This window comes from Rutidosis leptorrhynchoides, chromosome 10 (genome assembly GCF_046630445.1).
Source record: "Rutidosis leptorrhynchoides isolate AG116_Rl617_1_P2 chromosome 10, CSIRO_AGI_Rlap_v1, whole genome shotgun sequence".
Lineage (NCBI taxonomy): Eukaryota > Viridiplantae > Streptophyta > Magnoliopsida > Asterales > Asteraceae > Rutidosis > Rutidosis leptorrhynchoides.
Genome location: NC_092342.1, coordinates 51,405,007 through 51,477,095, shown reverse-complemented (window position 1 = coordinate 51,477,095; position 72,089 = coordinate 51,405,007).

Sequence of the window (72,089 nt, the reverse complement as noted above, 5' to 3'; positions counted from 1 at the left end):
AAAAAAAGATAAAGTGGTGGTGGGGTGGTGCATGGCCGACGGTTTTGGGAGCAGGGGGGACCATTTTGGCCTCATGTGATGGTGGAATGGTGTGGTCCATGGTGGTGGTACAAAGTAATGTTGGAATGTTGGGTGGCATGCAACAAAGTGTAAGCATTAGTACATAAGCATGCAAGTTACTTGTCTTAATACTTACATGGGCTAGTTATTAATTACATGGGCTAATTAATCCACTAATTAGTCTACTAAGTTGAGTAGGTTGGGCCATGGAAGTCCATTAAGGTAAAAGTCCATTAAGGTAACTAGTGAGCATTAGTAAACACTAAGCGTAATTAAATAACCATCAAGCCAAGTAATTGTCATTAATAAATAACAGTTATGTTTACGTAGTCATAATATTCCAATTATGACAAAAGTTTAACGTGTACCAAGTACGTAGCTCATTTCAAATGATAAGTGACACTAACGGTCATAAATGCATTCAAGGATCATGTTAAGTGATTAAGCACTCATTAACATGTTGTAGATATTAATGAAAGTAATTAACATAATTAATGATCTCAGAATAAAATATAACTCAGTACGCACAAATATGCAGTTTTGTGAAAGTAATAAATATAATTATAAGTCGAAAAGTTCGGGTCGTTACATTACCCACATGTTAAAGAAAATTTCGTCCCGAAATTTAAGCTGAGGTAGTCGGTAGAGTCGGGAAAAGGTGAGGATACTTCTGCATTATTTGATCCTCTCTTTCCCAAGTAAACTCAGGTCCTCATTTAGCATTCCAACGGACTCGGACAATTGGAATCTTGTTGTGCTTTAAAGTCTTAACCTCACGGTTTATGATTTCAACAGGTTCTTCCACGAAGTGGAGTTTGCCGTCAATCGTAAGCTCCTCTAGTGGTATGACAAGTTCTGGTTCAGCAAGAAACTTCTTCAAATTCGATACGTGGAAGGTAGGATGAACGGAGCTCAATTGAGTCGGAAGATCCAAACGGTAAGCAACGGGTCCAATAAGCTCCAAGATTTCAAAAGGACCAATATATCGCGGGTTTAACTTCCCACGTTTTCCGAAACGGATTACACCTTTCCAAGGTGCGACTTTCAACATTACGCGGTCACCTACTTGGAATTCGATATCCTTGCGTTTAAGGTCGGCATAACTCTTTTGACGATCGCGGGCCGTCTTGAGCCTTGCTTGAATTTGGACAATCTTCTCAGTTGTTTCATGGATTAGCTCGGGTCCGGTGATTTTCTTCTCGCCTACCTCGGCCCAACAAATTGGAGAACGACATTTGCGGCCATACAACGCTTCGAAAGGTGCAGCATTAATACTCGAATGATAACTATTGTTGCAAGAAAATTCGGCTAGCGGCAAATGCTTTTCCCAAGCTTTTCCGAAATTAAAAACACAAGCACGCAACATGTCCTCAAAAGTTTGAATCGTGCGTTCGCTTTGTCCGTCTGTCTGCTGGTGATATGCGGTACTCATGTCGAGATGTGTTCCCAAGGCTTCTTGCAAGGAATGCCAAAATCTGGAAGCGAAACGGGAATCTCAATCTGAAATAGTCAATAAGGGCACACCATGACGAGATACAATTTCCTTTATGTATAGCTGTGCGAGTTTGTCCATCGTATCAGTTTCTTTCATGGCTAGGAAGTGAGTAGATTTGGTAAGACGGTCAATAATAACCCAGATGGTATCATATCCGCCCACCGTCTTTGATAGTTTCGTAATGAAGTCCATCGTTATCCTTTCCCACTTCTATTGCGGGATTTCGGGTTGCTGAAGTAACCCATATGGCCTTTGATGTTCGACCTTAATCTTTGAACAAGTCAAACACTTCCCAACATAAGTAGCAACATCCCTCTTAAGATTTGGCCACTAATACTGTTCCTTGAGATCTTGGTACATCTTACCAGCTCCTGGATGAATCGAATATCTTGACTTATGGGCTTCGTCTAGAATAAGGCTTCGTAAATCCCCATAACTAGGCACCCAAATTCTTCCGGCGAAATATCGAAGTCCAGTCTCCTTGACTTCGAATCAAGAGACGAGAATGTTAAAGCGTTCTTGAGAAATATTCTCCTCTTTGAGAGCCTCATCTTGGGCTACGCGGATTTGGCTATTGAGATTCGTGTGAATGGTGATGTTCAAGGGGTGGACACGAAGATGTACCATTTTCTCCTTTCGGCTCAAGGCGTCAGCTACCACATTTGTGTAGTGACCCATCCTAATCCACCTGGATGAAGTCTTCAACAGCTGGTCCCATTGCAAGATACTGACCTCTATATGCCATGAACGACTTCATGTAATATCTTTAAAATGAGCAAATGCACAGCGGAAGAATTCTTTCAGACCTGAGAATAAACATGTTTTAAAAGTGTCAACCAAAAGGTTGGTGAGTTCATAGGTTTATCATAAGTAATAAAATTCATAATTTTGATAGACCACAAGATTTAAATACAGTACACCTATCTCGTATACGAAACCATTTTTCATAATGCTTAGCAGAGTAGGTTCGTATCCTTTTCTCCCCCGTAGGTTGCCTCGCATTTTAAATAATCGTACACATATCTCGTGTACAAAATATCATACACATAACCTGTGTATAAAATCATTCTCTCGATACATAACATTCATTTTGATTTCATTACTGAACATGGTAACCGACCTTAACATATAATGCGCATCAATAATATCCCCAAAACAGAACATCTTGTCTGTAAAATATATAAACTTCGAAGTACTAAACACCACGCCCACTAGCTCTTCAGTCTAGTGAACATTCTGGGTGGGGGTGTTAAACCCTGTAGCTACCTTTAGGATTCGCATGATTTAGGGCCATACCCGTTTCTAATTCTTAGGTTACCAAGCAATAATAATCAGGGGAAATATTCACAACAATTAGTGGCAATTATAACGTCCAACTAATTCAATCATAATCCACAGAACTTCTGTCTGCATAATAATTCATTCGAGGAATGTTTTGCTTATGTCATATCGCGTCAAACATTTATAAAAGCATTTCATGTATTCTCAGTTCAAAATATATTTTCAAAGGCATTTAATAAAGCAGTTGTAAAAACAGCGGATGTATTCTCAGTCCCAAAAATATAAAGAGTAAAAGGGAATCAAATGAACTCACAATACGATATTTTGTAGTAAAAATATGCATACGACGATACTGAACAATGTAAGGTTGGCCTCGGGTTCACGAACCTATATCATTTATGTATATATTAACACATATAATTGAAGTCAAATAATTTATGTATTATTATTAATATAACTGTTATTTTAGTAATTCATGTATAAATATATTTATTTTATATACTTTAAATAATTAATTTATAAAATATAATTTTATTAAGTATATTTTATGTAACTAACTTTTATTGTGATAACAATAATAATATTAATATTATTATTGATAATAATAATAATATAGTTGTATTGGTAAAAGTAATAATAATGATAGTAATAATATTCAAAATGATAAAATATTTATAATAATGTTAATACTAATAATGATAAAAATAATAATAATGATATTTTTTAATAATAATATTAATTTTAATAATAATGATAATATATAATAATAATAATAATAATAATAATAATAATAATAATAATAATAATAATAATAATAATAATAATAATAATAATAATAATAATAATAATAATAATAGTAGTAGTAGTAATAATAATGGGTAATAAGTAAACTACCTCATAAAACTAGCCCTTAAAAAAATACCCAAGTCCGGGTTTGAACCCGCGACATCCCGCTAACCCGATAACATCCTTAGCCACTCCTCTATCCTCGCTTTTCTGATTAACTCAAATTTATATCTATATAACCCATCATTCCGTATCATCATCTATCATTTCTCATAACCATCATCAACTAATTATCATCTTCATACTACCATCATTACCATGGTGATTTCTTATCATCAATATCATTCTTTCATAGACATGATCATAATAATGATCAACATTAGTATCATTAACTCGTTAACATCGTCATTATCTAATCCTCTTCATCATCATCATCATCATCATCATCATCCATGGTAGTTTACAGATCATCGTCATCATTCGCGTAACATGATCATCATTATCATCGCTATTTTCATTTTATGATCAACAAATCATGATCACCATTATTATCATGCTCACGGCACCCTCATCATTCTTTATTATCATCGTACTACTATCATCATCATCATCGTGATTTCTTATTACCATTATCATTCTTTCATGATCATAATCATGATCATCATAATCTTATCATGACATAATCATGATAATAATCTAATCATAATCATATCATATTCATTTCATCTTTATCTTCTCATATTATCATAATTATCCAGTGATCTTTACATCTTTATTCATTGTGACCATCATCAACCTCCTATACCGTCATTATCATTGTAGCTATCTTAATCATCATCATTTACATCGAATATTAATCAGACGATGAAACAGAAAATGAAGCTTAGTTGCAATTGTTTTAGGGGATAATCTTAGTGACACGGTCCATTAACAAAAATAAGGTTCTCGGCCCAATATTACGAAAAAAAATTTACATCGGCCCAAGAATAGCCCGATTCAATCACGTAGTCCATATCAATTTGTTATCCAGCTTTTTGGAAATTAAAAAAAAAGATCAACAAGAATAATGGGTGGGGTTATCACTTTAATGCATGTCGGCCAACAGAAAAGGAAGGAGCACGTACTATTACTTTAAAACAACAACAAAATGATGTTTGGTTTTTGGATTTTATGGCTATTCGAAAATAAACAAGAACCGGTGATCAATCAATACTAATTACAGGTTTTAACTTGGTTTAATGGTGATAAACGTGATGGTTTGTTGTACACGTCTGGAACAGAAAAATAATAGGTGCAGGAAACATATATAGTTGTAGATAGAAACTGTAATTCGAATGGTAGTAGAAACAAGAAGAGTTTTGTTTTATAGGTTCTTGGTGGTTAAATGGTGGAAGTTAAAAGATGGTGGTGAGGGTGGTAGTTTGGTTCGGTTATGGGTTCGATGAGCTCATTTGATCAGGAAGAAAAAGGAACGAACGAAGAAGAAAAATAAGGATGATGGTTGTGTAAGGGGGTGGTGATTAGTTTGATGTCCTTATTGTTACAATCGCAAACAATATTAATATGATTGAGGATGGTTCGATGATAGTTGTAGTGATCGGACTAGGATCATGAACGAGTAGCGAGCAAGTGTGGTAATAGTTTTTGAGATGAGGCTAAAGACAAAGCCATAGCATGTAGTAAGTTAGTAATAGCAACAATGGTTGATTATGGTGGTTGAGATGTGATAAGGTGATCATTAGGAGGTGGTTCAAGGTCACGAAGAGGTAATAGACAGGAACACAAAATGAGATCATGATGATGGTTTCACGATTTGTAAGAAAAACAGAAAAAGTGTAGCATTAGCAACTATGGTTGTTGATGGTGATACATGGTGTATGTTGGTGATGCAAAGTGGGTTTGGTTGCAACAGAAAATAGTCACCGCTGTGGTGGTGATTGATGGTTGGTGATGAAGAGTGACGGATGGTGATTTGTTCTTGATAATGAAAACAGAATATGAAATGGTTTAGGTGATATGGTTATGGGTCCGTGGAAGGTGATGGTACCTAATATCATATATTTCACACATTTGTTTATGTATATAAAAAATACATGTATGATTCACTGAATCAAGGAAAAGCAAAATAGAAAAATAGTAATTTCAATAGTTGGCAGCCTAAATTCTTAGAATTATCTGCCGACACTCTAATTATGAATATAATCCCGTACTCCGTTGATAATCAGTGGTGGATAAAAGTCTTCGGAAAATTCTCAAATTTTTAAATTAACTTCCTTTATTTATTTCAGTCATTATGGTATAAAATTTAGTCATTAACTATTAAGTAAAAATTACATTAATTATTCACCTCCAACCCCAAGTAAAATATAAAAAGTTTTTAAAATTCAACAAATAGTTCCTAAATACATTTTTAATAAACCTATAGTTTGTAAAACTCATTTTCGGCTAGCCGATTATTTTAAAATCACATAAGTTCGAATTAAATTTCTCGAAATAATAATTGAAACGTCCAACGAGTATTACATTCGTTTAATATTTATTTTTAATATACTTTATTTATATATAGTTATGTTTTAAATAATAATTATTTTAATATCATATTTATTTTATTTTACATAGTAAATTCTAGTGATTGAATCATATAACATTTCAATTAATATATATTAAATATGTACATATCTATTTACAAATAGTCATTCGTGAACCGTCGGGTACGGTCGAAAGTCAATTGAATATATGAAGCAGTTCAAAATTTTTGAGACGCAACATAACGGACTTGTCTTATCGTGTCAAAGATATTAAATCATATCGAGAGTTTGGTTTAAAATTAGTCAAAAATTTTCGGGTCTTCACAGTACCTACCCATTAAAGAAATTTCGTTCCGAAATTTGAGTGTGGTTGTCATGGCTAACAATAAAAAATTTTTCATGACGAATATGAGTTGATAAATAGAGTTTTATCATTATTGATTAATATGAATAAGACAATTCAATTACTCGAAGCGTACGAGTGAAGCTATTACAAAAGAGTGAAAAGTTTCGTCTTAACTTTTGACGTAGTCACGATTAAATTTAAAAAATAAGGTGCGTCTTGATTTTTAACGTTGTCTTGGTTGAATTCCGGAATTCAAGGGATTTAAAAGAAAATCTTGGAAATCTATATGATCTGATTCTTCGGGATTCACGGAGATTAGATTCTCTTTAATTCAATGCAGTCATCTATCTCGATTGCTCTGTCGGATATTTCTATTATAAATTAACTTCTTTCGTTTCCATTATTTTCACCATTTCTATACTTTTCTTTCTTAATTCATATTTCCAAAGATTTTGAAAATGCTTAATCCAGTTCTGATTCTTGATATTTTCCTAACTATCACATCTCTCATTCTTCTTTTCCATTTACCGCTGGAGGAATCTATTCACTTCTACTATTACCTTGGGGTTATAGTATTTTCATTTTCTCGTGTCTTTATATTGCTATACACATTGATATACACGGTTTGTAATTCTTGTGTCGTTGTTGGGCTTTATATTTTCCCTTATATTTATAAGTTCCATGCTTTTGTTTTCTCTTCCCGACTTCAAGTCAGGCAAATAATGGTGCAGAATTCGTAGGTATGAAGTTTCGATTGATCATAATATATTAAGCAGAAAAGAACGGTAATAGCACGAATTGTTTTGTCAAATTTTCAGAATATCCGGGAAAGAAAGAACTATCAAGAAAATATGTTCTTGATATGTTTAGAGGTTAAATCGAATGAAAGAGTTATGTAACATGGCACACGATGAGGGTATGATCTGTGAACCATCATCACGTTCTATTAGAAACTCATCATGACTTACTGTAATATAATCACGTTGGCCGGGCATCATTATATTATACTAACTCATGCTTCAATTCCCAACACTACTCCAGAAATCATTTATAATTTAAACTCAAATTTTACAGAATGATAGAAATTAAAACAGTTTCTTTTATGATGTAGTACAGATAACACGAAGAGATAAATAATTTCGAACAAGAATAATTATGAAAATATCCTCAGAAATATCAAAGATATTTATGATGATATTTTGGAATTTCTAAGATCCAAAGTTGATGAAGAAATTTTTTTCGCAAAATTTTAACATGACTTCGGAGCAAGATATTCTCTAAAGATTTCATCGGATCCAGAATTACCTGGATTCTTTGAATATAGGGTTTGGTCCTTGTATTTGTCCTTGGTCTTCTTCATGGTTAGCTCAATCCGTTTTTAGTACTAAATTTTTTATCGAGCGTTCCCAACACTCCATTCTTTATCATTAAACTTTTGGCCATTTAGACCATCTACAATTTCACTGTTTCCTCTGCATTTAATGCTACCATATATGAATCATCGGTTATCAATCCGAGGTGGTTTCAAGAGAATTGTGTGTCTAGATGATTAAGCGCTGATTGTAATCGTCAAGATACAAAGGATGTTTAAGATGAAATCAAGTGGCAAAATAGAAGAGATTTTAGTTTCATATGTTATATTCAATATTTTAATTCATTTTAATTGTCCAATGTTAGTAGTCCATAGTTAGTAGTCCACAATTAGTAATTCAATAATTCATATATAGTTTAATATATAATATTCAAATTAATTAATACGTATCGTGACCCATTGTATACATGTCTCAGACTCGATCACAACTCAAGGTATATATATTATTTTAGAATCAACCTCAACCCTGTATAGCTAACTCGAGCATTACCGCATATAGAGTGTCTAGGGTTATTCCAAATAATATATATAGATGACGTCGATATGATATGTCAAAACCTTGTATACGTGTCCCGATTTATCTGACGATATTTAAAGTGCGTAAAATAAATAACAGAAATTAAATGACGATAAATAAAATTGCGAGAATTAAAATTGCGATAAATAAAATGCGATAAATAAATGTAATAAGGGATTAAAAGTTAGCTAGAAACAATTAGCGTGGATTCTTAACAAAATTTTTCTCATAGTTAATTTGTTTGTTTCTAACAAATTTTATTTTGTCAAATGTTTTCTTCATTATGCCACTTGTTGTATTCTGATAGGTCAAAATCCAAATATGAAATTGAATGAATATGGTTATTCTGTGGTGAACGGATTCGTATATCTATGGATGTAAGTAGGATAGTAAATGACTGTTGGATCAAATTTGAAGAATGTACAATGTAACTTATTAATGTGAAACTAAATATTCCTCGGGTATTACCTACCCGTTAAAATATTTTCACCATTAACAGTTTGTACAAAAGAACTCATAATTACAATCATTATGGAAATATATATACATATATATTTTCTTCAGATGTAATCATGGATTTAATGAGTTAATATGATATTAAACTCATTTGGTTTACCGTTTGAACTAGAATACATTATCTCTAAAACATTAGAGATTACATAATCGTCATGCAGAAAGATGATAAATGATGTAGAACGATACGTAGAACGATAATTATACTCGAGGTATAGATTGGGATGTTGAGGCGTGTGATGTTGAAACTTAGGTTGTTGGTGGTACTGGTGTTGTTGGTGCTGAGGTTGGTGATGATGTGGGTGTAATAAGTATAGCTTGTAAATCACGCACCATTCTTGTCATGGTTTCTATCATACCCTCTATCATTTCTATCCACCCACTCATTTGATTCGATAGATCTTGATTATCAATTCGAAGTTCCCTAACTTCTTCTAATATTCCCCTTCGATTGGTATTCGGAAGTAGAGGTTGAATATTTTCTGAGATTGCAGTAATGCGCCCTTTGAGGTAGAAGATTTTGGCAAGGAGGGTGAAAACAGTGTTGCGCATAGGTTCACCGGTGAGTACATCGTGTTCTCCGATGTTAGGAGGTAAATTTGGTTCGCGGTAGGGTTCGCCTTCTTCATTTCTCCATCGAGTGAGTAAGTCTCGGACCCACCCCCATCTCCTCCAGAAAGAAAAATAGCTAAATGGTTGAGGCACTTCTGGTTCATTGATTTCGGAGTCTACTTCAATATACATCTCTAAATCGCTTCCAAAATTAATGGAATCCAAGCTAGATGTAGGATCCATCTTACACAATCAGTTAGAAATTTTTTTTTTTTATATGAAATGATTTTCGGATATCGGATGATACTCTAATTACATAGAATACCTAATACCTATATATAGTACAGAGTATCCCGTAGATTACGGAGGAAATTAAGGAGACGTGTCAGACAAAGTTTAATGTGATGGGATATGAATTTGTCTGTACACCATCTATGCAATAATTGCAATAAGACGCGTCGAGACTGAAGATGATAGGTAGATATTTTTCGTCAAAGAACGGTAAGCAAAACTTTTAACATGCAGACCAGGTTCAAGTCCAGACTTATTAATGTATCCTAACAACTACTAGGCCGAAGTCCAGACTCATTAATGCATCCTAACAACTACTAGTTAGACACACTAATGCAAGACCTGGTTCGCTACGACCACCGCTCTGATACCACCTGTAGTGACCCATCCTAATCCACCTGGACGAAGTCTTCAACAGCTGGTCCCATTGCGAGGTACTGACCTCTGTATGCCATGAATGACTTCATGTTATATCTTTAAAATGAGCAAATGCACAGCGATAGATTTCTTTCAGACCTGAGAATAAACATGTTTTAAAAGTGTTAACTAAAAGGTTGGTGAGTTCATAGGTTTATCATAAACAATAAAATTCATAATTTTGATAGACCATAAGATTTAAATACAGTACACCTATCTCGTGTACGAAACCATTTTTCATAATGCTTAGCAGAGTAGGTTCGTATCCTTTTCTCCCCCGTAGGTTGCCTCACGATTTTTAAATAACTGTACACATATCTCGTGTACAAAATATCATACACATAACCTGTATATAAAATTATTCTCTCGATACATAACTTTCATTTTGATTTCATTGCTCAACATGGTAACCGACCTTAACATATAATGCGCATCAACAATATCCCCAAAACAGAACATATCGTCTGTAAAATATATAAACTTCGAAGTACTAAACACCACGCCCACTAGCTCTTCCGTCTAGTGAACATTCTGGGTGGGGGTGTTAAACCCGGTAGCTACCTTTAGGATTCGCGTGAATTAGGGTCATACCCGTTTCTAATTCTTAGGTTTCCAAGCAATAATAATATGGGGAAATATTCACAACAATTAGTGGCAATTATAACGTCCAACTAATTCAATCATAATCCACAGAACTTCTGTCTGCATAATAATTTATTCGAGGAATGTTTTGCTTGTGTCATATCGCGTCAAACATTTATAAAAGCATTTCACGTATTCTTAGTTCAAAATATATTTTCAAAAGAATTTAATAAAGCAGTTGTAAAAACAGCGCATGTATTCTCAGGCCCAAAAATATAAAGAGTAAAAGGGAATCAAATGAACTCACAATACGATATTTTGTAGTAAAAATATTCATACGACGATACTGAACAATGTAAGGTTGGCCTCGGATTCACGAACCTATATCATTTATGTATATATTAACACATATAATTGAAGTCAAATAATTTATGTATTATTATTAATATAACTGTTATTTTAGTAATTCATGTGTAAATATATTTATTTTATATACTTTAAATAATTAATTTATAAAATATAATTTTATTAAGTATATTTTATGTAACTAACCTTTATTGTAATAATAATAATAATATTAATATTATTATTGATAATAATAATAATATAGTTGTATTGGTAAAAGTAATAATAATTTTAGTAATAATATTCAAAATGATAAAATATTTATAATAATGTTAATACTAATAATGATAAAAATAATAATAATGATATTTTTTAATAATAATATTAATTTTAGTAATAATGATAATATATAATAATAATAATAATAATAATAATAATAATAATAATAATAATAATAATAATAATAATAATAATAATAGTAGTAGTAGTAGTAGTAGTAGTAGTAGTAGTAGTAATAATAATGGGTAATAAGTAAACTACCTCATAAAACTAGCCCTTAAAAAAATGCCCAAGTCCGGGTTTGAACCCGCGACATCCTGCTAACCCGATAACGTCCTTAGCCACTCCTCTATCCTCGCTTTTCTGATTAAATCAAATTTATATCTATATAACCCATCATTCCGTATCATCATCTATCATTTCTCATAACCATCATCAACTAATTATCATCTTCATACTACCATCATTACCATGGTGATTTCTTATCATCAATCTCATTCTTTCATAGACATGATCATAATAATGATCAACATTAGTATCATTAACTCATTAACATCGTCATTATCTAATCCTCTTCATCATCATCATCATCATCATCATCATCCATGGTAGTTTACAGATCATCATCATCATTCGCGTAACATGATCATCATTATCATCGCTATTTTCATTTTATGATCAACAAATCATGATCACCATTATTATCATGCTCACGGCACCCTCATAATTCTTTATTATCATCGTACTACTATCATCATCATCGTGATTTCTTATTACCATTATCATTCTTTCATGATCATAATCATGATCATCATAATCTTATCATGACATAATCATGATATAATCATGATCATAATCTAATCACAATCATATCATATTCATTTTATCTTTATCTTCTCATATTATCATAATTATCCAGTGATCTTTACATCTTTAATCATTGTGACCATCATCAACCTCCTATACCGTCATCATCATCATCGTAGCTATCTTAATCATCATCATTTACATGGAATATTAATCAGACGATGAAACAGAAAATGAAGCTTAATTGCAATCATTTTAGGGGATAATCTTAGTGACACAGCCCATTAACAAAAATAAGGTTCTCGGCCCAATATTACGAAAAAAAATTTACATCGGCCCATGAATAGCCCGATTCAATCACGTAGTCCATATCAATTTGTTATCTAGCTTTTTGGGAATTTAAAAAAAAAAGATCAACAAGAATAATGGGTGGCCAACAGAAAAGGAAGGAGCACGTACTATTACTTTAAAACAACAACAAAATGACGTGTGGTTTTTGGATTTTATGGCTATTCGAAAATAAACAAGAACCGGTGATCAATTAATACTAATTATAGGTTTTAACTTGGTTTGATGGTGATAAACGTGATGGTTTGTTGTACACATCTGGAACAGAAAAATAATAGGTGCAGGAAACATATATAGTTGTAGATAGAAACTATAATTCGAATGGTAGTAGAAACAAGAAGAGTTTTGTTTTGTTGGTTCTTGGTGGTTAAATGGTGGAAGATAAAAGATGGTGGTGAGGGTGGTAGTTTGGTTCGGTTGTGGGTTCGATGAGCTCATTTGATCAGGAAGAAAAAGGAAAGAACGAAGAAGAAAAATAAGGATGATGGTTGTGTAAGGGGGTCGTGATTAGTTTGATGTCCTTATTGTTACAATCGCAAACAATACTAATATGATTGAGGATGGTTCGATGATGGTTGTAGTGATCGAACTAGGATTATGAACGAGTAGCGAGCAACTGTGGTAATCGTTTTTGAGGTGAGGCTAAAGACAAAGCCATAGTATGTAGTAAGTTAGTAATAGCAACAATGGTTGATTATGGTGGTTGAGATGAAGGTGGTGATAAGGTGATCTTTAGGAGGTGGTTCAACGTCACGAAGAGGTAATAGACAGGAACACAAAATGAGATCATGATGATGGTTTCACGATTTGTAAGAAAAATAGAAAAAGTGTAGCATTAGCAACTATGGTTGTTGATGGTGATACATGGTGTATGTTGGTGATGCAAAGTGGGTTTGGTTGCAACAGAAAATAGTCACCGCTGCAGTGGTGATTGATGGTTGGTGATGAAGAGTGACGGATGGTGATTTGTTCAATGAAAACAGAATATGAAATAGTTTAGGTGATATGGTTATGGGTTCGTGGAAGGTGATGGTACCTAATATCATATATTTCACACATGTGTTTATGTATATAAAATATACATGTATGATTCACTTAATCAAGGAAAAGCAAAATAGAAAAATAGTAATTTCAATAGTTAGCAGCCTAAATTCTTAGAATTATCTGCCGACACTCTAATTATGAATATAATCCCGTACTCCGTTGATAATCAGTGGCGGATAAAAGTCTTCAGAAAATTCTCAAATTTTTAAATTAACTTCCTTTATTTATTTCAGTCATTATGGTATAAAATTCAGTTATTAACTATTAAATAAAAATTACATTAATTATTCACCCCCAACCCCAAGTAAAATATAAAAAGTTTTTAAAATTCAACAAATAGTTCCTAAATACATTTTTAATAAACCTATAATTTGTAAAACTCATTTTCGGCTAACCGATTATTTTAAAATCACATAAGTTCGAATTAAATTTCCCTAAATAATAATTGAAACGTCCAACGAGTATTACAATCGTTTAATATTTATTTTTAATATACTTTATTTATATATACTTATGTTTTAAATAATAATTATTTTAATATCATATTTATTTTATTTTACATAGTAAATTCTAATGATTGAATCATATAATATTTCAATTAATATATATTAAATATGTACATATCTATTTACAAATTGTCATTCGTGAACATAACGGACTTGTCTTATCGTGTCAAATATATTAAATCGTATCGAGAGTTTGGTTTAAAATTAGTCGAAGTTTTCCGGGTCTTCACAATTTGCCTTGCCAGGATGGTAACGAAGTTCACAATCATAGTCGTTCAGCATCTCGATCCACCGTCGCTGTCTCACGTTCAGTTGCTTATGATCAAAGATGTGTTGGAGGCTTTTGTGGTCGGTTAAGATAGTGCTCTTGGTTCCATAAAGATAGTGTCTCCACAGTTTGAGCGCAAAGACGACAGCTCCAATCTCGAGATCGTGCGTTGTGTAATTTCGCTCGTGAATCTTCAGTTGTCGAGAGGCTTAAGCAATAACCCTTGTTTGTTGCATTAATACACAACCAAAACCATGTTTCGAGGCGTTGCAATACACAACGAAGTCGTCACTACCTTCGGGAAGTGATAAGATAGGTGCGGTGGTTAATTTCTGCTTCAGGTTTTGGAATGTCGACTCTTGTTCGGTTGCCCAAACGAACTTCTTCCCCTTTGTGAGTCAATGCGGTTAATGGTCGTGCAATCAGAGAGAAACCTTCGATAAATCATCAGTAATAACCGGCGAGGCCTAAGAATTGGCGGATATGAGTAGGAGTAGTGGGAGTTTCCCACTTGCTAATGGCTTCGATCTTTGCGGGATCGACTTTGATACCCTGATCGCTCACAATATGACCGAGAAATTGGACTTCATTCAACCATAATTCACACTTGGAGAATTTGGCATAGAGTTGCTCTTGTCTCAAGAGTTCCAGCACGAGTCGGAGATGTTTCTCATATTCTTCTTCGCTTTTGGAGTAGATGAGGATATCATCTATGAAGACGATAACGAACTTGTCTAGGTACGGCTTGCATACGCGATTCATGAGATCCATAAACACGGCAGGTGCGTTGGTTAAACCAAATGGCATCACGAGAAACTCATAATGACCATAACGAGTTTGGAACGCAGTCTTAAGTACATCACTCTCCTTCACCCTCAACTGGTGATAACCGGATCGCAAATCGATCTTAAAGTAAACGCTTGATCCTTGCAGTTGATCAAATAGATCATCAATCCTGGGAAGGGGATACCGGTTCTTGATTGTCAACTTAATGAGTTCACGGTAATCGATACACATGTGGAAAGATCCGTATTTCTTCTTTACAAATAGAACAGGTGCGCCCCAAGGCGAAGAGCTTGGTTGGATGAATCCACGGTCTAGCAGTTCTTGTAGTTGACTCTGCAACTCTTGCATTTCGGAAGGTGCGAGTCAATAAATTGCGCGAGCTACACGTGCAGCTCCTGGTACTAGGTCAATCTGAAACTCTACTGATCTCAGTAGGGTAATCCTGGCAATTCTTCTAGAAACACGTCTGGAAATTCATCCACAATTCGCACATCATCCACGCTTTTCTCCTCAGTTTCTAGCTTCTTCACATGTGCTAAAACAGCAAAACGTCCTTTCCTCATGACTTTCTGTGCCTTCATGCAACTAATAAGGTTCAACTTTGGGCTACATCTCTCACCGTAAACAATCAATGGCACACCGTCTTCGCGAGGTATACGAAGAATCTTCTCCCCACAGATAACTTCCGCTTTTACTTTGGACAGCCAGTCCGTACCAACTATCACATCAAAGCTTCCCAACTTAATGGGTATCAAATCAATCTCAAAATCTACACCAACTAGGTTTATTATACCTCCTCGGCTAATTTGGTCAACTTTCTCAAGTTTTCCATTGGCTACCTCAACAAGAATACCCTCGTCTAAAGGAACTAATGACCAGTCTATCTTAGAACAAAAATGTCTACATACATAACTTCTATCAAAACCGGTATCAAACAGGACAGAGGCTAATAGTTTATTAATAGTGAATGTACATGTAACCAAGTTAGGATCCTCACGGGCATCTCTGGCGTTCATGTTGAAGACTCTTCCACGTGCTGGCCCGCCATCCTTCTTCTTGTTAGGACATTCATTCTTGAAGTGACCCTGCTGGCCGCATTCAAAGCACTTCTTTGGCCCATTCGGATTTGTTCTTGCATCTGAGATGTTGATCTTACAATCTTTGCCAATGTGTCCAGTCCTTTTACACTTTTCACATACCACGTTGCAGTACCCAGTATGATGCTTATAGCATCTCTTGCACTGTGGAAGGCTACCTTTGTAGTTAGGGTTCGAGCTAGGGTTCGGGTTAGGGTTCCTCCAGTCGTTGTTTTCCTTAAAATTCTCATGCCTCTTAGCTGGGTGTAATACCCTAGCTATTTTCGTTAAACTTTGTTAACTGTCCATTAAAGTGTTTAATGTTGTTTACTAACGATTCGTGTATTTAACTGAATTAAATGCATACTTGAGTTCATGATGAACTAACATATTTAATATATAATTATATTAGCCACACAAAAAAAAAACTTATTTCATATTTTGAAATACTGAGAAAATGACACGGTTTTGAAAACTACAACAGAGGTCTCACGAGACTGTCGGGTAATTGAAATTACCAAAACTTTTAATCTTTGATATCATCATCAAACTAATTAAATAAATAGACTTACAATGATCAAGGACTAAATCGTATATTATAAAATAAGAAAAATCAAAATAGATAATGATATATATATTAAAGCTTATCTAATACATATCATTTAGACACAAATTTCCACACATAGAACCTACTAGTTTTAACCTTAAGGAAAAGACACACTTAAAGTAGTCAAGATTTTCAACATTCATGGGCTACTATTATTTTAATTACACATGAGTTTTATTACCCACCATTTATTCTAAAAAGACTCTAGAAAGTGGTGTATTTACACAAATAAAATTGTAAGGCATATTGAAATACATGGACTAAAAATGTAAATATGAAATCCATTTCATTCATTCAATTCATATTCATACGTAAGTAAATGCACATGTCACTTTCAACTTTTGTTAATTGACCAAATATATAATACATGATATGATATCATATCCCTTGATTATAGGAATCATGTTTCTTGCTAATTCATCAATCAAAGCTATACATTTAATACTAGATATGCCTACATTTAATATGAGATATGCTAAATATTAAATATGATATTGTCTACAATAAATATAAATAAATATTTATTAATTCATAAGCCATGAGCCTATATATACACCCTCAAAACCTCACAAATTAATCACCATCAATTTTTGAAAACCTCACAATTTGATCATCATCAATTTTTGCTTGTTTGCTCTTGCACTCTACACGAACGTTGTTGCTTTTATCGTCATCTACGCATTGATATAGGCAATTTGATCTCTAGAGGTATAAAACTATAAACCCAAATTTTATAAATCTGATTTTTGTTATATTACATAGTGTTTGTTGGTCTATTGCTCAATCCTATGTGTGTATGCATGATATTAGTCGTTAATTTGCTTGGTTTGTGTGTTTTAATTAAATCCCGAAATTAAAAGGCATGCTACTGATATTGTAATCAATTTTTGTATAAATTAAAAGTATCTAAATAAAAAGATATCGAAAAATTAATAACTTTGTTCGCAAGAATCGCTTGATTTCGTTTTATTATGCTAAAGTTATGCTCGTTTGAAGTTTCGGTATGTATTTATGTTATATTACGAAAACTGGAATTTGTGTGATTTGAATTGGCTTATGAACTAATGTTAGATGGATATAGAATTGAAAAACACATAGAAGGGACTAGAATATCATAGTAATCGGATTTGTAAAAGTCATTTTATGATTACCCGAATGTTCATGCTACAACGTGTTGACTAGTAATTAGTTCATGAACCAAACGACCACTTAACATGTTTTTTGATGACCAAGCTTTTGTTTTCTGAAAAATGCATGAGTAGTACTTGATATTTCATATAGACTTCATGTGCTAAATATTCCTAGATATTCATATATTCGACCCCGAAAACGGCTACCTGATTAGGATCGAATCTGTCTATTTTGCACCAATAAATGTCTAGCATGAAGTAGGAGTTGAATTGGACTTTGTAATTCTGGTATGTAGTAGTATATATGTTACTTAATATATCTTGTTTGTATGTCAAGCTCTGAATACTTTGTTTAATATGTGTTACATGCGTGCCAAAACAAAAGGTCTGAATTCTGTCTAAATCAGAATGTCCGACAAGTTGTTTAAAATTGTATTAATTGGCTACATAAATTTATTTGAATATTTTACCACTGATAATTTGGTGTGTTTAGAGTCATCTCCAATTGGCCGTTCGTTAATTGCTATTTTCTAGATTAAATGAGATTTTTTACAAAACTGATGTGCAAACAGAATCTGAACTTGATTGTGATGCATGCTACGTGAGTTCTAGGAATCGTATGATAGTGTGTTTAGTCTTTTTAGAAAGCTTATAACATGGACTAATGATCTGGAGTTGTTCATTATTATTTGATATGTCATTTATGAACTATGCTTGTCTGATTGCATGATTGCCGTGAAAACATACGAACGTTAAACTAGAAATCGTTAATTGACTAAACGAATGTGTGAAACTTATAAGTTGACATTGTTTTGACTTTATGATAACATTGGCATGACCTACTGATGTACTTGACCTAGGTTGACCACTTTGACTAAGTTTCACTTTTTGTTGACTTGCTTGACTAGTTGACTTCTGTGTTGACTTTTACTATACAATGGCGTCGGTCTGAGCAATAGGACAATTGTACTGTGAGTCTGTATTTTGAAACAAACATATGTAACTTTATAATGGTACATTTAGGTTCCATTACTCGGTCATTGTAATTCGACTACTTTTTGCTTGTGAATTGTCAAGTGCACTCAAGGTGAGTCTACAGTCGCATACACTTTTACTTTTTGGGATGAGATAACATGCTGTTTTAAACTATTTTACACATTAGACATGAGTACAAAACTGAATATACACTATGAGTTAGATCCAAAAGCCTCTAGCTTGAATATATTAATTACTTTGTAAGGCTCGAACTATAAGGACGGTACCGTAGGTTTGACAAACCTTACTCAACGAACTGGGTGCTTATAAATTTGTAACCGAATGCTTAATCAACGTTTGCAACATGGGGTAAAGGAAGACGTGTAGTGCATTTAAGCTATCCGCTGGTTAAAGCTTTATATTCAAGTGCTCATAACTGTTGTATAACTTTTACTGCTTTAAACTAAATCTAGTGGTCTAACAAAGATAAACTGTTTTACTTAAACCTGTAGATTCACTCAACATTTTTGTTGATCGTTTTCATGTTTTATCTCAGGTTCTTAAAGATACTTAGCTTCCACATTGATTTGATGATTATGTGTTTACATGGTGCATACACTGGATTGGAGTCCAGCATGGGTCTTTTTGTCAAGAACATTTGATCGTATTTGAAACTATTTCTTTTTAAATAATGTTATGGATTATTTACTTATGTCATTAATGTCAACGTTTAGTTTTATTTTACTTTAATGAAAATGCTTTTGAAATAAATGCGATTACTTTTCAAAAAACGTCTCATATAGAGGGCGTGACCGTTAACTGTGGGACCAAAAGTTAATATTCTGTTAGTGTGTTCTGATGGGGTGTTACATTTGGTATCAGAGCTAATGGTTGTAGGGAACCAGAATTTGCATTAGAGTGTCCGTATGAGTCTTTAAGACACCTAAGCGAGTCTAGACTACGACCCGTACCTAGAACTGTTGTGAATTACTACACTACTACGTATGCCTTGTTTATGTTATGTGGTAATATATTTATACGTTGTTATGCTGCATGATAATCTACTGCTTAAACTGTTATCATATATAATTATACTAGTGTTTACTACTACTACTAGCTAACACTACTCACTACTATCCACTGCTATCAATACCAAATCTCTACGATTTACTACTACTTACTATGCATCACTACTCGTTGCTAGTATACTTTTAAGCTGTTGTTTTCATTGAACCGATCTAGTGTATTATTTTTGTCTAGAAAGATAATGCCTCCGAAAGAATCGATAGCTGCTATGGTCCGAATACTAGTTGCTGAAGGTATGGCAGCAGAGCGAGCAGAGATGGCTCGTAACAAGCAGGGGAATACTAGTAACAATACAAATGGTACCAACAGCAATAACAATAATCAGGGTGGATGTACTTATAAGATGTTTACCAGCTATAAGCCACATGCTTTTCGAGGAACGGAAGGACCGGCTGGTTTGACTCGTTGCTTTGAAAAGCTAGAGTCTGTGTTTTGAATCAGTGAGACTAGAGAAGTTGATAAAGTGAAGTTTCCCTCATGCACGTTTTCAGATAGTGCATTAACTTGGTGGAACAGTTATGCTGCATCGGTAGGACTCGATCAGGCTTTTGCCACTCCGTGGGAAGATTTTAGGCAACGTATGATCGAGGAGTACTGCCCTCGAAATGAGATTTTGAGAATGGAGCGAGAACTTCGTGAGTGGAAGCTGGTGGGTACTGATCTTGTTTGTTATAACAAGAGATTCTTTGAGTTAGCATTGATGTGCCCAGAGTTGGTCCCGACTGAGAGGCACAAAGTGGAACAATATATCAAAGGTTTGACTGGAAATATCAGGACTGGTGTAACTACTTCTAAGCCGAAGACAGTGCAAGAAGCCATAGACATGGAAAATTTGTTACTTGATCAGGCTGCAAGTGACAGCAAGGTGGTTGTGGCGACCCATGAGAACCGTTCAGGTGACGGTAAACGTAAGTGAAATACCGGTCATGACAAGAACTTTAATCAGCAATTTCACATGAAACAGGATACTAATAAAGGTACAACGTCTGATCCAAGTACTAGATCAGGGTATCAAGGGAGGTTCCCACTTTATACCAAGTGTAATAGGCATCATACTAGAGCTTGTAATGGGCTGACTTGTGATAAGTGTAAGAGAACTGGGCACTCAGCAAAGGACTGTAAGATGGGTACAAATACCTGCTTTGGTTGTGGTAAAGCTGGTCATTATAGGAAGGATTGCCCGAGTGTGGCGAAGACTACTGAGCCTGCGAAAGGACGAGCATTCAACATCAATTCAAGTGAAGCACGTGATGATCCAAACCTAGTCACGGGTATGTTCTTACTCGACAATCATCATGCTTATGTACTTTTTGATTCTGGTGCTGATAGGAGTTTTGTGTCTAAGGATTTTTGCCATAATATTAAGAAACCTGTATCGTCATTAGAAAACTTGTACTCTATAGAACTAGGGAATGGTAATCTAATGAAAGCTGATCAAATCTATCGTGGTTGTACTTTTAACTTGGCTGAGAAATCTTTTAGTATTGATGTGATACCAATTAAGCTGGGAAGTTTTGACCTTGTGGTCTGAATAGACTGGTTATCCGAGAATAGAGTCGACATCGTTTGTTACCAGAAAGCGATTCGCATTCCTGTTGTCGAAGGTGAGCCTTTGATGGTGTTTGGAGAGAGGAGTAATACACCGCTGCATTTTACTAATTGTTTGAAGGCGCAGAAACACATAAGAAAGGGTTGTCTTGCTATGTTGGTTCACGTAAGTAAAACTAAACCTGAAGGCAAGAAACTCGAAGATGTGCCGATTGTGAGAGACTTTCCCGATGTTTTTCTGGAAGAGTTACTAGGACTTCCACCGCATAGAGATGTGGAATTTCAGATTGACTTAATGCCTGGAGCGGCACCAGTAGTGCGTGCACCGTATATACTTGCACCATCTGAGCTGCAAGAGTTATCTAGTCAGTTACAAGAGCTTTTAGACAACGGATTCATCCGACCTAGTTCTTCACCATGGGGAGCTCTAGTTCTTTTTGTTAAGAAGAAGGATGGATCTATGAGACTTTGTATAGATTATAGAGAACTAAATAAGCTGACTATCAAGAATAGATATCCGTTACCGAGGATCGATGATCTGTTTGATTAGTTGCAAGGATCAGGATGTTACTCTAAGATTGATCTGAGGTCAGGTTACCATCAGATGATAGTAAAGGAGACACATATACCGAAGACAGCATTCAGAACACGCTACAGACATCATGAATTTACAGTAATGCCGTTTGGTTTGACGAACGCACCGGAAGTGTTCATGGATCTCATGAACCGTGTGTGTAAGCCATACCTAGACAAATTTGTTATTGTGTTTATTGAGGATATTCTGGTATATTCAAAGAACGAGAAGGAACATGAACAACATCTCCGTTTGATAATTGAGATGCTCAGGAAAGAGCAGTTGTATGCTAAGTTGTCGAAGTGTGACTTTTGGCTGCAATAAATTCAATTTTTGGATCATATCGTGGGTATTAATGGTATTCAAGTTGATCCTGCGAAGATAGAAACGGTAAAGAAATGGGACACTCCTAAGTCGCCAATGCAGATTCGGCAATTCTTAGGTCTCGCTGGTTATTATAGAAGATTCATTGAGGGTTTTTCTACTATTGCCCGACTGTTGACAGCATTGACTCACGAGGGTAAAAAGTATGAATGGACTGAGCAACATGAGTCTGCATTTCAGTTGTTAAAACAGAAATTGACTACTACTCCAATTTTGTCTTTACCTGAAAGGAATGAAGATTTCGTGATTTACTGTGATGCTTTACGACAAGGTTTTGGTTGCATGTTAATGCAACGGAAAAAAGTGATTGCCTATGGGTTACGACAGTTGAAGATTCATGAGCAGAACTATACGACATATGATTTGGAACTTGGTGCTGTGGTGTTTGCACTGAAGATGTGGAGACACTACTTGTATGGTATTAAGTTTACGATTTTCACCGATCACAAGAGCTTGCAACATATCTTCGATCAGAAACAGCTCAACATGAGATAGAGATGTTGGGTAGAACTGCTAAATGACTACGACTGTGAGATCCGCTATCATCCTGGCAAGGCTAATGTTGTTGCAGATGCCTTGAGTAGGAAAGAGAAGGCTAAACCTCTCCGAGTTAGAGCGTTGAATATGACTGTCTGAACGAACCTTACTTCTCAGATACGCGATGCACAACTTGAGGCATTAATGCAAGAGAATATTGCTACTGAATCACTCACGGGCCTAGATAAGCAGTTTGCCATTAGAGAAGATGGAACTCATTACTTTGCTAACAGAATCTGGGTACCAAAATTTGGTGGACTAAGGGAACTAGTGCTAGATGAGGCACACAAGTCAAGATACTCTATTCACCCTGGATCTAACAAAATGTATCAAGATCTTAAGGCACTATATTGGTGGCCCAATTTGAAAGCCGATATTGCTACCTATGTTGGTAAATGCTTGACATGTGCTAAGGTCAAGGCAGAACATCAGAGACCGTCAGGACTGCTAACACAACCAGAGATTCTCCAGTGGAAATGGGAATGTATTGCAATGGAGTTAATTACTAAGTTACCCAAGACTGTGGGAGGTTACGATACTACTTGGATTATCGTTGATCGTCTCACAAAATCAGCTCATTTTCTACTGATTAAGGAGACAGATAAGATGGAAAAGTTGGCACATGTTTACCTAAAAGAAGTGGTTTCCAGACATGGTGTGCCGATATCTATTATTTCCGACAGAGACAGCAGATTTACGTCCAGATTTTGGCAAACATTGCAAAAGGCAAAGGGAACTCGACTTGATATGAATACAGCGTATCATCCACAGACATATGGCTAAAGCAAAAGAACCATCCAATCCTTAGAGGACATATTGAGGGCATATGTTATTGATTTTGGGAACAGATGGGATAGGCACTTACCGTTGGCAGAATTCTCGTACAACAATAGTTATCACACGAGTATTAAGGCAGCACCTTTCGAGATGTTATACGGGAGAAAGTGTAGATCACCGATATGCTGGAGTGAATTAGGGGACAGTCAATTGACAGGACCCGAGATTATTCATGAGACTACTGAAAAGATTGTACAAATTCAAGAGAGGTTGAAAATTGCTCAAAGCCGACAAAAGAGCTATGCTGATAATCGAAGATGACCTCTAGAATTTCAAGTTGGTGACAAAGTCATGCTGAAAGTATCACCTTGGAAAGGTGTAGTATGTTTTGGGAAACGAGGCAAGTTAAGTCCAAGGTATGTTGGACCATTTGAGATTACTAAACAGATTGGACCCGTAGCATATAGATTGAGTTTACCTCAAGAACTTAGCGAGATTCACGATACGTTTCATGTGTCAAACTTGAAGAAGTGTTTGGCAGACGAGAATTTGATAATTTCTTTGGACGAGATTCAAGTAGATCCTAAATTTCATTTCGTAGAAGAACCTATTGAGATCATGGACCGTTAGGTCAAATGCCTAAAGCAGAGCAACATACCGATTGTGAAAGTTCGATGGAACACACGCAGAGGACCGAAATTCATATGGGAACGTGAAGACCAGATGAAGCAAAAGTATCCGCAACTGTTTCCTAACGAGACAACTTCGGCGGACGTGCACTAAATTTCGGAACGAAATTTCATTAACGGGGAGGTAATGTAATACCCTAGCTATTTCCGTTAAACTTTGTTAAATGTCCGTTAAAGTATTTAATGTTGTTTACTAACGATTCGTGTATTTAACTGAATAAATGCATACTTGAGTTCATGATGAACTAACATATTTAATATATAATTATATTAGCCGGAAAAAAAACTTATTTCATATTTTGAAATACTGAGAAAATGACACGGTTTTGAAAACTACAACAGAGGTCTCACGAGACTGTCGGGTAATTAAAATTACCAAAACTTTTAATCTTTGACATCATCATCAAACTAATTAAAAAAATAAACTTACAATGATCAAGGACTAAATCGTATATTATAAAATAAGAAAAATCAAAATAGATAATGATATATATATTAAAGCTTATCTAATACATATCATTTAGACACAAATTTCCACACATGGAACCTACTAGTTTTAACCTTAAGAAAAAGACACACTTAAAGTAGTCAAGATTTTCAACATTCATGGGCTACTATTAGTTTAATTACACATGAGTTTTATTACCCACCATTTATTCTAAAAGGACTCTAGAAAGTGGTGTATTTACATAAATAAAATTTGAAGGCATATTGAAATACATGGACTAAAAATGTAAATATGGAATCCATTTCATTCATTCAATTCATATTCATACGTAAGTAAATGCACATGTCACTTTCAACTTTTGTTAATTGGCCAAATATATAATACATGATATGATATCATATCTCTTGATTATAGGAATCATGTTTCTTGCTAATTTATCAATCAAAGCTATACATTTAATACTAGATATGCCTACATTTAATATGAGATATGCTAAATATTAAATATGATATTGTCTACAATAAATATAAATAAATATTTATTAATTCATAAGCCATGAGCCTATATATACACCCTCAAAACCTCACAAATTAATCACCATCACTTTTTTAAAACCTCACAATTTAATCATCATCAATTTTTGCTTGTTTACTCTTGCACTCTACACGAACGTTGTTGCTTTTATCGTCCTCTACGCATTGATATAGGCAATTTGATCTCTAGAGGTATAAAAATATAAACCCAAATTTTATAAATCTGATTTTTGTTATATTACATAGTGTTTGTTGGTCTCTTACTCAATCCTATGTGTGTATGCATGATATTAGTCGTTAATTTGCTCGGTTTGTGTGTTTTAATTGAATCCCGAAATTAAAAGGCATGCTACTAATATAGTAATCAATTTTTGTATAAATTAAAAGTATCTAAATAAAAATATATCGAAAAATTAATAACTTTGCTCGCAAGAATCACTTGATTTCGTTTTGTTATGCTAAAGTTATGCTCGTTTGAAGTTTCGGTATGTATTTATGCTATATTACGACAATTGCAATTTGTGTGATTTGAATTGACTTATGAACTGATGTTAGATGGATAGAGAATTCAAAAACACTTAGAATGGACTAGGATATCATAGTAATCGGATTTGTAAAAGTCATTTTATGATTACCCGAATGTTCGTGCTACAACGTGTTGACTAGTAATTAGTTCATGAACCAAACGACCACTTAACATGCTTTTTGATGACCAAGCTTTTGTTTTCTGAAAAATGCATGAGTAGTACTTGATATTTCATATAGACTTCATGTTCTAAATGTTCCTAGATATTCGTATATTCGACCCCGAAAACGGCTACCTGATTAGGATCGAATCTGTCTATTTTGCACCAATAAATGTCTAGCATGAAGTAGGAGTTGAATTGGACTTTGTGCTTCTGGTATGTTCTAGTATATATGTTACTTAGCATGTCATGTTTGTATGTCAAGCTCTGAATACTTTTTTTGTTATGTGTTACATGCGTGCCGAAACAAAAGGTCTGAATTCTGTCTAAATCAGAATGTTCGATAAGTTGTTTAAAACTGTATTAATTGGCTATTTAAATTTATTTGATTATTTTACCACTGATAATTTGGTGTGTTTAGAGTCATCTCCAATTGGCCATTCGTTAATTACTATTTTCTAGATTAAATGAGATTTTTTACAAAACTGATGTGCAAACAGAATCTTAACTTGGTTGTGATGCATGCTACGTGAGTTCTAGGAATCGTATGATAGTGTGTTTCAGGGGCGGAGGGAGGGGGGATCAAGTGGGGTCAGCCGCCCCTGACGATTTCGAAATTTTAGTGTAAATTTTTCCGGTTTTTCGATTTTGTCCCAGGTGGAATTTTTTTTGCCCCAAACCCTTCATATTTTGCCCTAAAACCTTTGTATTTTGTTCAAAAGCCTCTAAATTTTGCTCAAAAAACTCTATATTTTTCCCCAAAACCTCTATATTTTGTCCAAAAAAAATTCCTTGCGTTTTAAAAAAAAATTTGCCCTGGTGAAAATTTTTTCTGGATCCGCCACTGGTGTGTTTAATCTTTTTAGAAAGCTTATAACATGGACTAATGATCTGGAGTTGTTCATAATTGTTTGATATGTCATTTATGAACTATGCTTGTCTGATTGCATGATTGCCGTGAAAACATACGAACGTTAAACTAGAAATCGTTAATTGACTAAATGAATGTGTGAAACTTATAAGTTGACATTGGTTTGACTTTATGATAACATTTGCATGACCTACTGATGTACTTGACCTAGGTTGACCACTTTGACTAAGTTTCACTTTTTGTTGACTTGCTTGACTAGTTGACTTCTGTGTTGACTTTTACTATACAATGGCGTCGGTCTGAGCAATAGGACAACTGTACTGTGAGTCTGTATTTTGAAACAAACATATGTAATTTTATAATGGTACATTTAGGTTCCATTACTCGGTCATTGTAATTCGACTACTTTTTGCTTGTGAATTGTCAAGTGCACTCAAGGTGAGCCTACAGTCCCATACACTTTTACTTTTTGGGATGAGATAACATGCTGTTTTAAACTATTTTACACATTAGACACGAGTACAAAACTGAATATACACTATGAGTTAGATCCAAAAGCCTTTAGCTTGAATATATTAATTACTTTGTATGGCTCGAACTATAAGGACGGTACCGTAGGTTTGACAAACCTCACTCAACGAAATGGGTGCTTATAAATTTGTAACCGAATGCTTGATCAGCGTTTGCAACATGGGGTAAAGAAAGACGTGTAGCGCATTGAAGCTATCCACGGGTTAAAGCTTTATATTCAAGTGCTCATAACTATTGTATAACTTTTACTGCTTTAAACTAAATCTCATGGTCTAACAAAGATAAACTGATTTACTTAAACCTGTAGATTCACTCAACATTTTTGTTGATCGTTTTCATGTTTTATCTCAGGTTCTTAAAGATACTTAGCTTCTGCATTGCTTTGATGACTATGTGCTTACGTGGTGCATACACTAGATTGGAGTCCAGCATGGGTCTTTTTGTCAAGAACATTTGATCGCATTTGAAACTATTTCTTTTTAAATAATATTATGGATTATTTACTTATGTCATTAATGTCAACGTTTAGTTTTATTTTACTTTAATGAAAATGCTTTTGAAATAAATGTGATTACTTTTCGAAAAACGTCTCATATAGAGGGTGTGACCATTAACTGTGGGACCAAAAGTTAATATTCCGTTAGTGTGTTCTGACGGGGTGTTACACTGGGTTCTGATCAAAACCTTTACCCTTGTTTCCGTCCCACTTACGTTCCCATTACTAGCTCCCGATTCTGATTTCACCTTTTCTGGCTCTTGGTGGGTAATTTGATTCATCAGGGTGTGCGCTATGCGCATAGCTTTCGGGCATTTGCTGGTTTCGAAGAGATGACATTTCCCTGAATGGTCTTGGAAGTCCCCACAAATACCGTTCCATTCGCTTAAATTCAGGAGTAACCATCGTGGGGCACATCAAGGCTAACTCCAAGTACCTTCGGTTATAGCCATCAAGGTCAGTCCCTACAACCTTCAGTTCCAAAAACTCCGCTTCCATCTTCTGAATTTCGGTTCTGGGGCAGTATTCCTCGATCATAGTAAAATGTCCCGTTCATATTGATTATAAACGTTCCATAATAATTGATTTCGTTGCGAGGTTTTGACCTCTATATGAGACGTTTTTCAAAGACCGCATTCGTTTTTAAAACAAATCATAACCTTTATTTTATCGACAAGGTTAAAAAGTCACCACCTAGATTATCCAGAAATGATAATCTAAAAATATCACACGTACACACTACCAATACATATTGGTTTACAATATTAATATGTTTCAACAAAGTAAATCTCGAATGCAGTTTTAAACAATATAATACAAGCATGCTGACACCAAATCTTGTCCATATTTTAGCATGCAACAGCGGAAGCTCTTAATAATCACCTGAGAATAAACATGCTTTAAACGTCAACAAAAATGTTAGTGAGTTATAGGTTTAACCTATATATTTATCAAATCGTAATAATAGACCACAAGATTTCATATTTCAATATACATCCCGTACATAGAGATAAAAATCATTCATATGGTGAACACCTGGTAACCGACATTAACAAGATGCATATAAGAATATCCCCTATCATTCCTGGAAATCCTTCGGACATGATAAAAATGAATTCGAAGTACTAAAGCATCCGCTACTTTGGATGGGGTTCGTTAGGCCCAATAGATCTATCTTTAGGATTCGCATGAATTAGTAGATCGGTTTACTAATTCTTAGGTTATCAAGCAAAAGGGGCATATTCGGCTATGATCATTCACCCATATAATGTAGTTTCAATTACTTGTGTCTATTTCGTAAAACATTTATAAAACTGCATGTATTCTCATCCCAAAATATTAGATTTTAAAAGTGGGACTATAACTCACTTTTACAGATTTTTACTTCGTCGAGAAGTAAGACTTGGAAACTGGTCGATTCACGAACCTATAACAAATATGTACATATATATCAAAGTATGTTCAAAATATATTTACAACATTTTTAATACATTTTGATGTTTTAAGTTTATTAAGTCAGCTGTCCTCGTTAGTGTACTACAACTAGTTGTCCATAGTTAGATGTACAGAAATAAATTGATATATATTATTTTGAAACAATCCACGACCTAGTGTATACACGTCTCAGGCTAGATCACAACTCAAAGTATATATATATTTTTGGAATCAACCTCAACCCTGTATAGCTAACTCAAACATTACTGCATATAGAGTGTCTATGGTTGTTCCAAATAATATATATAGATGGGTCGATATGATATGTCAAAACATCTGCATACGTGTCTATGGTATCCCAAGATTTCATAATATATTAGAATACATGTATAATACAATATAAGTTAGCTAGGATATGATTAATATAGATTTGTTACCAATTTTCACGTAGCTACAACAAGCAAAATTATTCAATCTTGTTTTACCCATAACTTCTTCGTTTTAAATCCGTTTTGAGTGATTCAAGTTGCTATGGTTTCATATTGAAATTAAGTTTATGAATCTAAATAGAAAAATTATAAGTTTATAGTCAGAAATACAGATTACAAGTCATTTTTGTAAAGGTAGTCATTTCAGTCGAAAGAACGACGTCTTAATGACCATTTTGAAAAACATACTTTCACTTTAAGTTTAACCATGATTTTTAGATATAGTTTCATGTTCATAAGAAAAATCATTTTCCCAAAAGAACAACTTTTAAAACAAAGTTTATCATAGTTTTTAATTAACTAACCCAAAACAGCCTGCGGTGTTACTACGACGGCGTATATCCGGTTTTACGGTGTTTTTCGTGTTTTCAGGTTTAAAATCATTAAGTTAGCATATCATATAGATATAGAACATGTGTTTAGTTGATTTTAAAAGTCAAGTTAGAAGTATTAACTTTTGTTTGCGAACAAGTTTAGAATTAACTAAACTATGTTCTAGTGATTACAAGATTAAATCTTCGAATAAGGTAGTTTTATATATATGAAGCGAATGATGTTATGAACATCATTACTACCTCAGGTTTTGTGGATAAACCTACTGGAAATGAGAAAAATAGATCTAGCTTCAAAGGATCCTTGGATGGCTTGAAAGTTCTTGAAGTAGAATCATGACACGAAAACAAATTCAAGTAAGATTTCCACTCGAAATAAGATTGTTACAGTTATAGAAATTGAATCAAAGTTTGAATATGAGTATTAAATTGTATTATAAAGATATATTACTGTAAATAAGAAAGATTTCTTGAGGTTGGATGATCACTCAAAGTGGATTTGCAAGATTGGAAGTAAGCTAGCAATCTTGGAAGTGTTGTTGGTGTGTTCTTGAGTAGTTGTTTTATAACTTGGTTTATGTATGGATTTATGAACTAGATTGAGCTAGATTTTGATGAAGATGATGAAGAACACTTAGAATAATGGAATAACACTTAAGATAGTAGTTTGATGCATGTAAGTTGCAAAATGAAATTGTTTATGGACTCCCTCATTCACGTGAATATGCATGAATCATATAGGCTCCATTAGTTTGTTATTTTGTGAGATATTTCATACTAGATATTAAATGATGGTTCCCACATGGTTAGGTGACTCACATGGGCTTCTAAGAGCTGATCATTGGAGTGTATATGCCAATAGTAAATACATTTATAAGCTGTGTATTGTATGAGTACAAATACGAGTAGAATTGTTGATGAAAATGAATGAGGATGTAATTGTAAGCATTTTTGTTAAGTAGAAGTACTTTGATAAGTGTCTTGAAGTCTTTCAAAAGTGTATGAATACATTTTAAAACACTGCATGTAAATACATTTTAACTGAGTCGTTAAGTCATCGTTAGTCGTTACATGTAAATGTTGTTTTGAAACCTTTAAGTTAACGATCTTGTTAAATGTTGTTAACCCATTGTTTATTATATCTAATGATATGTTAAATTATTACATTATCATGATATTATGACGTCTTAATATATCTTAATATGATATATATACATTTAAATGTCGTTACAACGATAATCGTTACATATATGTCTCGTTTCGAAATCCTTAAGTTAGTAGTCTTGTTTTTACATATGTAGTTCATTGTTAATATACTTAATGATATGTTTACTTATCATTTATCATGTTTATATATAGTGTATCAATATCTTAAAATGATACATGTGTAATTAGTAAGACGTTGTTATAACGATAATCGTTATATATATCATTTTCGAGTTTCTTACCTCAATAGTCTCATTTTTATATATATAACTTATTGTTAAAATACTTAATGAGATACATACTTATCATAAAATAGAAGACCTGAACTTTCTACCATAAAGTACTTCAAACGGCGTCATCTCAATGCTTGAATGGTAGCTGTTGTTGTAGGAAAATTCTGCTAACGGAAGGTGTCGATCCCAACTGTTTCCGAAATCAATAACACATTCTCGTGGCATGTCTTCAAGCGTTTGTATCATCCTTTCACTCTGCCCATCAGTTTGTAGATGATAGGCAGTACTCATGTCTAGACGAGTTCCTAATGCTTGCTGTAATGTCTGCCAGAATCTTGAAATGAATCTGCCATCCCTATTAGAGATAACAGAGATTGGTATTCCATGTCTGGAGATGACTTCCTTCAAATACAGTCGTGCTAACTTCTCCATCTTGTTATCTTCTCTTATTGGCAGGAAGTGTGCTGATTTGGTGAGACGATCAACTATTACCCAAATAGTATCAAAACCACTTGCAGTCCTTGGAAATTTAGTGATGAAATCCATGGTAATGTTTTCTCATTTCCATTTCGGGATTTCGGGTTGTTGAAGTAGACCTGATGGTTTCTGATGCTCCTCTTTGACCTTAGAACATGTCAAACATTCCCCTACGTATTTAGCAACATCGGCTTTCATACCCGGCCACCAAAAATGTTTCTTGAGATCCTTGTACATCTTCCCCGTTCCAGAATGTATTAAGTATCTGGTTTTATGAGCTTCTCTAAGTACCATTTCTCTCATATCTTCAAATTTTGGTACCCAAATTCTTTCAGCCCTATACCGGGTTCCATCTTCCTTAATATTAAGATGCTTCTCCGATCCTTTGGGTATTTCATCCTTTAAATTTCCGTCTTTTAAAACTCCTTGTTGCGCCTCCTTTATTTGAGTAGTAAGGTTATTGTGAATCATTATATTCATAGCTTTTACTCGAATGGGTTCTCTGTCCTTTCTGCTCAAGGCGTCGGCTACCACATTTGCCTTCCCCGGGTGGTAACGAATCTCAAAGTCGTAATCATTCAACAATTCAATCCACCTGCGCTGCCTCATGTTCAGTTGTTTCGGATTAAATATGTGTTGAAGACTTTTGTGATCGGTATATATAATACTTTTGACCCCATATAAGTAGTGCCTCCAAGTCTTTAATGCAAAAACAACCGCGCCTAATTCCAAATCATGCGTCGTATAATTCTGCTCGTGAATCTTCAATTGTCTAGACGCATAAGCAAATACTTTCGTTCGTTGCATTAATACACAACCGAGGCCTTGCTTTAAGGCGTCACAATATATCACAAAATCATCTTTCCCTTCAGGTAATGACAATATAGGTGACGTAGTTAACTTTTTCTTTAACAATTGAAACGCTTTCTTTTGTTCATCCTTCCATTCAAATTTCTTCCCTTTATTCGTTAATGCAGTCAAAGGTTTTGCTATTTTGGAAAAATCTTGGATGAATCTCCTGTAATAACCAGCCAGCCCTAAAAATTGGCGTATGTGTTTCGAAGTTTTCGGGGTTTCCCACTTTTCAACGGTTTCAATCTTTGCTGGATCCACCTGAATACCTTCTTTGTTCACTATGTGACCGAGAAATTGGACTTCTTCCAACCAAAATGCACACTTTGAAAACTTAGCGTACAGTTTTTCTTTTCTCAGTAACTCTAGCACTTTCCTCAAATGTTCTTCGTGCTCTTGATCATTCTTCGAGTAAATAAGTATGTCATCGATAAAAACAATGACAAACTTGTCAAGATATGGCCCACACACTCGGTTCATGAGGTTCATGAACACAGCTGGTGCCTTAGTCAATCCAAACGGCATAACCATAAACTCGTAATGACCGTAACGCATCCTAAAAGCAGTCTTTGGAATATCATCCTCCTTCACCCGCATTTGATGATATCCAGAACGTAAATCGATCTTCGAATAAACCAACGAGCCTTGTTAATGATCAAATAAGTAGTCGATTCTCGGTAATGGGTAACGGTTCTTGATGGTAAGTTTGTTCAACTCTCGGTAGTCGATACACAACCTGAATGTACCATCTTTCTTCTTGACAAACAGAACAGGAGCTCCCCATGGTGATGTACTTGGTCGAATGAAACCACGCTCTAAAAGTTCCTGTAACTGACTTTGTAATTCTTTCATTTTGCTGGGTGCGAGTCTGTATGGAGCACGATCTATTGGTGCAGCTCCTGGTACAAGGTCTATTTGAAATTCAACGGATCGATGTGGGGGTAATCCTGGTAATTCTTTTGGAAATACATCGGAAAATTCTTTTACGATGGGAACATCGCTGATGTTCTTTTCTTCAGGTTTAACTTCCTCGATGTGTGCTAGAATGACGTAACAACCTTTTCTTATTAGTTTTTGCACCTTCAAACTACTAATAAGATTTAATTTCGCGTTGTTCTTTTCTCCGTACACCATTAAAGGTTTTCCTTTTTCACGCATAATGCGAATCGCATTTTTGTAACAAACGACCTCTGCAATCACCTTTTTCAACCAGTCCATGCCAATTATTACATCAAAACTCCCTAACTCGACTGGTATTAAATCAATTTTAAACGTTTCATCCCCCAGTTTAATTTCTCTCTCCCGACATATATTATCTACTGAAATTAATTTACCGTTTGCTAATTCGAGTAAAAATTTACTATCCAAAGGCGTCAATGGGCAACTTAATTTAGAACAAAAATCTCTACTCATATAGCTTCTATCTGAAACCCGAATCAAATAAAACATAAGCAGATTTATCGTCAATAAGAAACGTACCCGTAACAAGCTCCGGGTCTTCCTGTGCTTCTGCCGCATTAATATTGAAAACTCTTCCACAGCCCTGCCCATTAGTATTCCCCTGATTCGGGCAATTTCTAATAATGTGGCCCGGTTTTCCACATTTATAACAAACAGCATTGGTATTACTTGCTCCGACACTATTCATTCCGGCATTACTTGTTCCGACACTATTTGTTCCTTTAGTTCTGTTAAACTTTGGTCCATAGACCTCACACTTTGTGGCGCTATGACCATTTCTTTTAAACCTGTTGCAAAATGTCGTGCAAAACCCCGGGCGATTTTCTTCACACCTATGACATTGCTGTTTTTGGTTTTTGTTGCCGTTGTTGTTATTGAGGTTGTTGTTGGGATTGTTATTGTTGTTGAAACGGTTGTTGTAGTTGTTGTTGTTGTTGGGATGTTTGTTGTAGTTATTGTTAGGATTGCGGTTATTGTTGCGATTGTTGTTGCGGTTGTTGGGATAGTTGTTGCGATTGTGGTTGTAATTGTTGTTGTTGTTGTTGTACTAGTGACTCTTGTCACCGTTTTCTTCCCACTTCCTCTTGAGTTGTTTCGTGTTGGCTTCTTCGGCCACCTGCTCTTTAATTCTTTCCTCAATTTGATTTATGAGTTTATGAGCCATTCGACTTGCCTTCTGTATGGAAGCGGGCTCGTGTGAACTCACATCTTCTTGAATCCTTACTGGTAACCCTTTTACAAACGCGTCGATCTTCTCTTCTTCATCTTCGAACGCTCCCGGACACAATAGGCATAACTCTGTGAATCGTCTTTCATATGTGGTAATGTCGAACCCTTGTGTTCGTAACTCTCTAAGTTCTACCTTGAGCTTATTGACTTCGTTTCTAGAATGGTACTGCTCGTTCATCAATTGCTTGAATGCCGACCACGGTAGTGCGTAAGCAGCATTTTGTCCTACCTATTCAAGATAGGTGTTCCACCACGTTAATGCAGTACCTGTGAAGGTATGCGTAGCGTACTTAACTTTGTCCTCTTCAGTACACTTACTTATGGCAAACACCGATTCGACTTTCTCGGTCCACCGTTTCAATCCAATTGGTCCTTCAGTTCCATCAAATTCCAAAGGTTTGCAGGCAGTGAACTCTTTGTAGGAGCATCCTACATGATTTCTTGTGGAATTAGTTCCACTGCTAGATCCAGAGTTATTGTTATTTTGCACCGCAGCCTGTACTGCGGCTATGTTTGCTGCAAGGAAAACACAGAAGTCTTCCTCACTCATGTTCAAATTCTGACGAGTCGTCGGTGCCATTTCCTTCAAAAATAGCCCAAAAGAATTAAGTTAATCATATAGAATTTTTAAGAGTAGTCAATAGTATTTCGTAGCATAGTATGAACTCATTTATAAAAGCTTTTTCTTCATATTAGCGTTTTATAGTTTTAATTCGGGTAGTACCTACCCGTTAAGTTCATACTTAGTAGCTAATATACAATTCAACTACTACAATTCTATATGAAAAAACTGATTATAATAAAATTTCGCGTTCAAATTTATACAATATTTTACAAACTTACAATACCGCTATTATACATATAGGAGGAAATATAGCACATAATAGCTTTGCTACTCGACAGTTATAAAGGCAATTCTAGTTAATACGCAAGTTGTTCAGCAAAAGAAATAAAGACACGTAATTCATAAGTCCATAAACAAGTCATGCATTATGATTTTACTAAGACGACTTCCCATCCTTGGTCTTGTGGAAAGTAACCGTTATGTCCATTGACTAGGCAGCATGTTGTAATGTCGTCAAAAGGACGAGGGTTTCGTAATGTCCAACAGCCCCGTAATAATCTAAAAACCTTGTTTCTCACCCCAACTACTGAATCCGTCACTTGTGGGAAGGTTGTATTTAAAAGTTGTAATCCGATGTTCTTTTTCTCACTTTGGTAAGAAGCGAACATCACTAACCCGTAAGTATAAAATGCTTCTTTATGTTGCATGTTAGAAGCTTTTTCTAACTCATGAAATCCTATGTTGGGATATGTTGAGTCAAAATAGGTTCTTAACCCGTAGCGTAAAATTGCATTTGGGTTCCCCGCATTTAACGCTTTAAAGAAAACACGGCGTAACTTACGGTCTCCCCAATGTGATATACCCCACCTATCAAAGGAAAGCCTTTTATAAACTAAGGCATTTCTGGAAAGTCTTTCAAATGTTTGACAAGTTAATTTCGCCATAACTAAATGTGCTGATGAATTCTGACCGACTCTAGACAAGATTTCCTCAATCATATCCTCTGGTAGGTCTTCTAAAATATTTGGTTGTCTACCCTTAATGTCCATTTTGTTTTTATATTGTAAAATAGACAAGAATTAGATTCGTAAAAGATAATTAACAAACAATACAAGCAATTTTTACATAGAACATAAAAGTACAAGCACACTACAATACATATAATACACAACATGATTACAACCCTCTAATCTGAATCACTGGTTTCTTCTTCTTCGGACTTGGTTCGTTTTTCTAATTTTCTAGGGATATATGGTGTATATACGAGCCGTCTTTTCCACAATGGTTTAGAAAAACCTGGTGGTTTAGAGGTTCCCGGGTTATTGTTACAATTTAGGAAATACGGACATTGCCGATACATATAAAGTTCATCGGGGTTGGAATCATGTTTCTCTATTTTTATACATTTTCCCTTATTATTTTCTTTTGCTATATTAAATTGGGTCGAAGTAATTTCTATAACATCATCGGAATCCTCATCGGGATCCGATTCATTGGAAAATTGGTAATCTTCCCAATATTTTGCTTCCTCGGCTAAAACACCATTGACCATTATTGACTTTGGTCTGTTGGTTGAGGATTTTCTTTTATTTAATCGATTTACTATGGGTATCAATATTTCTTCCTCCGGAAACTCTTCTTCTTCTGGTTCCTCCTCTTCTGGTTCCTCCTCTTCTGGTTCCTCTTCTTCCGGTTCCTCCTCTTCCGGTTCCTCCTCTTCCGGTTCCTCTTCGGGAATTTGTGAATCTTCCCAAAGTATATTCGACTCTTCATTATTATTAGGTGAGTCGATGGGATTTGTACTAGAGGTAGACATCTATCACACAATATCAAACACGTTAAGAGATTAATATATCACATAATATTTACATGTTAATAATATATAGTTTCCAACAAAAAAATGTTAAGCAATCATTTTTGAAAAAAAAAACACGGTCGAAGTCCAGACTCTCTAATGCATCCTAACAAACTCAGTAAGACACACTAATGTAAAAATTCTGGTTCTTTAAGACCAACACTCGGATACCAACTGAAATGTCCCGTTCATATTGATTATAAACGTTCCATATTAATTGATTTCGTTGCGAGGTTTTTACCTCTATATGAGACGTTTTTCAAAGACTGCATTCGTTTTTAAAACAAACTATAACCTTTATTTTATCGACAAGGTTAAAAAGTCACCACCTAGATTATCCAGAAATGATAATCTAAAAATATCACACGTACACACTACCAATACATATTGGTTTACAATATTAATATGTTACAACAAAGTAAATCTCGAATGTAGTTTTAAACAATATAATACAAGCATGCTGACACCAAATCTTGTCCATATTTTAGCATGCAACAGCGGAAGCTCTTAATAATCACCTGAGAATAAACATGTTTTAAACGTCAACAAAAATGTTGGTGAGTTATAGGTTTAACCTATATATTTATTAAATCGTAATAATAGACCACAAGATTTCATATTTCAATATACATCCCATACATAGAGATAAAAATCATTCATATGGTGAATACCTGGTAACCGACATTAACAAGATGCATATAAGAATATCCCATATCATTCCGGGAAATCCTTCGGACATGATAAAAACGAATTTGAAGTACTAAAGCATCCGGTACTTTGGATGGGGTTCGTTAGGCCCAATAGATCTATCTTTAGGATTCACGTCAATTAGTAGATCGGTTTACTAATTCTTAGGTTACCAAGCAAAAGGGGCATATTCAGCTTCGATCATTCACCCATATAATGTAGTTTCAATTACTTTGTCTATTTCGTAAAACATTTATAAAACTGCATGTATTCTCATCCCAAAATATTAGATTTTAAAAGTGGAACTATAACTCACTTTTACAGATTTTTACTTCGTCGGGAAGTAAGACTTAGCCACTGGTCGATTCACGAACCTATAACAAAATGTACATATATATCAAAGTATGTTCAAAATATATTTACAACATTTTTAATACATTTTGATGTTTTAAGTTTATTAAGTCAGCTGTCCTCGTTAGTAACCTACAACTAGTTGTCCATAGTTAGATGTACAGAAATAAATTGATATATATTATCTTGAATCAATCCACGACCCAGTGTATACACGTCTCAGGCTATATCACAACTCAAAGTATATATATTTTTGGAATTAACCTCAACCCTGTATAGCTAACTCAAACATTACTGCATATAGAGTGTCTATGGTTGTTCCAAATAATATATATATATGGGTCGATATGATATGTCAAAACATTTGCATACGTGTCTATGGTATCCCAAGATTTCATAATATATTAGAATACATGTATAATACAATATAAGTTAGCTAGGATATGATTAATATAAATTTATTACCAATTTTCACGTAGCTACAACAAGCAAAATTATCCAATCTTATTTTACCCATAACTTCTTCTTTTTAAATTCGTTTTGAGTGATTCAAGTTGCTATGGTTTCATATTGAACTTAAGTTTATGAATATAAACATAAAAAGTATAAGTTTATAGTCGGAAATACAGATTACAAGTCATTTTTGTAAAGGTAGTCATTTCAGTCGAAAGAACGACGTCTTGATGACCATTTTGAAAAACATACTTTCACTTTGAGTTTAACCATGATTTTTGGATATAGTTTCATGTTCATAAAAAAAATCATTTTCTCAGAAGAACAACTTTTAAAAAAAAGTTTATCATAGTTTTTAATTAACTAACCCAAAACAGCCCGCGGTGTTACTACGACGGCGTATATCCGGTTTTACGGTGTTTTTCGTGTTTTCAGGTTTTAAATCATTAAGTTAGCATATCATATAGATATAGAACATGTGTTTAGTTGATTTTAAAAGTCAAGTTAGAAGGATTAACTTTTGTTTGCGAACAAGTTTAAAATTAAATAAACTATGTTCTAGTGATTACAAGATTAAACCTTCAAATAAGGTAGTTTTATATATATGAAGCGAATGATGTTATGAACATCATTACTACCTCAGGTTTTGTGGATAAACCTACTGGAAATGAGAAAAATAGATCTAGCTTCAAAGGATCCTTGGATGGCTTGAAAGTTCTTGAAGTAGAATCATGACACGAAAACAAATTCAAGTAAGATTTTCACTCGAAATAAGATTGTTATAGTTATAGAAATTGAATCAAAGTTTGAATTTGAGTATTACCTTGTATTAGAAAGATATATTACTGTAAATAATAAAGATTTCTTGAGGTTGGATGATCACTCAAAGTGAATTTGCAAGATTGGAAGTAAGCTAGCAATCTTGGAAGTGTTGTTGGTGTGTTCTTGAGTAGTTGTTTTATAACTTGGTTTATGTATGGATTTATGAACTAGATTGAGCTAGATTTTGATAAAGATGATGAAGAACACTTAGAACAATGGAAGAACACTTTAGAGAGAGTAGTTTGATGCATGTAAGTTGCAAAATGAAAGTGTTTATGGACTCCCTCATTCACGTGAATATGCATGAATCATATAGGCTCCATTAATTTGTTATTTTGTGAGATATTTCATACTAGATGTTAAATGATGGTTCCTACATGGTTAGGTGACTCACATGGGCTGCTAAGAGCTGATCATTGGATTGTATATACCAATAGTAAATACATTTAGAAGCTGTGCATTGTACGAGTACAAATACGAGTGCATACGAGTAGAATTGTTGATGAAAATGAATGAGGATGTAATTGTAAGCATTTTTGTTAAGTAGAAGTACTTTGATAAGTGTCTTGAAGTCTTTCAAAAGTGTATGAATACATTTTAAAACACTACATGTAAATACATTTTAACTGAGTCGTTAAGTCATCGTTAGTCGTTACATGTAAATGTTGTTTTGAAACCTTTAAGTCAACGATCTTGTTAAATGTTGTTAACTCATTGTTTATTATATCTAATGATATGTTAAATTATTACATTATCATGATATTATGATGTATTAATATATCTTAATATGATATATATACATTTAAATGTCGTTACAACGATAATCGTTACATATATGTCTCGTTTCGAAATCCTTGATTTAGTAGTCTTGTTTTTACATATGTAGTTCATTGTTAATATACTTAATGATAAAAAATCATGTTTATATATAGTGTATCAATATCTTAAAATGATACATATGTAATTAGTAAGACGTTGTTATAACGATAATCATTATATATATCGTTTTCGAGTTTCTTACCTCAATAGTCTCATTTTTATATATATAACTCATTATTAAAATACTTAATGAGATACATACTTATCATAATATCATGTTAACTATATATATATATATATATATATATATATATATCCATATATATGTCATCATTTACTTTTTACAAGTTTTAACGTTCGTGAATCGCCGGTCAACTTGGGTGGTCAATTGTCTATATGAAACCTATTTCAATTAATCAAGTCTTAACAAATTTGATTGCTTAACATGTTGGAAACACTTAATCATGTAAATATCAATTTCATTTAATATATGTAAACATGGAAAAGTTCGGGTAACTACACATAGCCCCCCATGGTGTAGCATAAGCCTCGTCAATTCCCTGAACCTGGGCGAGAATGTTCCACCAGGTTAAAGCGCCATCCGACAGCGTGCAGGAGGCTTACTTAGTTTTGTTCACTTCGGAGCAGTTACTCACACGGAACACAGATTCTAACTTCTCAAACCATCTCGTCAGCCCAACTGGCCCTTCAGTACCACTGAAATTGTGGGACTTGCAGCTCTGGAATTCCTTATAAGTACACCCGTTCTGAATGTTCTGATTAGCCGGTGGTGCTTGGGGGTTGGCATCTGCCATAGCTGCGGCTACTCGAGCAGCTATCATTTCCTCAATTTGTGCTGTTGTGGGCATTTCCCTTGGAACTCGTCCGTTTGCCATTGATCTTCCAAAAAAAAAAATTCAACTTAAGTCAAAATCCATTATTCAATAATTCATACTGCTATAGTATAGGGTAATCAATATGGAAACAACACAATACACGTTAACTAAGCATGGCAAACCAGATGCAGATAGCATAAAAACCATCATGTAATAACTTAAATAAAATGCCGTACAATAATTCCAACAACGTTAAGTTCCATTCATTAATAAGAAAGTTAGGATACAACTTCATAAGATTCGTACAATACTTGAATAAACATGAAACCACTAACGATATTACATAATGAAATCTAATACAATAGCCCTATGGTGATGTGGATAAATGATGTCCATCATGTAGGACACCTTGTCCTCGAGCTCAGTTACCCAAGCACGTAAGGCATGCACTTCCCTCGTCAGCTCCTCGATGGTGGGAGATGCTGGTGGGGTAGGTGGTACAGGTAGTGCAGATAGTGCAGGTGGCATCGGTGGTGTAGATGGTGCACCAGAAGTAGATGGCGCATAACGAGCGACCTTTCACACGAATGGATCAGTAGGGTACGGCACAACCCGCTTACGGGCAGTGAACCTAACCAATAGTCCACGTGCATTCACGAACGGCTTACCTCCATTAATCCCTGGAATAACAGTACCGTCGTAGCGGTAACGCTTCTTCGGCGGGGTAGAGGGTGGCTGCACGGGCTCCTCCTCGGAGTCCTCCTTAGAATCCTCCTCGCGATCCTCCTCGCTGGTGTCATCCGATGACGAACTATCTGAATCATCTGAAGGTGTTGCAGGTATGTCACGGGCAGGAGAAAGTGTCTGGCCGGTGGTCATGGCTCGATATCTGCCATGTGTAATCGGCAAGACTCGTCCGTCAGTGGTGCGTCTGGCCTAGTGTCCATGCTCATTACGGAAGGGACCATCCCCGTTTCCCCCAGGGATCACAGTACCACCGGAATGGTGCTGTGGCCCCGGGAGTCTAGGGCTGGGTGGAGCTGGGATCTCCTCAGGATCCTCGTCACTATCAGAGATGACCGTCAGGTCAGGTGCGTAACTACTATCCCCAGAAGACGAATCGCCAGAGTCGTCGGAGGGTAACGGTAAATGGATTTGTGAGTCAGCAACAATAGTAGGCGAAGTAGCAGATGAATCTGAGTCACTCTCCAAATCAATGATAATAGGCGGAATGTCCGACATCTGAACAAGGAAAAATAACTTTTTCCATGTCAGTAAGACATATAGCAAGCATGTAATCAGGCATAATAACTACAGCAGCCTAGATCGTCTACAGCAATACAAAGCATGGCAATAATAACAGTATCCTACCGAAGTATCATGCAATCGATAACAGATAGTAGCATGCAGTAAACAGTAGCATAGCAACATCAAATAGCGGTAATAGTAAGCAGTAGCATGCAGTAGTTCCGAAGAAACAAATAAACAAGCAGGTTGTAGATTAGTCCTATTAGTGAATCCTACTTGACTCGGTCAAGACACACTAATGCAACCTAATTCCCTACAACCAATACTCTGATACCAAATGTGACGCCCCGTACAAAATCAACGTGTACGGATCATCAACAACAGGATCATTACACAGTTACAATACTATATGCTGTTTTAAAACAAGTTTGCATTCATGAAAAGATAACGTTTTACAAAAGATAGCGTGCTTCTATGAATAGAAAGCATAAACATAAGTACGTGACACAAAGGTCATTACAAAACCATTGTTCAAATGTAACATTACTTATGAATGCAGAGTAAAAGTTCCATAATTGAGACATCTCTAAGCAATGCAGCGGAAGTCTAACACATCAAGTCTACAACAGCGAGACTAATACAGCGGAAGCAACAAACGTCTAAGCACCTGGGAAATAACATGCTTTAAAATGTCAACACGAATGTTGGTGAGCTATAGTTTTATTGTAATCAACAATGTAATGTAGGCCACGAGATTTCGTATTCAAAACATTATGAAAAGTATATGCTTAACCGTGGGCACTTGGTAACTAACTTAACGTAAAATAATATATCACCCCCTAAAAGTACACTTGGCGAGTGCGTATGTTCTCAAAGTATTAAACACCCGTTAAATGCTAGCGCGACTGGCCCGAGTGGGATGCCAAACCCTATGGATCCATATCTAAGATTCGCATTCACCGGTTTAAAACCAATGACTAAACATTACCGAGCTAAGGGGAAAGTTTATGCCGTTATATCACCTACACATATATAAAGTTTAAGTACTCGTGCCTAGTAAGTAAAACATAAAAAATGCATGTATTCTCAGTCCAAAAAATAGTTGAAGTAAAAAGGGAGCTATAAATCATAGTGATAAATGCGGTAAAAGTCGATACAAGATAAATAAGCAAATAAGTTGGTCCGAAAGGTCCTCAACCTAAGTCAAAAGTTACTAAGTCAGTAAATCGTACCAAATGTGACAACCCGGAAATTTCTGACCAAATTTAAACTTAATCTTTATATATTTTCGACACGATAAGCAAAGTTTGTTAAGTTAAATCTCAAGAAATTTTATACTGTGTTCATACATTCATTTAACCTCGACCAGATTCTGACGATTCACTAACCATTATATAAATGGATATATATATATATATATATATATATATATATATATATATATATATATATATATATATATATATATATATATATATATATATATATATATATATATATATATATATATATATATATGTATACATTAATAAAGTATTAAACATATAATACTTTACATGAACATATTTGTTCAATATATTTATCGACGGAATTACAATATGATATCAAATGATTGGGTTATCAAGATTCATTATGATTACGAATCTCTGTTGTGAGGTCCACTGTGATTTAAGAAATCTATTCCTTTTTATCGGTATTCGGAATAATTGGTAAAGTGATTTACAAGTGAGAACATGTTGTCAATTATCGAGAGTTAGACAAAAGTTATTGGAGATTCTTAATTAACCTTTAACGTGTGCTTTACACTATATTTTTCTTCATGTCTTTTGATAGGTTAATATTTTAGCTTTCATAATATTTGATCGTGTAGAAGAAATAATTGGGATAAGGTTCGTCGACTAGATAAATCCATTTGACATGTTACATTAGGATAATTTCATACGTTTGATTATCCTTTAGACTTGACCCTACGATTCATGATTAAACTGTAGGTTAAAAACCTTGAAACCTGTTATGACTCATATATGATTTTACTTTCTTAAACGAAAACGTTTTTCGATATAATAGACTTTTATTATTAAGAACGCATTATGACATAACAACTTCTAACCTTTATAATGAAATGATTTTGAATATAAACTAATTTGGTTATTAAGATGTTTTTATGAACATTTGTATATAAATAAATTATATCAATTTTAAACTTTAAAATACAAATGTTACGAAATAATATTTTTTAATATTTAAACTATTTCAAAATATATAAGTTTTGAATATCATTAGTTTTGAAAAACTATATATTATATTGTTAAATAAATATTTCAAATTGTAAGGGTGTAAACTAAAGTCCCACATCGGTCATGGGATAAAACAAATGTATGTATATAAGTCTAAGGGAAAGTCATTCTATCACCATTTGGTTTTAGAATAAGGATGGACTCTTGGGCTTATATTATAGGACATTGTGTTTGGGCTATGCGATCCTTAACAAGTGGTATCAGAGCTAGGCTATAGCCCCAATGTGGTGGACGGCGTAGTAGGGCGCACCCCTGAGCGCACGCAGCGACGTGGCGCACCCTCGGTCTTGAGCAGCGATGAGTGGACCCAGCTCTCGTTCAAGGGGGACCCTGGCACGATGAGTTGATCTTGGAAGCCTTGTATCGAAATCTCCCTGCCCTCCCACCAGGTTGAGAGTTCTGAGTTGGCGGCGGTAAATGTTGGATCCAGACTATCGTTGGAGGGGAGGCCTAGATGGACTTAGGTTTGAGGGGAGGTTTGTAAGGGTGCAAACCAAAGTCCCACATCGGTCATGGGATAAAACAAATGTATGTATATAAGTCTAAGGGGAAGTCCCTCTATCATCAATTGGTTTTAGAAAAGGATGGACTCTTGGACTTATATTGCAGGACATTGTGTTTGGGCTATGCGATCCTTAACACAAATTTATTATTTCGAAATGAAAATATAAATATATATATTTTAACTTAGTCATAAAACGTTTCGATAATATATTTATACAACGAGACGATGATTTATAGAAGCAAATGACCAAAACACTCAAATGCATAAGTTACACTTCGTGTATTATAGTTTACTAATGATTTAAGTCTATATTTTGATAAGGGTAGGAGCCACTAAACATAAAGTGCTAGTTTTCTAAGCGTACGAAAATGTGTTCGAGAAACCGGAAACGGGACATAAGTCGAGTGACAACGTACGAGTCATTGGAACTAAAATTACAATTTAACTATGCACGTAAATATAATATTATATTTAATTAATTATATAAATTATATATATATATATATATATATATATATATATATATATATATATATATATATATATAAAACTATAGGCTTCCATTAATCATTGAGTGGTGAGCTGGAACAGGGAGTGCCGCAATCGCGGTAAATTTGGACACAGTTCCTCCGCAATCGCGGAGCTGTGGCTCACCAAACGGGGCTATAAAGCTCGAGCACTTCTGCGATTCATTTCACAAAAATATTACTCCGTATAATTATTATATTTATTATTATTATTATTATTATTATTATTATTATTATTATTATTATTATTATTACTATTATTATTATTATTATTATTATTATTATTATTATTATTATTATTATTATTATTAATCCAAATATTATTATTAGTAGTATTAGTATTAGTATACATAAAATACTACGACGAGGTCATGAGTGCATTATTTTCAAAACGGATTTTACGAGCGGGATAAAGCTAAGGATATTATGGGTTATAGCTATGGAGGTCATGGGTATGATTCGGGGGTATGCTGGTGAGGTCAACCTAGTGTTTATAGTCTCCATCGCGTATACGTACTTTCCTGCAATATTGAATCTCAATATTGATACGTGAGCACTCGTAACTTAACTTTTACATATTAATAGTGTATCTCTGACTAGTGCTCGAGTATATTTGATTATGCATGCTTGTATATTTAATTTTGTCGTTAGATAAGTTATGTTGAATCCTGAATTAGATAAATATACTACTGAGATAGGGTATATGATATGCATGTCGTTGGAAAGCTAGCGAAAAATTAAGAACTTTTCATTTAAAACTCTAATAGTTTCGATGAACAGATTAGAAGTTATAGTCAACTGAATTTTTGTATTATTGTTAAAAATGATTATTATTACTAGAAATATTATTGTTATTATAAAATATCATTTTTATTAAAGTTAACATTTTTAATAGAAATATTATTGTTATTATAAAATATCACTTTTATTATCATTTTAGTATTATTATTATTAAAAAATAACATTTTGAATAGAATTATTTTTTTTTTATATTACCATTACAGTTAATATTAAAAAGTATTGTTATTATTAAGATTATCATGATTAGAATTATCATTTTATCATAATTAATATCATTATTATTAAATATAAATATTGTTATTATTATTAGTAGAATAGTAATAACTATTATTATTACAAAATAATACAACTTTTATTTATTATTATTATTATCAATATTATTTTATCAAATAGATATGTGATTCAAAGATATTTTTACCACATGTAATATAATTACATTAAAGTTACATACCACTATATTTTTTTATGATATTAAGTGAACTTTATAAATCTTATTATTTAAAATATATAAAAAGTATATTTTTATCATATATAAATTTTAAATATAAATTTTTATTAACAAATGACTTTTATTATTTACTTTAATAAAATCTGATAAATATATTTAAATATATATAAAACGACTATATTTAAGTTATATAATAATCATGTATAAATTTTGGAAATCATTTTGGGTCAAATTGACTTTTGTTGACTTTTGCATGATAATCTCGAGCATTAGGATTGTGGTACACTATGACTTGACCTAAATTGTTAGACATATATTGACCATTATATAAATATATATATATACTTAATATAGGTTCGTGAATCCGAGGACAACCTTGCACTTGTTCAATGACGTCATATGTATTTTTACTACGAAATACAGTATTGTGAGTTTTATTTGCTCCCTTTTTAAATGCTTTTGCAACATATATTTTTGGGACAGAGAATACATGCGCTGTTTTTATAAATGTTTGACGAAATAGACACAATGTAACGTCCTCCCAATAGGGTCTGGAAGAAACGTTACTAATATCAAATAAACCAACATATTATAATACGAGAACAATACTAAATGAGAAAATTTAACTTTATTGAGTACGCAGCGGAAAATGAAATGTCGTTACAATAATGGAAATAACGATAAAGTAATTGTTCATATGCAGAAGTAATAAATGCGATATCTCTTGATCCTAAGTCCAAGTAGCATCACATAAGTAGTAGATAAGAAAGCTTGAATCAAACAGCACCTGAGACAAAACATGCTAAAGTGTCAACCAAAAAGGTTGAGTGAAGTTCATAGGTTTAACAAAAGTAGTTATCGTTGTTTTTAGACCACAAGATTTAGTTGTAAAGTTGATCTCCCGCAGGATCAAAAAGTAGATCTCGCAGATCCAAAAGTAGTACTGATTCGTGATATTTTAGACTAAACGTTTGTTTTGTTGCCCCGATGATAAGTTGGCAGTACCTTATCACCATGTTTAAATCATTATTAAGTAATACAAAGACATCACGGTCAAATGTATCGGGGACGTTACTCCCGATAGGCCTACCCCCAATAATTAAGAATGCCTTATCCTGAAAGCAATTAAAAAATATCACTGTGGGGTCTTAGTAGCATAAGCTAGTCATAGTACAGTTTAGGTTCGTACTTGTGTCTAAGTTGTTTAAAGTATAAAAGCAGCATGTGTCTCACCCCAGTAAGTATAAAAAGTGCTATAGCAATAAGAGTGGGGCTATGAAAGTCACCTTAGTAAGTAGAGAGAGACTTATTCCTCGGAATAAAGAGTTGAACGAGTGAGCAGGAAAGTCAACCTATTGACATTTAAGAGTAGTTAAGTGTTTTGCCCATGTTTAAGTTTAAGTATGTGTTTAAGTATAGTTTGTTTTACTAAGTTTCTATTCCTAGTAAGTTACTATTTTTATAAAGTTTCTATTTTTAGAAAGTTTCTTATTTTACTAAGTTTCTATGACTAGAGAGTTTTTACTTTTATGAGTGTTTTTCATTTTAGGATACTTGCCGTATTAGATAAGCTTCCAATCACCCATTTCCCTTCGAATGGCTAATTTAGATCTAGGGGCTTGAGCCATAGGACCCTTTAAATCGGAAATCCAAACCCTCTGCCTAGAATCTCGTAGAAACCATTCGTCAAGAAAGTTCGAAGATCTATACATCTCTAATACATATCCCAAAATATTTTTGTGCTACAATATAAGTAGTAGGTTATAGGTGCTAGTAATAGTAATAGTGTATACATGTTAAGTACTAGTATAAGTAGTATTAGGGTTTAAGGTTTTAATATGTATATGTATATATAATTCGTATATATACATAAAAATATTTTTTTTTACATGTATATATGTATATATAAATCTAGGAGTGTTTATGTATATACTTATGAATAACAAGTTTATAATATGAATATGAATTAACAAAGATTAAAGTTTATGTAAATAGTTTAGGGTTTATGTTATACCTTTGAAGATTCAAGATAATTAACAAAGAAAAGATGAACACGATGAAGATGGAAGATCAAAGCCTTAAAAATCTTGAAGAACTCCTTGAAGATTCTTGAAGAACACGAAGAACAAGCTTGAAGATCCGAATACCACAAGAGAGGGAGAGGGAGAGATTGTTTTTGAGAGAGGATTTTGGTGTGATTTGTGAATGAGAAACTAGGAGTCTAGGAGTGTTTATATAGTGCAAGTATTAGAGTGTTAGTCAACATAAGGATGTTCTAATTAATGATTTTATTTTGTTTTATAATTTTTAGTCAACAAAAGGTGGTACTAGTTTATAATTAGTCAACATAAGGATGTACTAGTTTATACTTTATTTTTAGTCAACATAAGGATGTAATTGTTTAAGATTCTTTAGTCTCATTATTATTACTATTATTATTATTATTATTATGTTTATTATTATTTTTACATTTACTACATGATAAGTATTATTTTCTTTTTACTAATTCATGACTTGTATTTATTTTTATTTAGTTCCCAATTGTTTTATTATTTATATAAATGTCACTTTTTATTTATTACTTATAGATTAATAGTTATAAATAATATTATTGAAATGCATAAATTTTAATTAGCAGTGAGTGTCGAATAAAAGTTTATTATTTGGTCAACGTTAAATTGATTGTGTATATAACAACCCTTAAATAATTAATACGTATAGTCAGACAGTAAACCCTAGGGTCATTTCAGTAATTTCAGAAGTCAAAAAGTGAGGGTTGTTATAGTACCTCCCCGTTAATAAAAACTTCGTCCCGAAGTTTTAGGTAGACTTCTCGGATGCATCAGCAGTTGAGAAGAGATGGGGATATTTCTGTTTCATATGGTCTTTGCGTTCCCAGATATATTCGGGGCCTCTACGCGAATTCCAACAGACTTTAATGATAGGTATGTTGCTTTTATGCGTTTGCTTGACCTCTCCTTCCATGATTTCTATAGGTTCTTCAACGAAGTGCATTTTATCATTAATGCGAAGATCATTCAAAATGATGATGTTATACAAGTCATTTCAGTAAATTGGATACATGAAATGTGTTATGAATGGTATTGAGCTCATTTAAAACCTTGAGCATTTTATGCTACAATATTAGGGCAGACAAACAGAGAGGAGTTCGTGAAAATCACAGTCATGAAATTTGATAGAGATCTTCATTGTTTACAACAAGAATATTTTAATGATGAATATAAGTTGAAAAATAAAGTTTTATCACTATTGAATAATATGGATAAAACGATTCGTTTATAGGAAGAGTATAAACGAAGCTATCATAAAAGAGTGAAATGAGAAAATTAAATGTTCGCCTTAACTTTTGACGTAGTCACGATTGATTTCCAGAATTCAAGGAATTAAAGGAAATCTTCGTAATCTATAAGATTTGATTCTTCGGTATTTACGAAATTTTGAGATTTGTTTGATTAAATGCGGTGATTTGCCTCGATTGATGTGTTTGGAATTTTGCTATAAATTAGCTTCTTCCGTTTCATTATCTTCACCACTTGTATACTTTCTTTCTCAATTCAAACTTACAAAAGATTAAGAAAATGCTAAATCCAGTTCTGATCCTGGTTATTATATTGACCATCTATGCAGTCATTCTTCTTTTTCTTTTACCGCCAGAGGAATCTGTTTACTTCTTCTATGCTCTTGGGGTTATAGTGTTTTTAATTATCCCGTGTCTTTATATTGCTATACGCATGATATACACGGTTTGTAATTTCGGAGTCGTTATCGGGCTTTATATTTTCCCTTATATGTCGGAGCTTTATGTTTTTGTTTCTTCTTCCCGACTTCAAGTCAAGCGAGTAATGGTCCAGAATTCATAGGTATGAAGTTTTGAATGATCATAATATATAAAGTAGAAAGGAAAGGTAATAGCACGATTTGATTTGTCATATTACCAGAATATCCGAAAAAGACTGAATCATCAAGAAAAATATTTTCTTGATATGTTTAGAGGTTAAATAGAATGTAAGAGTCGTGTAACATGGCAAATGATGATTATAAAATCTATGAATCATCATCTTCCATTAAAAACTGAGCATGACTTACTGTAATATAATCACGTTGGCCTGACGTCATTATATTATATTAACTCATGCTTCAATTCCCAATCACTTCTTCAAAGCATTTATAATTTAAACTCGAATTTTACAGAATATAGAAACTAAAACAGTTTCCTTTATAAAAATATCGCAAAGAGATACTTAATTGCGGACATGAATCGTTATGAAGATATCTTCCGAAATATAGAGGATATTTATGATGATATTTTGGAATTTCTAAGTTCGAAAGTTGATGAAGAAAAATTTTCCGCAAGCTTTTAACATGACTTTGGAGCAAGATATTCTCTAAAGATTTCACCGGATTCAGAATTTCCGGGATTCTTTGAATATAGGGTTTGGCCCTTGTGTTTGTCCTTGGTCTCCTCCATGGTTAGCTCAATCCGTTTTTCAGTTCCAAATTTTCTTTTGGGCTTTTCCAACGTACCATTCTTTATTATCAAACTGTTAGCCCTTAAGAACATCTATAGCATTTGCTGCTTCGTCGGCATTCTCAAGGTTTAACGAATCTGAATCATTGATTGACAACCCGAGATGGTTTCAAGAAATTTTATTTTTAGATGATTAAATGATGATTGTAATCGTCAATGGATCTAATGGGTGACGAATAGGCGTTGTTGATTTCAAAAGTAATGAATGATAATTTTGGTGGTTTGATGTGATAATTCATCATAGAATACGAATGAATATAATTCATGAATGTAGTGATCTTTAGGAAGATAACATCTGCTATAGCTTTACTTGAATTCTGATATGTCAAATTCAGAATATGTAATTTGATTTGAATGAAAATGGTTGTTCTTTGGTGCGCGGATACATATGTGGATGTAAGTAGTATAGTTACTGATTATTGAATCAGAATTTGAAGAATGTACAATGTAACATATTAATGTGAGATATAAATATTTCTCGGGTATTACCTACCCATTAAAATATTTTCACAATTAACAGTTTGTACAAAAGAGAAGATATACGTTCATATATGTATTCTTCAGATATAATATAGATTTAATGAGTTAATATAATATTAAACTCATTTGATTTGCGGTTGAAACGAGAATAAATAATCTCCAAAACCTTAGAGATTTCATAATTGTCACGAAATATTTCGCCAATGAAGTTATGAATCAATACTTCATCGTTCATTGTTATTGATATACCTCAGTATATGATGTTGGTGCTCGTGGAATTCTTGTGAAATTCATAAGGCACGAATGATGTTTTCTAGAAAGTTTCGAGTACATCGAAAATGAAAGTATACAATCAATCATGTATTTGAGTAATACACTTGGTTTATTATGAAATGGAGTTTATTATGTTGAAGCAGTGATTAACGATTGTTAAGTCATTAACGAAGGATGTACATCATAGCATATTAATGATAAGAATTAATCAAGTAGTACATACTAGTTAAGATTCACACGTAATAGCTTAGTATGAAAAGATTTATTATTGTTCCAATCCATATATATAAAGTATACATATGTAATTCTTCAGGAAGAATGAGTCAATACATCTTAACTCATTATTACTAATATTCCTTGGTATCTATGGGGCGTATGATGTTGATGTTTGAGGTACTGAGTGTGATGTTGAGGCGTGGAATGCGGATGTTTTCGTTGGTGAAGCTGGTGATGTTGGTGGTGATGCCGATGGTACTGGTGGTACTGGTTATGCTGCTGGTGCTGCTGCTGGTGTTCGTAGGTTTCGCACCATATTCTCCAGAGCCACTACTCGAGCGCGAAGCTCGTTGACTTCTTCTATTATTCCGGGATGATTGGCGGTTCGGACAAGTGGATGAATAAGATCTAAAATTTTAGATATTATATATTCGTGACTGGATATCCTGGAAATGAGGGTGAAAATAGTGTTCCGAACGGGTTCGCCAGTAAGTGCTTCAGGTTCTTCACCAAGAGGTGAATTCGGTTGGTGGAAGGGATCACCTTCTTCTTGTCTCCATTGATTAAGTTTACTATGAACCCATCCCCAATTCATCCAAAATAGATGATGGCTGATTGGTTGGTTCATTCCGGTTACGCTGCCATTGGAGCTCGAAGAGTTCGAGGAATCCATATTATGTGTTTGGAATTAGGGTTTTTGATATGAGATTAGTTTTGAATACTGGATGATATATTCGTCTCCTCGAATACGTGTATATAGCAAAAAGATTTCCGTAATTTATGGAGGGAATTTAGAAAAAGTGTTAGACAAAATCTATTAGGATAGATACGATAAGATATAATAAGATATGATGTGTCTTTACTTTAATAATGGCAGTATGACGTGTCGAGATCATAAAGTGATAAGTATGTAATCTAATAATCTTTTGATTAAAGACTTTCAATTCGTATACTGTGATAACCCAATGACATTTTTCAATTCGCAAACCGATGCATAAAGGCATAAGGCATATAGGTACGTGATATAACAGAGAGTTATATACGTTTGAGTGTGAGTAGTAACAATTATAAGAATTTCAAAATCATGGATAATATTTCATGTAATACATATGTAATACACATAACCATGATAGATGACTTATGAATGTCAAGAATTTCTGAAATCATTGTGTCGCATTTAGATGCGGTGGTGTAATTGGATAGTACTCAGGAAAGTGAGCAGAGTTCTTAGATTAGCTCGGCATTCTAAGATAAGTAAAGTTTCTAAAGTATAGTGTAGCATTTAACAGTTAAAGGCAACAATTAAAGGCACTATGGTCAAGGAAAGTTGTAGTCCTACATTAGGAAAGAGACTTTGATTAGAATCTTTATGTCAAGTTTGGTAAAGCATGATTGTTAAGATTATAAGGCAATTCTAAATGCTTTAAGTCTAAGGCAGGAAAGGTTATAGTTTCCTAGATTGCTAAGGCACCCTAGCTAGCAAGTAAGGCACACATAAAAATGCAATCCTGGTTCTCTATAACAGCCTGGTTATGCTCTGATACCAATCTGTAACGTCCTCCCAATAGGGTCTGGAAGAAACGTTACTAATATCAAATAAACCAACATATTATAATACGAGAACAATACTAAATGAGAAAATTTAACTTTATTGAGTACGCAGCGGAAAATGAAATGTCGTTACAATAATGGAAATAACGATAAAGTAATTGTTCATATGCAGAAGTAATAAATGCGATATCTCTTGATCCTAAGTCCAAGTAGCATCACATAAGTAGTAGATAAGAAAGCTTGAATCAAACAGCACCTGAGACAAAACATGCTAAAGTGTCAACCAAAAAGGTTGAGTGAAGTTCATAGGTTTAACAAAAGTAGTTATCGTTGTTTTTAGACCACAAGATTTAGTTGTAAAGTTGATCTCCCGCAGGATCAAAAAGTAGATCTCGCAGATCCAAAAGTAGTACTGATTCGTGATATTTTAGACTAAACGTTTGTTTTGTTGCCCCGATGATAAGTTGGCAGTACCTTATCACCATGTTTAAATCATTATTAAGTAATACAAAGACATCACGGTCAAATGTATCGGGGACGTTACTCCCGATAGGCCTACCCCCAATAATTAAGAATGCCTTATCCTGAAAGCAATTAAAAAATATCACTGTGGGGTCTTAGTAGCATAAGCTAGTCATAGTACAGTTTAGGTTCGTACTTGTGTCTAAGTTGTTTAAAGTATAAAAGCAGCATGTGTCTCACCCCAGTAAGTATAAAAAGTGCTATAGCAATAAGAGTGGGGCTATGAAAGTCACCTTAGTAAGTAGAGAGAGACTTATTCCTCGGAATAAAGAGTTGAACGAGTGAGCAGGAAAGTCAACCTATTGACATTTAAGAGTAGTTAAGTGTTTTGCCCATGTTTAAGTTTAAGTATGTGTTTAAGTATAGTTTGTTTTACTAAGTTTCTATTCCTAGTAAGTTACTATTTTTATAAAGTTTCTATTTTTAGAAAGTTTCTTATTTTACTAAGTTTCTATGACTAGAGAGTTTTTACTTTTATGAGTGTTTTTCATTTTAGGATACTTGCCGTATTAGATAAGCTTCCAATCACCCATTTCCCTTCGAATGGCTAATTTAGATCTAGGGGCTTGAGCCATAGGACCCTTTAAATCGGAAATCCAAACCCTCTGCCTAGAATCTCGTAGAAACCATTCGTCAAGAAAGTTCGAAGATCTATACATCTCTAATACATATCCCAAAATATTTTTGTGCTACAATATAAGTAGTAGGTTATAGGTGCTAGTAATAGTAATAGTGTATACATGTTAAGTACTAGTATAAGTAGTATTAGGGTTTAAGGTTTTAATATGTATATGTATATATAATTCGTATATATACATAAAAATATTTTTTTTTACATGTATATATGTATATATAAATCTAGGAGTGTTTATGTATATACTTATGAATAACAAGTTTATAATATGAATATGAATTAACAAAGATTAAAGTTTATGTAAATAGTTTAGGGTTTATGTTATACCTTTGAAGATTCAAGATAATTAACAAAGAAAAGATGAACACGATGAAGATGGAAGATCAAAGCCTTAAAAATCTTGAAGAACTCCTTGAAGATTCTTGAAGAACACGAAGAACAAGCTTGAAGATCCGAATACCACAAGAGAGGGAGATGGAGAGATTGTTTTTGAGAGAGGATTTTGGTGTGATTTGTGAATGAGAAACTAGGAGTCTAGGAGTGTTTATATAGTGCAAGTATTAGAGTGTTAGTCAACATAAGGATGTTCTAATTAATGATTTTATTTTGTTTTATAATTTTTAGTCAACAAAAGGTGGTACTAGTTTATAATTAGTCAACATAAGGATGTACTAGTTTATACTTTATTTTTAGTCAACATAAGGATGTAATTGTTTAAGATTCTTTAGTCTCATTATTAATACTATTATTATTATTATTATTATGTTTATTATTATTTTTACATTTACTACATGATAAGTATTATTTTCTTTTTACTAATTCATGACTTGTATTTATTTTTATTTAGTTCCAAATTGTTTTATTATTTATATAAATGTCACTTTTTATTTATTACTTATAGATTAATAGTTATAAATAATATTATTGAAATGCATAAATTTTAATTAGCAGTGAGTGTCGAATAAAAGTTTATTATTTGGTCAACGTTAAATTGATTGTGTATATAACAACCCTTAAATAATTAATACGTATAGTCAGACAGTAAACCCTAGGGTCATTTCAGTAATTTCAGAAGTCAAAAAGTGAGGGTTGTTATACACAAGTACTTAAAACTACATTCTATGGCTGGATTGTTAAACCGAATATTCCCCTTTTTAGTCTGGTAATCTAAAAATTAGGGAACAGACACCCTAATTGACGCGAATCCTAAAGATAGATCTATTGGGCCCAACAAGCCCCATCTAAAGTACCGGATGCTTTAGTACTTCGAATTTATCATGTCCGAAGGGAGTTCCGAAATGATGGGGATATTCTATATGCATCTTGTTAAGGTCGGTTACCAAGTGTTCACCATATGAATGATTTTTATCTCTATACAGTTTGCGAAATGCCTGATATGAGATGTATGTTTATGGAAAAATGAAATCTTGTGGTCTATTAAAATTATGGAAATGATCGATTATGATAAACTAATGAACTCACCAACCTTTTGGTTGACACTTTAAAGCATGTTTATTCTCAGGATTGAAAGAAATCTTCCGCTGTGCATTTGCTCAATTTAAAGATATTACTTGGTGTCATTCATGGCATATTTCAAAAGACGTTGCATTCAAGTCGTTGAGTTCAGTAAAGATTATGATTAAGTAAATGACAGATTAGATCATTTATAGTTGGATATTAGGAAATGGTATGTATGCCTGTCAACTTTCGATGTAATGAAAGTTTGTCTTTTAAAACGAATGCAATGTTTGTAAAATGTATCATATAGAGGTCAAATACCTCGCAATGTAATCATATGTTATTGTATTCGTTCTTATAGATTAGGACGGGTCATTACACCAAAGGGTTTTAAAAGTACATAAGTTAAGTCTTAAGTATCATCATCATCGTCATCGTACGTAAAAAGTAAAGTAAGTTCTCAATCAAGAATAGAGATTGAAACAAAGGCTGACTCTGTTCAGCTGCTACAACCTCTATACAAACTGAAATGACGCTCGGTCAGTGGCCCAGGTTCCGTATATGAGTTCTTTTACCGCTGTCCAATTTTATGATCCTAACTCGATGTCGTTTGACCGTGGCGACGGTTCAAGCGCGAGTAGGTCAGAATTTTCAGCACGTAGTTACAAAGGCGTAGTGACTTTCGGGAGGCTATAAATCCTAAACTGTATATCGGATTTAGGTGAGTCTTAAACGAAAAGTCATCTACTCGAACCGAAATATCTGGAAATCAACTTTTCCAGAAGCCAATAGTCTGATAAGACCCTGAAAAATAGGAAACAAGTACTCTAGTGGGTTTCTTGGTGTTTGATGTTCATCACGGTTCTCATCCTTGATGCGTATAAGCCTCAAGTGTACAACTCTTGATGTTTTAGCATCACTTTAACCAAGGTTTAACCATCAACACACAAAGTTAAGACTAAGAAATAAAATACAACTCATGTGAGAGTTTGAGCAAGATGATGAACCAAAGGTACATCAATTTCTTAGTTTCAACACAAGTACAAGTTCTATTAAGCTATAAACTTTGAATCCAATTAAATAAGCAAGACCTTAAGTTATAGAACTTAGATCTTAGCTAAGTATTAAAGACCTTAGGCTAAAAAGTCAAGATCTTATGTTCTTGGTGAAACCCTAAGTCATAACACTTAGACTTTCAACTTTTACACAACCATAAGTCATGAAACTTAGATTTTGTAAAGTAAAGTGAACATAAGCTAATGAGCTTTTGTTTAAACAAAGTAGAAGACCATAAGTTACACAACTTAGATCAAACACAAAAATGAAACCCTAAGCTAGAGAGCTTGGATTCCTAACAATACTTATGAGATCTCAAGCTAGTAAGTTTGTATCTTTTGTTTAATGAAAACACAAGTCACAAATCTAAAGTACCACAATTAAAGAAGATCATAAGTTAATAAACTTTAATCTTAACTAACTTTTGTAGAAATCTTAAGCTAGTAAGCTTGTATTTCTAATTTTCTTGAAGATCCATAAAGTAAAAAGTTGGATCTACAAGTTACATGAAGATCATAAACATAAGTTTTGATCTTTGAACATAAATAAAGAGATCTTAAGTTAATAACCTAGATCTAACAAGATTATGAAGATTCAAAGCTAAAAAGCTTGAATCCTTCATGTTCTTGAAGACTTTTCAAAACAAAGTTTGAATCTTACAAGAGTTATGAAGATTCAAGTTACAAAACTTAAATCCTTGATTATGATGATGATGATTCATGAAAATGATGAAGAAAAAGAAGAAAAGAAGATCAAGAACACTTACAAGTTCTTCAAGTATTTGAGAGAAAAATAGAGAGAGACTTGAGAGAAAATGTGTGTGTGTGTGTGTGTGTGTGTGTGTGTTTGAATGAAATGAAATGAGAATGAAATGAGAGTTTAAAAAAAAGATAAAGTGGTGGTGGGGTGGTGCATGGCCGACGGTTTTGGGAGCAGGGGGCACCATTTTGACCTCATGTGGTGGTGGCATGGTGTGGTCCATGGTGGTGGTACAAAGTAATGTTGGAATGTTGGGTGACATGCAACAAAGTGTAAGCATTAGTACATAAGCATGCAAGTTACTTGTCTTAATACTTACATGGGCTAGTTATTAATTACATGGGCTAATTAATCCACTAATTAGTCCACTAAGTTGAGTAGGTTGGGCCATGGAAGTCCATTAAGGTAAAAGTCCATTAAGGTAAATAGTGAGCATTAGTAAACACTAAACATAATTAAATAACCATCAAGCCAAGTAATTGTCATTAATAAATAACAATTATGTTTACGTAGTCATAATAGTTCAATTATGACAAAAGTTTAACGTGTACCAAGTACGTAGCTCGTTTCAAATGATAAGTGACACTAACGGTCATAAATGCATTCAAGGATCATGTTAAGTGATTAAGCACTCGTTAACACGTTGTAGATATTAATGAAAGTAATTAACATAATTAATGATCTCAGAATAAAATCTAACTCAGTACGCACAAATACGCAGTTTCGTGAATGTAATAAATATAATTATAAGTCGAAAAGTTCGGGTCGTTACATGTTCATCTCCCATAGTTGAATAACCCGCCTCCAACTACTGCCCTGGAGGAAACCCGGACCAATCCGAGAGCATGGCCGATAAAACCCCCCTCTCCGCAGCCTAGCGGAGTCGAACTCATGACCTGTCGCTAAGAGTAGGGCTGTTAACGAACCGAACTCGAACGAGCAGGAAGAATTTGAGCTCGGCTCGTTTAAGTATTACTCGGTTCGAACTCGATTCGAGCTCGATTAAAAATTTTATATTGTGTTCGAGTTCGAACTCGATTATTTTTTCTAAGATCGAATTCGAACTCGATATTCGTTCAAAATTCTTAACTTGGATGCTCGTATTTTAACTTGAACTTGAGCTCGATTAAGCTCGAACTCGAGTTCAATTAAGCTCAAACTCGAGTTCGATTATGCTATTTAGATTTTAAAAAGGTCTTTTTATGGTTAAAAAGAAGCTAAAATATTATTATTAAAAATAACTACAAATTTGAAGATAGTTATTGCATAGAATAAATGTATATACTTATAGATAATACATTTTCAATTCTTTAAGTAAATGAGTTTGTTTAACCTCGTTATTTATACTTGAATCCCTTCTTGTAGGTTTCTTCCACCATCCAATGTGGAATGAAACTTCTTTACTTCTTATATTTTTATTTTTTTTCATAATTAGCAATAAATAATATACTCCGTATCACATAAATTATTAAAAAAAATTATAAATTCTTTTCTTATAAATGCAAGTGAAACTTCAAAATCAAATAAAGTGAAGTTGCATATATATTCGAACATATAAAACTTGGCCATGGAGTTGCATCCTTTTGTTTATTATAAATCTACTCTTATTTTTTCGTTTTTTCTCTTACGGTTCTTTAATTTTACTTTATTATTAGTTATATTTGTAATAAAATAAATCTAGGAAAAAAGTTAAAAATGAATCGTGAGCTAATAACTAAAATTCTTACACGAATATCGATAACTACAATTTAACATTAGAAATGCTTCAAAGAGCTTAATCATACTAGGATAATTAAACCATACATGGCAATCTAGTTTTTCTTTTCCCCCTTTTTTTTCATGAAAAGCAAAGAAAAATTTTATTAATAATATTGAAATTTACAATAGGCCCTATAAAAATCTATACATATATGTAAGTGGAAGGAATATAATGACAAAAAAATCCCTCAAGAATAGGATTGTGATTCTATTGTTGTTTTCTTTGTCATTTTGGAAATCCATGAATAGGATTGTGATTGGACTTCGGATAATATTGTGGTAGCGCACCAAACTTTCTTGTTAAAGACAATGAGGTTTCGGTGTTTCCAAATGATGTATAATGTTACCCATTTGATGGCTTTCCATATGGACGAGCCAACATGTGTGTTAGCGAAAGATTGATTGTTTGTGGTGATGTCAGAAATATTGGTTAGGGTGTTGGTGGGGAGATTTAACCATTGGAGAATTAAAACCCAAATGTTTGTGCTTTTTGTACAATGGAAGAGAATGTGGCTAATGGATTCAACACATGAGTTGCAAAGTGGGCAAAGAAGCGTATCAAGATCGATATTACGTTTGTCAAGTTCGACACGAGTGGGTATTCTACCAAGTTTAACCCTCGAAACGAATATGTTGATTTTTTTTGGTATTAATTTGTTGTGGGGTGTTTCCATGTTTAGGCTTAGGTTGTCGAATTTTAGGTTGTCTATAAAAGTTGTGAGTGTTTTTGTTATGAACTAAATAATAATAATAATAATAATAATAATAATAATAATAATAATAATAATAATAATAATAATAATAATAATAATAATAATAATAACAATAACAATAACAATCACAATCACAATCACAATCACAATCACAATAACAATAACAATAACAATAATAATAATAATAATAATAATAATAATAATAATAATAATAATAATAATAATAATATACTATATAGTCTAATACGGAGTAATATATTAAGTTTATATGTATGTGTAAAATAATTAAAAAATAAAAATAAAAAATCCTTCTTGATCTCAAATCTTATTCACGTATGAGTGCTAGTTGCAATTCCTAATTCATAATTAAATATGTAGGTATCATAAACTCTAAAAGTAAAGTTAGAGAAAAAAAAATATACGGAATAGGATATATATAAATAATATCAATGTCAAATAATTATTATTATTTTTTTTTTAACAAGTAGATTAGGTGGTTTAGTGGTATAACCATCTAATTAACAAGTAGATTAGATGGTTTAGTGGTATAACCATGCTAAGCTTAAGCGTTTGATCACGGGTTCGAGTCTTGGCAGCGACATTATTTATTTTGCTGCATGGTCACGAACTGTTTGAGCAACATATGCTCGATATTGTTCGACTCGACATAGTTCGAACATAAACGAGTTATTCGAGCCAGCTATGCTCGACTACTCGTTCGAATATTAAACGAGTTTTCGCGCGAGCCGAGTCGAATATCTACTTTCTCATACTAGGCTCGTGAAATTAATCGAACAATAATTTTTGTTCGGAATCGACTCGAATTCAAACCATTAATGTTCGGACTCGTGATAAACGAGCTCGAATTCGAGCAGTTCGTTAAAAGCTCGGTTCGTTAACAGCCCTAGCTAAGAGAGTCAGACCACTACCAGTTGAGCTACAACTCAATGATGATATACACTTGTTAGTTATAGCATATATGTTATTGTTATTAAGATCAACAACATGACAACTGTGACACCCCGTACAAAATCATCGTGTACGGTACATCAACAACAAGATCATTACAAGGTCAAACACTATATGCTGTTTGAAAACCAGTTTTGCATTCATGAACAGATAACGTTTTACAAAAGATGAATAGGAAACATTAACATGAGTACATGATACTAAGGTCATTACAAAGCTATTGTTTTGAAAATAACATAAGTTAGGAATGCAAAGTAAAAGTTTCATGTTTGAGACATCTCTAAGTAATGCAGCGGAAGTCTAACACAGCAAGTCTGTAACAGCAAGTCTATACACCGAGACTAGAATAGCAAGGCTAACAGCAGAAGCAACAACGTCTAAACACCTGAGAAATACATGCTTAAAAAGTCAACACGAATGTTGGTGAGCTATAGTTTGTTTGTATTCAGTAATGTAATGTAGGCCACGAGATTTCAGTGCTTCAAACAAGCGTTTCAAATCAGTAATTCAAATCAGTATGATAAAGTATATGTATAACCGTGGGCACCCGGTAACTAGACTTAACGTTTATAACCCCCTGAAAGTACACTTGGCGAGTGCGTATGTTCACGAAGTATTAAACACTCGTTAAATGCTAGCGCGACTAGCCCGAGTGGGGATGTCAAACCCTATGGATCCATATCTAAGATTCGCGTTCACCGGTTCAAAAACCAATGACTAAACGTTACCGTGCTAAAGGGAATGTTTATGCCGTTATATAACCCACACATATATAAGTTTAAGTACTCGTGCCTAGTATGTAAAACGTAAAAAGCGCATGTATTCTCAGTCCCAGAAATAGTAAAAGTAGTAAAAAGGGATGCTATAACTCACAGTGATAAAAGCGGTAAAGTCGGTAATGAAAGTACGCAAGTAGTAAGTCGGTCCGAAAGGTCGTCAACCTAAATCAAGGGTTACTAGGTCAGTAGGTTGTTTTTTTATAAATTCTAATAGTGCATAAAATAAGTTTAAGTGCCATCATCATCTTCATTCATCATCATAAAAGCTAAGTAAGTTCGACAAGAATAGAGATCGAAACAATAGGCTGACTTCGGTCAGCTTCTGCGACCTCTACGTAAATCGAAAAGATGCATAGTCAGTGGCTATGGCTCCGTATGTGAGTCCCCTAACCGCTAACCAATTTTCAGAACCTAACTCGTCTTCGTTTGACTGTGGCGACGGTTTAAGTGCGAGTAGGTCAGAAATTTCAGCACAACGTTAATAGGGTGTAGTGAATCTCGGATGGCCATAAATCCTAAACCGTAACTCGGATTAAGACGAGGCCTAAACGGAAAATCATCTACTCGAACCGAACTAACTGAAAATTAACTTTCCAGTAGCCCAGGTGGTCTGATCAGATACGGAAATCAGTGGACAAGTGCTCCGGTGAGGTTCTTGGTGCTTGATGCTCATCACGGTTCTCATCCTTGATGCTTGTAGCTTCAAGTGTACAACTCGTTGATGGTTTAGCATCACTTTTGACCAAGATTCTACCATCAATACACAATATGTTAAGACCAAGTGGTAACACAACTCATTTAAGAGTCTTAGATGGATGATGAACCAAGGTTACATCATATCCTTAGTCTTAACACAATTACAAGTCCTATTTACAAACAAAGTTACAAACTTTACATCAATCAAACAAGTATGAACATGATCCAAGTCAAAAGAGGTGATGGAACCCTAAGATAGAGAGCTTGGATCCCTTTCACACAATTTATAAGGTCACAAAGCTAGAAAGCTTGAACCTTTAGTGTTCTTGAAGATCTTAAAGCATAAAGCTTGGATCTTTAAGATATATGAAGATAACAAACAAAAGTTTGAATCTTTATCACAAAATAACAAGATTAAAGTAAAAGAAAGATGAATCTACAAAGTTGGTGAAGATTCAAAGCTAGAAAGCTTGAATCTTCCATGTTCTTGAAAGATTCATGCTTGAATCAACAAGATATAAGCAAGATCAAAGCTAAAAGGAACTTTGATCTCCATAATATGATGATGATGGCCACGAAAATGAAAGGAAAAGAAGAAGAAAAAGAAGACTTACAAGTAATACTAGAAAGGAAAGAAAGAAAGAACAAGTGTGTGTGAAAACCAAATGAGCAAGTGATTTGAATGAGAGGTAAATGGCTAGTATTTATAAGCAAGGAATTTGACAAGGATTGATGACATGGACAAGGGCTAATTAATTGGGTCACTAGCTAGAGTAGGGTGGGCTTGAGCCCAACAAGGTAGAAAGTCCAACAAGACTAACTATTGTGCATAATTAAATTACTACGCGTAATTAAGCATCCAAAAACCCAGGTAATTATTATTATAAAATAATAATTAATATTTCGCAGTCATAATATTCCGATTACGACAAAAGTTAAACGTGCGCGCAGTTCGCGGTTTATTCGAAACGCCAAATAACACTAACGGTTATAAAGGCTTCCAAAGATCAAGTTATGTATCCTACGTACTCTAAGGCACGTTTTAACATATAAATGGAAGTAAACCACGTAAATCAAGTTTCCAGAGTATAAAGTAACACAGTACGCACAAATACGCAGTTTCGCAAAAATACAAGGCACAAAAGCAAGTCGAAAAAGCCGGGTCGTTACATTACCCACCTGTTAATGGAAATTTCGTCCCGAAATTTGAGGAGTGACACAAAAAAAAATGGTACCGTATTTAAATAAGAAGTAGCGTATCAAAGTTCTGAAAGATTCGTGGGCTAAAAAGTGAGCTATTTACCTTGAAAGGTACTCGGGCGTATAAAAGTAAGAATAGATATATGCTATTAATTAAGTCTTTTAGGAGATCAACAAATTGATTTCATTTCTGGTTAACATGAGTATGTTGTCTGAATATATCCACAAAAGGAAAGATGATGTTTTTAGCCTTACAGGCATCTTTAGTAAGCTGGATGCATGAAATACATCATGAATGTTACTAAACTCATCTAAAACATTGAGCGCTTATGTCGCAATACAAAGCTGACAGGTAGGATGGAAAACATGGTGATCATAACCATGCGATTTGATGTCTGGATAGTGTTAGCCACGGATTTTACTAACCCCTTGATTTCGGAAAGAGACCATAGGCATAAAGAACTCGATATTTAAGAACGTTTCATTTGACTATATGAATTGAAACTTTTGCTGAAAGTGAATAATCGGACTTATATGCAATGCAAGCCATAATTATCTATAGTGCCTTCAGGACGGTCTGAACGAACAATGAAGGATATCACCCAGTTTACCATACTGCAGGTGAACTTATCCTTAGATGGAATGAAAGAACAGTTCCATAATGTAACTTTATCCTTTCATTTACATGTTGAAGTTAGGGTTAACATTAACTAGAACAACATATAGTTGCAACCAACGAAGAAAGGAATGTGTAGAGTAACCATATCCGTATTACAGATGTTTTAAGCAGTCCCTTCCAAGAGGATAACAAGATTCATAGATTCCTAAAGTATGTTACTTTACATTTCCGAAAGAGAATCGCACGAAAGGTGTGATCTTTGAACCAGGGTGAACTCTTCGAGCGGTTTGTTCTGAATTTATCCTTATACTTAAGGAGATGCGCGGACAAGAAGATACATGGACCCTTGGTCGTAAAGAACGGTTTACTCTAAGTGAAAAGAATCTCAAAACGATTCCTTGTACATCAACCTACTAATTCATAGAGATGATTTTTACGAGGATGTTGCGATTAGCCGTGAAATATTGAGAATAGAAACCCACCTAGTGCCCTTCCTACAATGGGGTGACCATTGAGTGTACCTCAGAAAATTGATTTATCGGCCCGCGATTTTGCCATGTTTAACCTTAAAAGGAACATTTTTCGAGTACAAAGACTTCCTAACAAAATTTTTTTTTATAAATCTGCCACCCAAAGTGGCTCAAGCGTTTTTAATAAGGATTTTAATAGTAAGCTTCATCCCTAACGGAGGGAGAGAAGAAGTGTGATCCCTACATGGTGTAGTCTAATACGGAAACCTTTAATAAAATCAACCGAGGAAGTTTTGAAAAACCTTTAAACGTTTGATGCGGCAACATAAATGGAACGAAGTTCTTGGTAAATTTAGAAGTATGTATAACGAGTACCATTTGCACAAAATTATTTGACTTAAAACAACTCAATAAAGGAGCGATTTTTAATCATCTTGAAGGTATAACTTAGTATGTACTAACCCAAAATAAGTAAGGGTAAATTTATACATATATGATTTTATAAATCGCGTAAGTGATAGAAAAGTTTTTAGTACTTTCATTTGTCCATAAATCTCGTGAGGACCGCACAAATAAGCAACGTGTAAATCAACGTGTAAAAATTTTGATAAACATAGTTTTTCGTATTTCATAAGTTACGAGTTGAAAAAGGTTGAGTGAAAAATCTTTGAATCATCGGTTGACATGTTACTAGGTAATGAAAACTAATGAATTAAATGTAGTTTTGATGATTATCCGAACTTATGTCTTTGGCCCAAAAATATTTACATGCGAAGCCGTTGCTAAAAAGCGAGGTATGAAGGATAGAGCATGAGGATGAGAAGTTAAAGTCGGAATACTAATGATGTTAATATCGCTAGATGATAATTTCCTTGGAATAGGTCAGGACTTTGAGTTATGTAAGATAGAGCATCGCTCCGACAGGTGTGAAGAATAAGATCCCTGGGGTAACGCAGTAATTTTGAATGATTTAAGTGTTTGTGGATGCCCGAAGGCTCTGCATGATGTGGTAGTAAGTGCCTTCATCACATACACACACATGAATCTCTTAGTTTCGACAGTTGTCTGTCTTCATGATGACTTGGATACGAATAAGCAACGAAAAATTTTATATTGACAAGCAACGAAAATTTTATAGAATTCGTTTAAGGTGACGATGTAAGAAAAGAAATTAAGTTCTTAGCAAACTAGGATTATGTACAACACGTACCATTCAAGATAAAATATCTTTTGAATAAAAGATTTGATTTGTAAAAGTGAAAGTAAAATTTCATATGTATTTGTCAAAAAGAAGTAATTATTTACTTTATTTTATATAACGTATCGCACGAATGGCAAATAAAATAAATTTATTTTTATTAAGTTTTGAGAGGATCGCACAGTAAAATAGTGTAAGTAAAATTTTGGCAAACAAAATTTTCATATTTCGGAGGTTACAAGTTGGAAAAAGATTGATGAGAATCGAGTAAAAGACTTTTGAAAATCTCCGGTGATATTTGAGCAAAAATGTTACGAGGTAATGAAAACTATTGAATTTTAATGTGGTTGATGACTATTAGTAGGGCATAAGTCCTTCGATCAAAAATGCTTAAGTATTAAGTTGTTGCTTATAAGTGAGACACGAAAGGGAGAATATGAGGACGGGGATTAACTACCCATTGATTTTGGAAATTCCGAACTGGTATGACTAATATCGAAGTAAGAAGGGTGATGGTGTGATTATCATTGATTAAGAATTCTCTCGGAATAAGTTAGGATTCAGTGTCGCATAAGAATGAGTATCAAATACGATTCTTGGGTAGTATAGAATTTGAATTGCTGAAGTAACGGGATACAATTTCCTTTATGTATCGTTGTCCATTGTATCGGTTTCTTTCATGGCTAGAAAGTGAGCAGATTTGGTGAGGCAATCAACGATAACCCCGATAGTGTCATAACTGCCGACTGTTTTCGGTAGTTTCAGAATGAAATCCATCGTCATCCCTTCCCATTTCCATTCTGGGATCTCGGGTTGTTGAAGTAATCCAGATGGCTTTTGGCTCACCATTCTCGCGAGGTATACGAATAATCTTCTTACTATAAATAACTTTCGCTTTCGTCCTTGAAAGTCGGTCCGTTCCAACTATTTCCTCAAAGCTTTCTAACTCGATGAGTATTAGGTTAATTTTAAGGTCCATTCCAACCAAATCTTATTATACTGCCGTGAAAATTTTTATCAACCTTCTCAAATAACATCTGCTTGTGCGCAGGTAACTAATCCTTTCCGACTACTACTATAAAACTTCCAAGTTTTGTTGGCATGAGGTCATCTCCAAATGACCCACCTGTTAATTTTTAAGGTACTATCTTAAATTACTCCTCTATCTCTGCCAACTTACCATTAGCTTGTCCTATAGAATACTTAACTCTCATGATTGTTAATGGCTTATTAGTCATCACACTAGGATTCTTAGATATAAGTTTTCTATCACTCTAGTATTAAACAATTCCGAGACGATAAATCGTTGTGAAGAAACGTACCCTAACTAAAATCAGGATCCATGCGAGTCTCCATAGCTGAGATAACGATTGCTCTATCGTATGTGAGTCCAAAGTTTTTTTTTTCCTATTTGAGAACTTTTTCCTTAAGTATCCAGGGTGTCTATATCTATAACAAATCTTCGGGTTATCAATTCTGCAGTTCAGGCCCTTCTCGTACAGTATCTAGACTAAGTGGTTATTCCTGCCTTTATCAGACCATAATGCGTATACTCAAGTGGTTCCTACCAAAATTTCCTTTGAATCGCTTCATATTCCTTATGTAGTAACATTGGGACTTCTGCATGATTCGCTTCAATATAATTACGCTGGCCTGGCGTCATTATATTGTACTAAATCGTACGTTCATTCCAATATCACTCCATATGGTCAATGTAACGTGATCACTTTCAGTTCTACTCAATTTCATCCAACGGTGCTTTATCTATGCTATCTCAAAACAAAATCTACATAATTAATCTCACGGTTTCTCGGTGTGAGTGCGTAAGTTCCGTAGGTCATGCACCAATGCCTAAATGTCCCGAAATTTCTTCAAAATGTTCAGGTTCAGGTAACATCGTTAGGTTCCTTTCTAGAAATTCAATCTGGGTCTCGCGTCGAGTTGTATGTGTAGCAAGTAGTAGTACGATATGTCTTGAGGCGACTCTCAAGTCTTTGGGTATGGTTGAGCATCAGTAGAAGGCACTCTGACCTTGTGAAAGGAGATGTCCTCCCGACTTCCCCAATGCCTAAGAGTGTTAGGGTACTAAATCCAGAAAGGTCATCAGATCGTCGAGTAGTGGTGAAGAACGAAAGAGATAAGTGACGGTCATGAAAGCGTACGAGATACGAGCCATCTTGCAGGAACTGAACAACCTTCGAATGTTCACACGTTGTACGTGGCTATTTAGAGTGAGCTCGGGGTGCGGTTACTCCGACAAATCCTCCAATATCTCCTCCTCCGAGGATCGACTTTAGTGGGCGTGTAATCCGAGGGGTACTCCTCCTAGATTGCGTGAAGAATCGTTTCGATCTCTGGAATGGTGGAACAGTAGTAACAGGTGGATTACAATACTAATCCTTAGGGTTAGACGTGTGGGAAATGGGTTCAGAAGAACATCTGAACTAGGAAAGGTAAGTTTTTCCAAGTCGGTGCAGCGAATAGCAGGCATGAAGCAAGCACGTAATCAGGCACTACAGCAACCTAGCTCGTTTACAGCAGTATATAGCATGGCAATATTAACAGTACTAAACAGAAGTAACATGCAATTGAAAGCAGATAGTAGCATGCAGTAGCTAGAATAAGCAAAAGCATGCAGCGAGTTTACATAGCAGTAAAAGGAAACGGTAGCATGCAGCAAGTTCATACGGTAGTAAAAGTAAGCAGTGGCATGCAGTAGTAGTAAGCAGTAGCATGTAGTAATATAACACAGTAGCATGCAGCAGGTTCAGCAGAAACAAGTAAACTAGCAAGTTATAGATTAGTCCTATTAGTGAATCCTACTCGGGTCGGTCCTAGTCTCACTAATGCAACCTAATTCCCTACAACCAATGCTCTGATACCAACTGTGACGCCCCGTACAAAATCATCGTGTACGGTACATCAACAACAGGATCATTACAAGGTCAAACACTATATGCTGTTTGAAAACCAGTTTTGCATTCATGAACAGATAACGTTTTACAAAAGATGAATAGGAAACATTAACATGAGTACATGATACTAAGGTCATTACAAAGCTATTGTTTTGAAAATAACATAAGTTGGGAATGCAAAGTAAAAGTTTCATGTTTGAGACATCTCTAAGTAATGCAGCGGAAGTCTAACACAGCAAGTCTGTAACAGCAAGTCTCACCGAGACTAGAACAGCAAGGCTAACAGCAGAAGCAACAACGTCTAAACACCTGAGAAATACATGCTTAAAAAGTCAACACGAATGTTGGTGAGCTATAGTTTGTTTGTATTCAGTAATGTAATGTAGGCCACGAGATTTCAGTGCTTCAAACAAGCGTTTCAAATCAGTAATTCAAATTAGTATGATAAAGTATATGTATAACCGTGGGCACCCGGTAACTAGACTTAACGTTTATAACCCCCTGAAAGTACACTTGGCGAGTGCGTATGTTCACGAAGTATTAAACACTCGTTAAATGCTAGCGCGACTAGCCCGAGTGGGGATGTCAAACCCTATGGATCCATATCTATGATTCGCGTTCACCGGTTCAAAAACCAATGACTAAACGTTACCGTGCTAAAGGGAATGTTTATTCCGTTATATAACCCACACATATATAAGTTTAAGTACTCGTGCCTAGTATGTAAAACGTAAAAAGCGCATGTATTCTCAGTCCCAAAAATAGTAAAAGTAGTAAAAAGGGATGCTATAACTCACAGTGATAAAAGCGGTAAAGTCGGTAATGAAAGTACGCAAGTAGTAAGTCGGTCCGAAAGGTCGTCAACCTAAATCAAGGGTTACTAGGTCAGTAGGTTGTTTTTTTATAAATTCTAATAGTGCATAAAATAAGTTTAAGTGCCATCATCATCATCATTCATCATCATAAAAGCTAAGTAAGTTCGACAAGAATAGAGATCGAAACAATAGGCTGACTTCGGTCAGCTGCTGCGACCTCTACGTAAATCGAAAAGATGCATAGTCAGTGGCTATGGCTCCGTATGTGAGTCCCCTAACCGCTAACCAATTTTCAGAACCTAACTCGTCTTCGTTTGACTGTGGCGACGGTTTAAGTGCGAGTAGGTCAGAAATTTCAGCACAACGTTAATAGGGTGTAGTGAATCTCGGATGGCCATAAATCCTAAACCGTAACTCGGATTAAGACGAGGCCTAAACGGAAAATCATCTACTCGAACCGAACTAACTGAAAATCAACTTTCCAGTAGCCCAGGTGGTCTGATCAGATACGAAAATCAGTGGACAAGTGCTCCGGTGAGGTTCTTGGTGCTTGATGCTCATCACGGTTCTCATCCTTGATGCTTGTAGCTTCAAGTGTACAACTCGTTGATGGTTTAGCATCACTTTTGACCAAGATTCTACCATCAATACACAATATGTTAAGACCAAGTGGTAACACAACTCATTTAAGAGTCTTAGATGGATGATGAACCAAGGTTACATCATATCCTTAGTCTTAACACAATTACAAGTCCTATTTACAAACAAAGTTACAAACTTTACATCAATCAAACAAGTATGAACATGATCCAAGTCAAAAGAGGTGATGGAACCCTAAGATAGAGAGCTTGGATCCCTTTCACACAATTTATAAGGTCACAAAGCTAGAAAGCTTGAACCTTTAGTGTTCTTGAAGATCTTAAAGCATAAAGCTTAGATCTTTAAGATATATGAAGATAACA